The sequence below is a fragment of the Tachypleus tridentatus genome, chromosome 7 (genome assembly GCF_004210375.1).
Source record: "Tachypleus tridentatus isolate NWPU-2018 chromosome 7, ASM421037v1, whole genome shotgun sequence".
In the NCBI taxonomy this organism is placed as follows: Eukaryota; Metazoa; Arthropoda; class Merostomata; order Xiphosura; family Limulidae; genus Tachypleus; species Tachypleus tridentatus.
This window is the reverse complement of record NC_134831.1, coordinates 72,960,491-73,027,687: the sequence shown is the minus strand read 5'-3', so window position 1 is coordinate 73,027,687 and position 67,197 is coordinate 72,960,491. Positions and strand designations below refer to the sequence as shown.

Genomic DNA, 67,197 nt, shown 5'->3' with positions numbered 1-67,197 from the left:
TTATTTCCTTCAAACTTTGATTTTGTGACCTGAATAATGATATTTAGAAATTAACCTATTTTCTATGTAAAAACGGGCAAATTTGCACATTTTCATTCATATGAATTAACATTTACATGTATTTATACTAAAGTTATGCAAAAATGTTTAGAAGTGAGTAATGTTTCGAGATTTGCGACTGTAATGTAAATCACTTTCATGTATCAGCCCCAAATATAGTCTCCTATCATGTTTTCATTATACGCTCCCAGCTCACAAAAGCTAAGTTTAAAGTGAAAAATAGGTATTTTTCCATTTACTTTAGGCATAAGCAATTGGGAAATAACACTTTCTGCCCAGGAACAAGAAAAAGTAAAATTTTGTTACATAGTGTAATAAGCACTACTCATGGGTCTTTGTCTTGCATATGAGGGGATTTCTCAATTTACCCTAATTTTTGGTAAAGTCATCATGCAGTTGTAAAATGTAAACATTCATTTTAACTCAATAAAACAGTGTGGTACAGAAAAACAGACCTTTTTCAGCTGCTGTAGCTACGTTATTACACATGTGACTTGAGATTGTATTTACGTGTGCCATTGTTGGTCTGCTGTGTACTGTATGTGTATGACAATGAATTTATATCACATTACATACAAGGTTGTTCATATATGTTATATCACGTACATGAATATAGAGATAAACAATAAACATTTTGGTTTGAATACTGATATTATCTTTCTGGTAAATGTGTTTAGACCACGTTCAGAAATACAAACATCATGTGTTTTTAGCTTACTTGATGTTAGTAAGTGATATATTTCGTTTATATTTAAACTGAAATATACATAAGTATTTATTATTTTCCAGTGTAGGAGCTATATGATAGGTTGTTGTGTGAATATAGTGCACTTGTATTGTTCATTGGACTGTGTTCAGTGATGTGTAACTGAGATATTCGTAGATTATCTGACTTTTGACAAAGTAAAATAATTATTGACTTCTTTACAGATAAAGGCAAAAACAACGACTACATTTTTTTTCACTAGCTTTAAATTTGAATAAATTCATTTTGGGAAACTTCATTATTTCCATAATTTTCGGACATTGTACAAGGGTGGTCATTGTTTTCTAGTAGTTTTAAATTAATGCCGACTACCTTTGCGAAGTTGAACTGTTCCCAAAATTTTAAGCGTTCTACAAGTGTAGTTTGATCACGTGTTGCGTGAGCTACATGATTGTAACTTTGAAGGAAACCAGACATGTGCTACTCTGTTTCATTAAAGTAATTTTACCTTGTAATATTGATAAATTAACGTTGGAATACTAGCCTTGTAGTGCTTAATTTTAAATGTTCAGGAGAAATTTTCAGTGGATGTAAAATGGCTGACTAGGTTTTGATAGCCAATATTAAAACTGTACTAACTCTCATCAACCAGGCCGATCTGTTGCACTGACTCCATTTTATGTGAAGCCATGCATAGCAATTTTATTACTATAATTTTGAACTCAATAAATATGTCTTAAAATTGCCAATTTTCTAGTAAACGTTACGAGTCTGTTGTACGCAAATAAATATTTTTAATAAAGTATTATTCTAAAGATTTGCGTGTGAGTTTACTAAGCCTTTATTGGGCCAGTCTTAATTCAAGGTTGTTTCACGCTAAGAATAAAAACAAACAAATTTATTTTCATGGTTTGGTGGTTAAAGGTGCTTGCTCCATAATTTGTATGCCAACAGTTCGAATCCCATCACCAAACATGGGTCACAGAAGCTTTATAATGTTACAGTCAATCACACTGTTTGCAGTAGCTCGAGAGTCTTCTCTCGAGTCTGTCATTTCGAAATTAGGGATGGCTATCCCTCGAGTAGCTTTGTGCGAAATTGTAACGAAATAATTATCTCGTATTTTTCGTATTTAATTTGCGTTGCCCCTGGAACCTTCTAAGTAAATATGAAAAGTTTTCTTTTCCATACCCTAACACTAAATAGTGTAAAACCTTTAAGGTTTTCTCTCAGTCTTTTAGTGTGAATTTCTTTTTGTTAATCTTATATCTCCCATGAAATTTCACTACCTGTCAAACATTTCAGTGTCAAAATTGAGAGATTCTCCGTGTTAATCAAGGTAAAAGATACTCATTTAAATAATATATTTCCAGATAAACCGTTACAGTGAACTTCATACTTATCTATTCTTAACTTGGTGAAAAAATCTCTCGTTCCTTTAACACCATTTTACACTCACTGTTTGTTTCTGATTTTCTCATGTAACTGATTAAATTGTGAATGACTCATGGGACCACACACACATTGGTTTGTAAAGTATATTGCTACATAGACATTTGTAGTATATCACAATAGTAAAGTTCCCTAGCAGCTCATTACTGCTCGCTTCCAACTGGGCCCGGCATGGCCATGCGTGTTAAGGCGTGCGATTCGTAATCTGAGGATCGCGGGTTCGCATCCCTGTCGCGCCAAATATGCTCACCCTCCCAGCCGTGGGGGCGTTATAATGTGACGGTCAATCTCACTATTCGTTGGTAAAAGAGTAGCCCAAGAGTTAGCGGTGGGTGGTGATGACTAGCTACCTTCCCTCTAGTCTTGCACTGCTAAATTAGAGACGGCTAGCACAGATAGCCCTCGAGTAGCTTTGTGCGAAATTCAAAAACAAACAAACGCTTCCAACTATCGCATTGTTAGCGTCACTACCTCCTGGTAAAGTTCTAGGTAAATAACTTACTAGGGTTGTTTTATTTCACATTTTACCTTCTTTTGAGTGTAGGTTAGAAAACAACGTTCGTTTAAACAGCAAGATAAATGTATTAAGTATGTATCCATTCCTCTCTTACCATGAACACTTGTTCTTGTTTTGTGTATTAGGTTCGTGACTTTTTTATTATTTTTCTGAATAAGAAATATATTGTTGTGAGCCTTCTACGTTTTGATTCTTCTTCGCGATGAACTCAATCAGAGTTCAGAAAGAAACATAAGCACATTCTCTGTGACGTGTTGTTCTCTGAACCTCTAGTTAGCATGCACCTAACTAAATACTTAATGGGAAATCGGTGCACTAAAACACACCACACTTTCGTGATCTTAAATCTGACCTCTCAGATACATTGTTAATTCAATAATTGTTAGGGTACTAAATCATACTTTACATGCATTTTTGCCTGTTAATATTTGTTACATTCAAGGCAATTAAATAAAATTTGAATTTATATTTCGGGAGAAAAAGAGCAAATCACGAAATAAGAATAAATTATTATAAACATGATACTATAAATGATAGAAATAACTTCGTTTACTCATTAAAGACAAGGATACCAGAAAGCTTGGCTAACGTTTCAGGCTTAGGCCAACGTGTTTCCAACTAAAGTTCAGTAAGATGAGTGTGAAAATTATTAGTATTGTTATTTTAGTTTATGAATCCCTTCCATTTAAATTTTAGTGCAACAGTATACAAGTCATCTGGTTGGTTATGATACACTTCAGGACTTACATTGCAAAAAATCTAGCGTTTGATTTCTTGAGGGTCACTCAGTGGCGAGGCAATAAGTTTGCGGTCTCTCACCACAAGAAACAAGGTTTCGAGACCTGTGGTGGGCAGAGCACATAGTCCATTGTGTAGTTTTGGGCCAAAAACAACCATTTTTGTCTACTTTACAAGCAGTTTTCTCTCTAACCTGTAAGGTCACATAACAACCAATCAAGTACTGGACACGTCATCAGTAACGGTGAGGAGTCTCAGTATGTTGACGGCCTTAATGACCCAGACAGTCGATAGGCTAAAACTCAAATAAGAAACTAGTAGCATCACAAAGCGGCCTAATGATCTAATTAGGGTCAATGGTCTAAAAATATCCTCCTTAAAAAAACAAAAATACATTGGTAGCACATCTGCACATTGTCTTGATAATGGTGCGCGTGAAAAACTTAATTCTGCAAAGGTAGTGAAAAAAATAGATGTAACACAGTAGATGAGCCAACATTAAACTTGTTGACTTACACGTTAAAATCCAAGGTTTGATTTTCCATGGTGGACAACATGTAAACAGCATATTTTAAAACAAACAGTTTCAAATCTGTACAAAATTCAGTACATTTTTAAATATCGTTATTTTTTATTAATCCTCTCTCTATCCTTATATGTATATAAATAAGTGTTTTACAATATATATATATATATATATTTGATTTGTATGCAGACAAAAGTTAGAAGCATCTTTTGAATACAATGAATCTTTTATTAAAGGCCAAAACAGATTATAATAGAGTAAAAGCAAATTCTTCATGAAGTTCTTTCATCGTATCCCGAAACAAAATAACTAATATTTCGTTATAGAAATGACATCATCAAATCATAGATTCTGTTTATACACTGTGGTTAAGAATGATGTAGTAGCCTTGTCTATGATCAAATTGAAAAAAAAAAAAATCAAGATTTTCGATTGCAATATACACTTTCATGAACATGGATGTTTTTTGTAATGAACAAGTTACTCTTCAGTTCAAGTGAAATCTAGACAATTATAATTAAATAATATTTAGAACTTACAAGAACCCTTAATAAATTTTAAAATTTCTTATTTAATATCACCAAGGTTAAAATAACCAGTCGAATTATCGCAAGCATATTCAAAATTTGACTAAATTATTTCAAAATTTTATCAGATTTCTTTCTCTTTCTGTTTTTTTTTTCTGCAGTGTAGATGTACAAAGAGTGCCGTTGATAGTTTAATGGAAGATAGTTCTAAATATGAAATGGATAACCTATAGTCATTAGCAGGGTTCTTCTTTCAAAGAGCTTTTCTATGTTTTTTTTTGCAAATTTAAAAAGGGCATATTATCGCTCTAGTTGATGAAAGACATGTTTTCAAGTATATAGTGTTTCCTTCAGTTTTTCTGGATTGAATGAATATTACTCGTGTTTAGATTCTACATATCAATTGTGTGATGCAACTTTTAACAAAAAGAAAGCTGTTGGGAAGGTTAGCTATACTTTGGGTTGGTTCAGTTCCTGTAGTTGGACAGGAAACAGATGCATCCTGCTGATTAATAACAGTTTGATTAAAATGTTACAACAACTATCAAATCAAATACAAATATTTATTTAAAATGTTGGATTGCGTATCTTTAGATCATTGTAAAAAAACAAAGATTTAAACACTTGTAAGTCAATTTTAATTAAGCGATATATGTATATATATATGATATATATGTACATATATTTGAGAGATTAAATGCAGTTTTATTTATATTACCTTTTCTTGCTATTGTTTGATGTACATTTATGTTGAGTTTTTCTCTAAATTCACTGTTTGAGTGAATATTATTTTGTACATAATTTTTATTTAGAGCTAATCTAACAGAATCGTAAGTTTATCCGAAAAGTTTAATTAAAACACATCAATTATTTTCATTTTAGTACGATTTTAATTTTACAACAGGATTAGAATATAAATCACCAAGCAATAAACTTATGAAGAGAAGCTTCCCTATATCGTGATGGTCTATTCAAGTACAATGATATCAAACAGAAATGTATCGAGAATCCATAATACAGAATGTTATACAGATAATCATTTCAAACATCGAAAGCTAAAGCAATCACAAGTTAATGTATAAAACCACAGTCTTTATTCATTCACGGTGCAACATTGGGGTTTTGGGGCTTGTAGTAGATGGCTTTTATAATCATTATATGAGGCATAAAGAGGAATTACACGATCTGTACGGGTAACAGACGAAAATCAAAATAATACATAGTATTAGGTCAGGTTAAGGTTCTAGTGCACTATCTCACAATCCTTAAAATACCTATGTCGATTGTCGTTCCAATTATGACAGTTTAAGTGAGTTAAATCTCAATTAATGAACTTTCATTAATCTCTGTAAGACCCCTTGAAATTAATATGACCACATTCAAGAACAACGTAACACAGAGACAAGGATAAGTAAATTATCAGTCCTATTGAACAAATATTCTAGTATGTAATCTTCATATAAGTTAAAGGATTAATGCAAGTTTATGACATTTATATGACCAGCTTATAAGGATGTGAATAAATACACGTAGAGCACATATATAATAATTTGATATAATTTACTTGAATGTACACGAATAAAGATATATATTCTTTACTAGTTAGAAAAAAATTGAATTAAAATTCTTTCAAGTACGACATTGTTATAAGAGCATACAAGTTAAAAACGTTTTTATTATGACTTAATTATCTGTACTGCTAAACTTCACTGGTATATCAGAAAATGCTTGATTGCAATAGTAAGAAACAGGATATTCCATAACCAGCTACAAAACAAAGGAAACGTGGAAAGTTGAGCATATTTATTGATTTAAAGTTTATTTAGTCATGTTTATAGTTAACTAAAAATATTATGATAACACTGTAAGTTATTGGTATCAAATATATTACATGTTATAAGTTTTTATGTATATCTATGTATTATTATTATTATTAATACTTTATTTCTGCTAGGAAAGATATGCATGTTCGCTTTTTTTGGGTGTCTCCTTTTCGTATACCGTTTTGTTTGCAGCTGAAAGTTATTACTTACCTAGAACGTATTGTACTTTTTAGTATGTGAATACAATTTAACTTAACTGAAAAAACAACAAACCTCTGTACAATTAGATTTTTGATATTCCAACTGCTACTACCAAACAATATCAGGACGTATGTAGGTCAACATCACCATAATGGTAAAGTTTAGGTTTGAATTTATTTTGATATAGGTTGTAAATTCTATAAAACCACAAGGAAAATAAAAAATGAAAGGGTACACAGACGATAGTTCATTATTGAGATTGTGGCCATACTACAAAAATCGACTGGATATTAGAAACTGACTGAACACATATCTATATAAATAGTATAGTTACTTCTTTAAAAACTTGGGACTGAAATAACAGATTTAAAAACACCATATCTGGTTTTAAGCTTACAGGATTTACAATGAATATCAAACTGATCATATAAAAATACAAAACTCGAGAAAATATGCACTTTGTCTTAGTACTTAATTTTTGAACAAATTAGTAACGGCAAAAACATTAATAAAATCATATTTAAAAATCGGTGTAAGTTCAGTATAATTATTTACTTTTGGTATCTTATGACAGCTGAAGATATACACCTTAATTTAAGTCAGTTTCTGATATTTTAAACCTATTCAGAGAGCATAATGAAGTGGCACATTATTTATATTATAGCAAAAGTCTTAAATTATTACTGTTAGGCTTTATAATGAAATGACACATTATTTAAATTATAATAAAAGGCCTACATTATTACTGTTAAGCAGAATTTCTATTCGAGTAAGTGTTAAATAACACACATTTTCTGAAAAGGGTACCTCTGCAAATTATAATTATTTTATTAATTAAAGGTTAAGAGAAAAATGGTTGTTTTTGAAGCACGTTATTATGGACGTTTTGCTCACACATTCATACGTATGTCCATTTCCATTTGCACCTACATTATTTCTTAAATACACATATTATAAAGTACTTAATTTATTCAAAAGCTACGTAATGTCTTCATCTTTTCAATCAGACTAACCTAAACTCTGATGGAAATAAATTACCAACACAGACTAAAACTAAACAATAGCGCAGTACTTATTTCCTGTTCCACTAGGACTATAAAATATTATAAACATTTAGGAGGATTCGAATACACTAAATCATCTGTTCATACACTCGCTGTTAGCTTCTGGAAGCATTTTAACACACACTATCCTTAAAAATGCTTCTGTAGAATCTGACCATATGGAGATTTACTGACTCTGCACTTAAACTCCTATAGCACTATAGCAGATCCTCCAAAGTAAGGTTATCATTACCATCTCGGAGAGTGGGGAAGCGATATCCTTGCTGTTAAAGATATATACTAGTCATGTGAGAGAAGTAACTTTTGGGACAAAACTATTTACGATACCGGTAGTTTTAAAGTTTTACCCAACTTTTCCTGTTAGTATCCACAAAAGGAAATTGGTTGCTGTATGTTTGCACAGCTCTGTGTATTTTATCCCATTTTTGAGACAAGCGTATCTTTCGTTGTTGCACGAGCAAAACAACTACATAACATATTCTCATTGTTGCTCTCGACGCCGGTGAACCGTTGAATAATAATCACCAACATTTCTTCAAAGTCATCCATTCTCATTGAAAACCTCATTCCAATAGCACGTACCAATTTCTATTCGTATAGATCGACACTTTTTTCCAAATTGCATGTTTAAAAGCACTTGGCGTAAGGGAAATTCACACTTATAAGTGTTTGTAGTATTGATTCTATCTTCATAATGATATGTATAAACTTTTTTTGAATTAGAAATGATTAGTGCTCATTTACCCGATTATTTGGTGATTCTACATCTGATATCTGTTCTATGTGATTTTATTTTCTATTTCTATAATCCTAGATTTATTTATATGTTAAGTGTTGCTTATGTAATCGTAAAGCTTAAAATTACATACTCATAGAATAATAGACGTAGTTTTTTCCCCTTCATTTTAGTGTTTGGTGTTTATATTGTAAACTGTGCAGTGCAACTATCTGTATCGATTATTCCATGGTTCTAGTTCTCTACTGAAACTTTTTTGTCTTGATACAAAAAAGACCTTCGACACCACACACACGAGCATCATAAGGCACTTTTATATTTGATTTCCCTCGAGAATTATTGATGCTTCATGGTTTGTAACTCTTCGAAATTCTTCACTTTAAATGGCTACTGAGATCTCTGTAAATGCGTTTAATAATAACACCTTCGTAAAAAGTGTAATATTAAGGTTCTTTGTAGTAGACGTTTTTTATATATAAACTTTATTTATTTTCCAGGGATATTTACAGCACATTCTAGATGCAGAAAGAACAACTGGCGTATTTTTATCTCATTATTCTATGCAGAATAAAAGTTCACTATGTGCCCGCGTTAATTTGGAACAAATATTAAAATGACAAAGTAATATTTTACTCTGTCCTTCTAAGAAGTTACAACTCTTTATTTAAAATATTGCACGTGTATTTTTTCCTTGAAGATGACAATTATTTCTCTTTTTATATAAAAATATTTTGAAGTGCATTTAGGGAGTCAACTGAAATTGGTGTGGGTATGGTGATCAGTCAGGTGTCAACTTAAATCGGTATTAGTACAGTGGTTATTCATATGTCAACTGAAATTGGTATCAATGTGATGATCAGTTAGTTGTCAACTCTGATACATTGACTAATACTACAATTGGATATTTTATTCTTTTGAATGTGAGATTTTTTTCCGACAAGTTTCAAAACTTTCGTTGGTTACAAACCCAAAATAATAAAAACATATTTCGCTGTTACAGTTTTTAATAAATAAACACAGATGAAGATATTAAAGAATTTAACCACTGAGAGCTTGTAACATTTGGTAATTAAAATTATGGAATTGTATCCTTTTGTCATTAAAATGATTGCACACCCTTGCAGTTCTTCATTATACATACATTTTTAAAATAAATAATGTATAAGAATAATAATAAACTGAATAGGGCCATTCTCTTTAGAATGTATTTATTTTATTTTGTTATTTTCCTAGTTATACTTCCGTTACTGTTTCATGTTGATATTATTAAAACAATATATTTGTAAGTTAGTGGTATTGAACTATAAGAAAACCAATGGTAGCTTCAGTCCTCTGACCGCCATCTTGAATCGTAAACTGATAAGACAACTGGTCGAGGGTTGAAGTCAAATAATTATTGAGGCTTTACTGAAAAATAATCGTTTGAAATTCGAAACAAGTCACAATCATTATTATTCAATATGTCGACATACTGGTTGTTAACTTGTTGGAAAATATGACAATTGTTTAAAAACTTTTGGTGATTTTCATATGCATGGGTGAATAGCGAATTGTAATCTCACGTACACGTGTCCTCAACAGGGTGTCTGAAAAGACTGGAACCACAAGTGATTTGCAACTTTTATTAATTTCAAACACATAGCTGATTATGGTAATCTCAAAGTATAAAAAGGTCGACTAAATCCTGCCATTAATCCAAACTTATTTTTAATTACAAGAACACCAAGTGGAACATATTTTATAAGATTTGTTAATGTGCGTATGGTTCCAGACTTTTTGGATACCTGTACAACTTAATTTATGGCACAACTTTTAAAACTCAAACTTACAACTGTAACAGTACATACTTTAAGTTACCTTTATTTTAGTTTATAACTGGAAATATTATCGTTTTCTTACATCTTGCAACCTAATATTAAATATCAGCTTTGAAAAACAGAGAACTTTCCTCTGAAAAAAAAACCTATTCAAATAATGCCATTTTTGTTTAAGACGATAAAATATTCGGTACTTTCACAGCATATTCATACATGTATTTAAGTAACCTCGCACTCCACGTGAAGAATATTGAAGCAACCTGCTCATAGAACCGTTAAAAATCGATCAACTTTATTTGATTCCTCAATATCTAGCCCATAAATTTTAAAACTGATAAAGGACACATAATCACAATATTTAAAACAAATGATAAAATAGTCTTTTTCCAATTTTTTGTAAAAATCGTGGAAACTGAGGCTCTAATCGAAAAGAAGACTTAATAAGTATTAAACATAGTTATGTTACATAACTTGAAATGCCATGAAATAAAATTATATTTTAAAACTTTTCTTCAAGAATTGTTCTTATCATATGCTAAACGTAAAGTTTTGAGAAGAAACAAGTCATCACAATGTATTTATTTGGCCAAGATTACTGTCATCGGAAGTCTGTATAATTATTCAAGGTGGAAAACAATAGCAAACAAGAAAACATCTAGAAATATACATAACAGTCACGCCTATTATGGACAATCAAGGTCACTTAAGAGTCACTGAACAATATATCTGTACCTTAAACTGATAAAATGCACGATTAAGCCAAAAACTGGGACTGATTTAATATATGAGCGAAACTCTATTCTGAGAGTAACATGACCTGTAATGAGTTATATAACAATTATTAGATTTAGTGTGAAAATATTTTTCAGGGAAAGATGTATTTTTCTCTTTCGTTCGAGCCACGACAAAAACAACAACCACACAGAAATTTATATGCAAAAACGGCTCGTTTGGGTTGAGAAAATATTTTACATAGAAGAGCGAACAACGTTTCGACCTTCTATGTAAAATATTTTCTCAACCCAAACGAGCCGTTTTTTGCATATAAATTTCTCAACAAGTGGGTTTCTCGACATCACTGAAGAACCACACAGCATTTCGAAGTGTTCATGTCAAAACTTGAAATGTATAACTTGTTGAAATATTATTTAAAAAATATCGTAAGTAGCAGCTGATGATCTTTGCAATTTAATTATTCTATTTTTCTGGTCATGCCCGTAATTATTCATAATTTAAAACGGATACCCGTTGAAATTATTTGTAACTAATTGGTCAGTGTTAGGCTATTACGTGACATTCACATCCACTCATAAAGAGCGTTTAGACAATAGAGTACAAATTGCAAAATATGTTTTAATTTTCTTTGTATGTTTCTAAGCTATGACTACAATCGAATTATAAAATAACCAATTCAATTAAACTGAATTATTCGATACTGGCCTAACATTATATCTTATAGTACTCATGGAGTCGAACTAATAGAAAATATATTTAAAAATTTCAAACGCTTATCAAGTAATGTTTATTTTTATATACGTTGGATAGATAAATAAAAAAGAAAGCAAAAATATTGTTCGATCATAGACTTATATAAAAAACACATTTAAGTCGCAGGTTTATAGGATTTTCGGCGCTTGCAGTATACAATTGTCAACATGAAAATAAGGATGACGGCTATTAGAAAAGCAACACCAATACCAATTATATAAGGTAACCAGTCAGTTATTCCTGCTTCTTTCACCATGACAACAGGATAAGATGGAAACTGCAGTTTCCCAAAATGTCCGCTAGCTATGTTAGAAACATTTCCTTCGTTATTGTTGTCGTCGACTACTCGAAGAGCAAAGTAAACATCTATGTGTTTCCATGAATTGTTCGACTTCTGCCAAACTATCTTAGGCACTTCAACTGACAATACTTGCACTTCACCAGGAGGCGCTGGAGTTAAATTACCTTCGACTACTGAAGTCTTGTTAAAAGATTCCAATTCAGTGAAACGTTCCAGCAAATCTTCTGCGACAACACTCGCTCTTAGGTCGATAGAGGTCGCTGTAATATATTTAAATATGTTAAAAAACTTATAGAAAAAAACAACAACTAAAGGTTGTTAGCTAGGTTTAACATCTGTTAAATCAATCTTCATTCTTGCAAAGAGGCCAAACAGGCTTTTAATATTTTCGAGTGAATCCTTGAAATACATATGGCGACTTAATCGTCACGGTTTCAGAGATTATTTTAATTTTTTATATTTCCTCTCACTCTTGTTTTGATTGGAATAAAAACTGAAATTTCTAGGCAAATCAGCTTCCCATTGACACAGCGATATGTTTGCGGACTTATAACGCAAGAATCAATAAACAATAAACGACACATGGTAAAAACCATAAAAATATCTCTTATTACGATTACAATTGATTACTATTTGTTTGTTTTTTGAATTTCGAGCGAAACTACACGAGAGCTATCTAATGGCTACATGTTAATATCGAGCTGTGTTCGAAAACGACAGATGTACAAGTGACATAAAGTTAAAGACCTCACTGAAGGAAAGTTTAGCTTCAAAACAGTTGGGTTCTCGTTTAATTATAATTCTTCTACATTACACTATCATGAATATTAACGTAAAGATATTCTGATTTTAAAGAAACACATATTTATATACGTAAAGAAAAGTATTCCATTTCAAACTTGATATAAAAATAGAGCATAGGATGTTGGATAACGATGTAAATATTTAAAGATCCAAATGACATAGTTTAAGATCTATATTTTTATAATTTGTTGGTTTGTTTGTTTTTAAATTTGGCGCAAAGCTACACGAAAGCTATCTTCGCTAGCCGTCTCTAATTTAGCAGCGTAATGCTAGAGGGAAAGCAGCTAGTCATCATCACCCGTCGTCAACTGTTGGGCTACCCTTTCACCAACGAATAGTGGGATTGACCGTCACATTATAACACCCCGACTGGTGAAAGGGCTAGCATGTTTGGTGTAATTGGGATTCGAACCTACGACCTTCAGATTACGAGTCGACTGTCTTAACCACCTGGCCATGATGGGCCCTTGTATTTAAAAGTTATGTATTAAGTTTGCAAACACTGGTGACATAGGATGAGCAAAAATGTTTCAACAAGAATATTTCTAATGATAAGAAACAAAGGGCACATAAACTACACTCCACAGTCTTAAGTTATTACCACATTGTTCAATTACTGAGAAAAGCTTTAATTTGGTTAAACAAGTTATATGCGGTTTGCACTTTATTAGTTATCACATAATATGTTATTTCATTTAGGACATTATGTGTTAGATAACACATTAACGGCAATATTGCTCTGAGTGGTTATGCTCTTAGGGCGTCTATCTACAGTTTTCTTTATTTATGTGCATGCACAAAGATAGGCTGAATATGTGTCACGTGATTATTTGAGTCTTAACAGTGCAACGAAACGGTCATATCGTTATTAGTTTGCAGAAATGTTGTTATCAAAAACGTATTTTTGGCTCTTGAAGGAAATTTTCCTCCAATAATAGCAATAAAAAGCACACTTTACTGGCTCGTTTGTAGTTATGCGCAAAGTTACGTAGTGGACTATTTGTCATGCACTAAGTGCTGATATCGAAACTCGTTTTTTAGCCTTATGAGCCCGTAGACTTTTGTTGTGTCACTGGGAGTAAATCTTACTTTACTAGTAAGAATGCAGTGTTGTCATTCGCTCATGAGTGACTGTGAAAAAGGAAAAGACGATTGGACATCCTTGCATCACACAAGCATCTGATTTTTTTTTCCTACTTAAAGACAATTATCTTAAAGCTTATAGTTATTTGTGTTAAACTTGATGTTGTTGCTGAACTTTTGTTCTTTGATAGAAAACTATAATTCCAATGTGATAAAGTTACAATCCACCAGTTCAATCAATCTGTTCTAAAAAACATTGGTGAGGAGTGATTTCCCTCACCCATCATTATCGGTACTTTGGTTATGTTCATTTACGCATGTATTTAACAAAGGAAAGTCATCGGTGACTACAATACGATACGACTAACAGTCTAATTCTAAGGGATGCATGACCAGTTGGTTTAAACGATGGGGATCTTATCTACTTCGTAAAGAGCCTCAACACTTTTCACTAACTAGAATTTACCAGCTTACTTTATTATTAATTGAAGATAACTTCATTGCACGTAAAATCTTCGATGAAGTTAGCCCAGTTAGCCAAAATATTTCAAATTTAAATATAAGTGACTACTGTCTCAAAAGTTCGTTTCACAAAATGTGCGCGACAGGCATTCTAGTTAGCTCATACGCTCAGTTAGCTCTTGATTGGGCTCGGCATGGCCAGGTGGATTAAGGCGTTCGACTTGTAATCTGAGGGTCGCGGGCTCGAATCCCCGTCACACCAAATATGTTCGCCCTTTCAGTCGTAGGGGATTTATAATATAACGGTCAATCCCACTATTCGTTGGTAAAAGAATAGTCCAAGAGTTGGTGATGGGTGGTGATGACTAGCTGCCATCCCTCTAGTCTTACACTGTTAAATTATGGACTGCTAGCGCAGATAGCCCTTGAGTAGCTCTGCACGAAATTGAAAACAAAACAAAACAAGCTTTTGATGGCTCGCAGTTGGACAATTTATAATGCTAAAAATTTGGGCTCAGTACCCAGAACGATAAGGGTACAACTATTCCATTTCGTTTTGTCTACATTATAATTTTACAGCCATTGTATTTACCAGACTTTTCTTGGTTTATTTGGTCAATGATAAATATAAATGCTTAACAAATCCCATATAATATGATTTAGTAAACAGTTACATACGCTAATCACTCTATTCTGTTGATTAAACATAGTGTCGTAACGTGCTTTATCGTTGGGTGGGTTCTTTTGGATTATTTTGTAAAATTAATTCAAGAGCCAGTCCAATTTACAATAAAAATTGACTTATTCCTTTTTTAACACGTACTACAGCTATTTCTGTTTGTTTTTTGAATTTTGCTCAAAGCTACATGAGGGCTATCTGCGCTAGCTGTTCCTAATTTAGCAGTGTAAGACTAGAGGGAAGGCAGCTAGTCGTCACCACCCACCGCCATTTCTTGGGCTACTCTTTTACCAGTGAATAGTGGGATTGACTGTAACATTATAACGCCCCTACGGCTGAAAGGGCAAGCATGTTTGGCGCGATCGGAATTCAAACCCGCGACCCTCAGGTTACAAGTCGAATGCCTTAACCCTCCTGGCCATGCCGGGCCTGGCTATTTCTACTTGTCAGCCTAAATCCAAATATAAATCTGCGTTTTAAGCAGAAACTGCTATAAGCCTAGTTCATTAATAACACTTAACAGAAATTTCAGTGATTGAAAACAAATGCTAACTTACTGATTGACTTACACAAGCTTTAACTTTTACTATATTTTCATTAAATATTTAACTGAACTAACAACCGGCGTACTTAGTTTTTAGATAACTAATGTATCCATATCTAGATATTAACCGAAGTTCCTCGATCTTAACATCATGCGCTCTATGGCTAACATATTAATTAAAACATTAAAAACATGGTTAATAATAGCATCATTTCTTCCTAATACTGTAATATCAAACAGCTTTACGTGAAATGGTAAAACGTCGGTTAAAATAAAAGTTCTCTTACAATTATCTGGAATATAAAGATGTTTTTTTTAGCTTGATTTATTCCATTTATATTTTTTGCTGACTTAATGTGGACTTTCATCTAATATAGCTAAAATATGAGCTTGAATTTAGCTGAAATGTCTGTTTCTCATGTGATAAATAATAAATTACGAAACGTAGTCGAAACATGTATGTATGGAAGGGGGGGTATACCTTGGGCAGGCCCGGAATGGCCAAGCGTGTTCAGGCGTGCGACTAATAATTTGAGGGTCGCGGGTTCGCATCACCGTCGCACCAAACATACTCGCCCTTTCAGCCGTGGGGGCGTTATAATGTGACGGTCAATCCCACTATTCGTTGGTATAAAAGAGTAGCCTAAGAGTAGGCGGTGGGTGGTGATGACTAGCTGCCTTTCCTCTAGTCTTACACTGTTAAATTAGGGACGGCTAGCACAGATAGCCCTCGAGTACCTTTGTGCGAAATTCACAAACAAACAAACAAACAAAGCTTGGGGCATGTGTACCAACTTTTGAACCGGCAGCTTCTTTCACTTGGGAATAGAGACTCATGTGTAATTATATAACAAGGAAAAGTTAATATTTCAACTGTCGCGGTTAACATAGCAATAATGCGCCCCCCTATCGTCGGAATCCTCCACCCCAAATTAAAATTTGCTCCGTCACTTGTGCGTAAAAGACACTGGTATGCAAAAACTTTACCAATGGAAACAGTGAACTTGTAAAGTTCACAGAGCCACATTCGGCTCCACTTATAAACGACATCTTTGTATTATATTATCCGATTAAAATATTTTAATAGAAAAAGTTATCCCATCCATAATGAAATATAATGCTCTAATTTAAGTATAGGTAGTATGAGAGGTCAGAATAGCGCAACAGGATATTTTGTAACGGGGTGACTTACCGTTGCCGACGTCCAGGTCATCGCCTGGTGATGTCCATTTGAGGGTTACAAACTTTTTATCAGCTAACTCATATGAAGAAAGGACACTCAGGTCGGAAACCCTGCTCGGTGGAATTATGTCCTCATTGTTGGCCTTGAAATTGTCCAGACGGAAAGCACCAGCATTCGAAACTCGCTCAAACACGTCAGCTGGCTTTCCTTTTGGTTCTGCGGGTTTTTTCAGTTTTATTAGTGAGAACAAATTCACTGGTGCGAAAAGTTGATGTAGCGTTCTTCTTTTCAAGGTCTGTGCAGCAAGTGACAAGAGAAACACAGAGGTACGATTACTGTTATCATGTTTACATTTGTTGCATGTACCAAATGCTCGATACATTTAGAAATAGATACATTTTGTAAATTGTAAATGTATGAACTGTCCACTAAAATTAAATGCACGCAAATAAGTTTCTGATGATTATGAGTCTTGCACACTCGTTATAAATTCAAATTCAAATACAATGGATTTTAGCACACAAACGTTATGTGAAATAAGCCCTGTTTAACGATTTCCAATATAAGTTAGTTTCCCACTGAAATATGTATATTTAATTTTCGGTACAAAAATCTCTGAAAATACCTTTGATATTTTTCAGTTTTGTTACAGCGAGTGCAGCAGAGGCCTTGCTTCCAATTTTGAGTTTGGCATCTCCGTCGTTTATGACGTTTGCTACGACAGCATATCGTCCATTTCCGTTGAACTGAGTGAAAAATCCAGAGTAAATCCCATCGTTTTCACTAACATCTGGACCTATAAGGAGAAATATATGCAATCTATCACTAGGATTTTGACTACAGTAAGTGTTAATATCCCGAGTTGTTCAGAAATTCAGCAATATTTTGGTAGCAGCGTTTGCCTTACAAACGTCTGAATCTAAAACTTCATTGTGAAGTGACCAATTTTATATTATTTACTATTTATTTTAAAAAAATCATCCTACACTAATAATAAGCTTATAAGTTTTAAAAGACATATTTATTGTGGTATTAGTGTTTTGGTTTGTTTTTGGATACTTGCTCTAACCCACCCAAAGGAATACTTCCTAATTTAGAACTGATATACTAAATAGAAATCAACTAGTCAATAACAGCACCCACTGCTGCTCCTGTCTTAGCGAATAGTGGAAAATTGATCATTAACCACATAACATACCACTGGTCCATATCGAGGAACGCGATTTCTGTTTTCTTTCTAGTGATGTGACGTGAACGATGGTTCCACAGATTTATAATCTGACACGCTAATCAAAGGGCCACGCCTGGTATATAGTACACGTGTGCATAACACAGACATTGTAAGACTGGACTTTTTAATGGACTGTTCCTATTTTTTCCCTATAATTAAAGTTGCTTCGGACTCTATACAAAAACTTTATTTAGTTTACGCGGTAAAACTGTTTATGGAGGAAACAGTCCACAAGAAATACTGTGTCTATAACGCAAATTGTTCATTCCTATATGTGTTAATGTAAGCAGACAAGATTTTCCCATTAATGAAATCACGCGTCTTATTCACTGAATTGTTTTTAGATCACAACTAACCAACAGTAGTTGAATGCTCCGTTGCTTTTAATTAATTTTGAAATTGGCCAAGATAACAATGAAATCACGTATGAGTTAAAGTCCTTATCATTTTGATTGACCACAATGAAATTACCTGGTGAATTAACTTGACCATGACCACAATGAATTCAAATGTTGGATCAATGTTCTTATCACTTAGACTCTTTTCTTGGTAACTTGGCTATGATCACAATTAATCCACATGCTGGATCAAATTCGTTATCAGTTAGACTCTTCTTTCAACAAATCTGGTCATGACCACAATAAATTCACTTGTTGGATCAAAGTCCTTATCAAGTAGACTCTTCCCTTGGTAACGCACATCGTTTAGATTTAATGCATTATGAGCCGAGTTGTCAGCTTCTTTATATTGTTATTGGATGCTATCCTTGGTGAGTGAACTGTTGTTTAGGGATTTGTTATTGTATGGTATTAAATCGCTGCTTGGGGTCAGACAGTAAACCTGTGTCCATCTTTTGAATTGAATAGTTAAGAGACTGAACAAACTGGGTGAATTTTGAATTCCAAGTTCAGATCAAATTATTATTAAAAAAAGGGAACATAGATATAACCAAAGCAATAACCAGAAACTGCCTCTTCTAAGGAGCTCAGAGTAAATACTTTGCAGTAAGTCTGTAGAACTTTGAGACACTAAATGGACGAATCCCAGCAAGCTCTTCATACTTTACAAAGACAACTGACACCTGGTTGCTTTAAGTAATAGAACTTCTTTGCTCTTACCTATATATTGTTTTTTTTCTAACAGTTACTCTTTATTGAGTAAAACTTGTAAAATATACAGAAATTTTCAACAACTACCGTTAAAAAACAGATGATGAAACTCTTCTGGCCCTTAGAAGAGTCCAGCAATAGAAGCTTCAACATGAGTCTTGTACTTGATTGCCTATTTGGAATAGGAAGTGACGACTATTAGAGACCGTCGAGTTATTAAACATTTACATGTTCTTCTCTAATACTATCAATTTCATCATTATGAAATTCAAAGAACGTACCCTGTCTTTACGAGCTCCGCGTAGCCAGGTGGTTAAGGCTTGTAATCTGAGGATCACGGGTTCGAATTCCCGCCGTACTAAACATGCTCTCCCTCTCAGCTGTGAGGGGCATTATGATGTTACGGTAAATCCTACTATTCGTAAAAGAGTAGCCCAAGAGTTGGCGGTGGGTGGTGATGACTAGCTGTTTTTCCTCTAGCCTTAAACTGCTAAATAAGGGTTGGCTAGCACAGATAGCCCTCGTGTAGCTTTGCGCGAAATTCAAAAAATAAACATGCTTTTTCTGAATTTATTTTGTTACTGTTGCAGAATCAGTCAAAAGAGCGACAGGACGACTGGAACCTGATATGTCTCCTTTTTTCTCTTCTTCATAACTACACTACACAACTACCAATGAACGTAAGAGTAGCTGCACTTCGTTTCAAGAGATAGAGATTTAAAACAAAGAAACGCTTTTGCTTTGTACGAAATCTATCTTTGTCTTTCTTAGGTAAAGAAAAAACAAATATTTTTACCGTTCCAAACCTGAAACAGAACACTCAGTTTCATTAACAATTACACCAACTTTGTAACTTTACTCTAATAAAAATAATCCCTGCTTCCTTATAAGGAGTAACACCATGTAACACAAATTTTGTTCGTGAATAGTGTGTGTTATTTCTTAATTGCTTATGTTGTAAAAGTACAGAAAATGGTCATTATTCCCTTCAAACTTTGCTTTTGTGATCTGGATAATGAAATTTAGAAATTAACCTATTTTCTATGTAAAAACGGGCGAATTTGCACATTTTCATTTACATAAGGTCTGAATGAAACAACATATGAATTAACATTTACGTGTATTTATACTAAAATTATACAAAAATGTTTAGAAGTGAGTAGTTTTTCGAGATTTGCGATTGTGATGTAAATCACTTTCACGTATCAGCCCCCAAATATAGTCTCCCATCATGTTTTTGTTATACGCTCCCAGGTCACAAAAGCAAAGTTTGCAGAGAAAAATAGGTTTTTTTTTTCCCATTTACTTTAGGCATAATCAATAGGGAAATAACACTTTCTGCCCAGGAACAAGGAAAAGTAAAAAATCTTGTTACAAAGTGTAATAATTCAGTTCTCACCCAATATAGTTTATGAAAATACTTTTGAACATGTAGCCTAACTCTACAGTATTATTAATATTTAAACCAATAAACACAACTGAAGACGTTCAGCGAAACTTAATGGAGATCTGGGAAGGTGAAGTACAGTTTAACATCTTTGTCCCTCCTGCGCTGGTGTTATTTGATTAGTTTCAGTTGGACACTGATGAATGCTGAGGGTTCGTTCTGTATTTATGCAAAGTCATTGACATAACTACTCGAACCTTTCCATTTATGTGCAACGTTGTGCATTTACACTGGTGCACACTTTACTTGGAATGTCAACAGTATTGTAGTTCAGAAATAGTTCCATATATACTGGTGCTTGTTCTTTTGATAATATATTTAGTACGTATTTACCTTAAAAACACTTTTTAATACAGAGATCCAAACATATAAGCCCTGTGAATTAAGTCTTGTGAAGACTTGGGACGGTCAAGTACAGTTTGACCTCTACCTTGATTGTTATTTTAATGAAGGTTTGTGGTCTTTTTGTTGTTGTTGTTTAATTCTGCATTTACCTTTTCAGGACCGAACGGAATGGAGCGACTATTATTTTTATTCGAGTTTTGATATAGGATTACGTGATTGTGTGGTTTTTCAGGCTCAACGTCCACTTAACTGGTTTGATTTGTTTTGAGTTTCATGCAGTGTCTGCGCTAACCTCGTTTAGAGGCAAGTTAACTTTGCCCATGACCATTACGATTGACCTTCACTTTATAACACCCCTACGACTGAAAGGGCAAGCACGTTCGCAGATTATGAGTCGAATGCCTTAACCACAAGACCATAGCAAGCCTTCATTTAAATTAATTAGTACATTAATTTGTAAGCAGATGGTTGTTAGTCCGTGAACTTAAAAAGTTAAGCTGTTAAAATTTATAACCCAGCATTTCTGTTAGAAAGAAAAAAGAAACATACAATCATCTTTAGAACCAGGGGTAAAATTCTGAATCTTTTAAGACGGTACCGCTACCAGAAGCTATTTTTTAAGGTTGTACTACTTCCGGGGTTTATATTTTAAGGCGATATTACTACTGGAAGTTATTTTTTTAGGGCAGTGATACTAGTGGGACTTATATTTTAAGGCGATTCTACTACCGGGACTTATTTGAGCTGCTTTTTTTGGATGCGCGTGCGTTCCATTGTTCTTTCAAAAAGTATTTATTCATTGACTTTCAAATTGTCGTTTTTTATGTTTACAAATAAATGTTCTGTTTTCTTTTTTTAAAAACAGGTGTCTCTCGCTGGGAAGCGGTAAATTTACAACGCTAAAATCAGGTTTCAATTTCCCACGGTGGACTCAACAGTTAGCCTGATGTGGCTTTGCTATAAGAAAAACACACACACTAAAAAACAGGCCTACTTCACCCAGCTAAGAACCGCTACTTTTTTTTTGACCTGTTTATTATTATCGCTGTTTACAATCACAAGAGAGTTTAAAGTAGTTTTGAACATTTTAAAGTGATAAAACAATGAAATAGCATTTTATAAATTCACCTAAACGTGTTTCTGTTTGTTTGTTTGTGTAGAATTAAGCACAAAGCTACACAATGGGCTATCTGTGCTCTGCCCACCACAGGTATCGAAACCCGGTTTTTTGTGTGTAGTCCGCAGACATACCACTGTGCCGTGAAACGTGTTTCTACATTAGACAATTCCTTTCATTGTTTATCATAACTTTAAGGAAACCTTCAACGAAAATTTTCGTGTAGCCACACTTTCACGTAATTTTAAAATTAAAAATGGACAACATAAAAACTTGGACTACGATTACAAACTCCACTGTTGAAAACAAAGGAAAAAAATTGGTCCTAAAATGTGATTCATTTCCTCGAAAGTGGACCTAATGCTGCTTGAAAGAGTCACCTGTTTTATCCACTCGCACCATAATACAGTAGAGTGTTGTCTTTCTGTCAATAAAGACTAAAATGACGTCACGTAAGGGATGTTTAACATTACAATTTCTAAATTTTTACTGTCATGACGTCATGCGAATGTGCGCACGCCATGAATCACGAGAAGAATTATGTATTGTTTGTGCTATAACACAGCATGACTTATGAATTTCAAAGTTAAAAATAAAACATTTGTTACTCTCAGTTCTAGGTTTATTTACTTTTGAAACAGAAGACTTTCTGGGAAGTACATCTAGTTTTAATACCTGCTCCATTGTCCTTCAGAAAAACTTCTACTGGAGAGCCAAGTGGTCTGTCGATTACTGCTTTGACCTTAGCTCCAACAACAGCATCGTACCCTTTCTTGACTTCAGCGTATACTTTGGCGTGAGCGGGGTAATTGAGCTGTACATCGCTCAACCAAGATCGTACCCGGACCGGTTGTATTCGAGGATCTTTTGGTTCCGAGATTACAGAATTTGAGACTGCTACGTCAGTGGAACCAGATCGTCGTATTATCGCTGTCCATCTTCCAGACTATAAGTTATTATTTGTTTTTAATTAACAACGTATTATTAAAAACAGTTCAATAGATAAGTTACATAAAGTACGAAAAAACAATAACAAAAACAGTCCTGCTGTGTAGTTGAACTTTATGTTTGATGTATTTTATGTCTTTATCTTTATGAATGGGTGGCAACATATTTACTTGGCCAGGTTTTAAACAGATTCATACAGATCTCAGAACTGTAGACAGAATTCGGTTCATTCCTCGTGTTACATAAAATAATTTAATTATGTTTCACCATTTGTAATTCTTAATAATAAATTAAAACTCTCCGAGGTTAGCACGAAATATATTTTAAATTTATTTCCACAAAATGTATCATAAAGTGATATGTTAGCAAGTATAAATATTCATTAACATTGTATTAGACATGTTAATTATGTTTACTATTTCAGAATACAAAACTGATTTAAATCGACAAATGATTTCCTTCTAAAAAGCTAACAGCAGCAGCTATCTCAGAAACGTGAATGTTTTTGTCTCATGGCAGTACCTACCTCAGATTCAGAAAGTTTAACCCACGGAAGTACCTACCTCAGATTCAGAAAGTTTAACGCCCAGAAGTACCTACCTCAGATTCAGAAAGTTTAACCCACGAAAGTACCTACCTGAGATTCAGAAAGATTAACCCACAGAAGTATCTACCTTAGATTCAGAACGTTTAACCCACGGAAGTATCTACCTTAGATTCAGAACGTTTAACCCACGGAAGTACCTACCTCAGATTCAGAAAGTTTTATCTCAATCCTCAGTTTGTGCAGTGTGTCTTTTGTGTATTCTGAAGAGCTGGAGTTGAAGATTTGCCCATTTGGGCTCTTTAAAACAACATCTACATTTTTTATATCTTTACTGGTGAAAGTAAAAACCGTGTTTTTCCCAAGCTCTTTGTCCAGGTCAATCTTCTTGTACGTGATAGGGCTGGTAAGTTTAATGGTTTCGTCTACAATCTAAGAAAATAAACAGGTACGAAAGTTAGATTATAACGTTGTTTGTAATTTTCTAACTAGCCTTACATAAATTAACAGCTATGAACAGTCGGCTGATTTATATACACTGGTGAAAATCTTTACTAATAGTAATATTGTGTATTGGAATGACGAACGGTTTTAACTCGGGTGTACAAATAAAATAAATTGCGAATGCTGTTCAGTCAAGATATATAACTACAGTTAAATAATGTTAAATCTGTTAATTTTAGTCTCTAGGATAGTTCCCTAGATATACATACTTTTTTCATAATGCTTTCTTATTTTATGAAATTAACTATATGTTTTGAGTTGTTTATTGTTCTTTATACATATATCAATAGAATAAATTTCTTATCACTATGAGAACTTAGTCTTTATTGACACTATAATATCACTTTACTTTTGTAGTTCATACGTAACTTTTTCCCGGTGGTTTAGCAGTAGGCTCGGGTTTAGATTTACTGTGGTGAACATAGTGCAGATAGCTCATTGTGGACCCATCTACAACGACAACAGTTGTAGCTAAAAATGTAAGTGACCCATTTTACTTTGTGTAAATATCTTGCATTAGGTCAGTTTTACCATTTCAAAACTCAAACGTATTTTCGAAGTGTGTAACTAAAAAATGTTATTAAATATTGTTTTGATGTCATTCGAACAGTGATGCATTAACATTAAGAGCAGAATGAAAAGAGAAATAAACTTGTGGGCTGGATTAACATGTTAACATATAAGGTTTTATGAAACCACAAGCATTTATCTCATCTTCCGGTGGAAATTACAATACCAACCGTGAAAACGTATCTAAAAGATGAATTATAAAATCAGTAAAAAATTATCGATTAGATATATCTACCTGTCTCCCCCTCTCTATAGTAGTACAGCGGTACATGGCTCCGATCGCTAGAAAAGGATCTATGTTCAATATCTGTTTAGACTTACAATACTAAAAACTGGGTTTCGATACCCTTCTTGAGCAGAGAACAGATAGACCATTGTACAGCTTTGTGCTTAAATAACAATCAATAATATTTATTTACCTAAGTATTGTGAATTCTCAAACCTGTCAAATGTAAAAGAAATTGTGAGTTCGAATAATACACATGCAGTTTAAAACAGTATGTGTAACAACTAAAACGATAATCAGTTCTAAAGTAACGTAGTGTTCCATGGTATACAATGTCCGTCATGTTATAGTTTTTTAACCTTGACTGGTTTAAAGGTAGATTGTTGCGAGACTGTTTGCTATTTGAGTTCACTCTGACTGGTCTGTACTTTTACTCGTTCCATTCTCTGATCCTGTGGTTCTTGTTTTTATTTGAAGCGCTTCCTTTATCTTCCTGCTGGTACAGATGTGGTATATTCGGTAAACTAAATTACCTTAAGAGTTCTATCCGATAATTCCATTAAAAAAGGAGTTTCGAGATGAGAAAATATGTATTTCGGCTGAGTTAAAGTCCAGGAATAACTCGACTAAATATAAATTGTAAGACAGTGTGTGAGTTGCTGCTTAAACCAGTGACCACATCTGCAGCAACTCAGAATCAGGTCAGATTCAGTATAGACGTGAACTAATACTTAAGTAAAAGTAACCAGATGCTAGGCCTCGATTACACTTACGTGACTGAGTTATTACGTGACTGGTTATTCTCATTTCACTTTGATCTTTAGATATTATGTGTACACTCAGGGAAGGGCACTGTTCTAGCCTTACACAAAGTGTGTGTAGCAATGTTCTTTACAGGCAGTAATGAATATCAGCTATTTGCAGATGACCAAAAGATATCCTGAAACAAAATTAACTTAATGGTTTTATTGACTCTCATGATGTCTCCATAAACATTCATTCTCAGCTAAATGTTGTCAAAATTGAAATATTATTTCTCTGCTATTACCTAAAATAATAAGTATTATGTTGCATCTTCAAATAATACAGCACGTGCAACTAATCACAATCAATTTCATACCACATTATATTAACACAGGCAGTAAACTCTGTATTTTCATTCTCAAGTAGTTTCACTGCACGTGAGGAGTTCTTCCAGCTTCAAAGACGAACAAAAAAAGGAAGAAAGAACCTTATAAAGAGCATATCAATACGTGTTCTGAAGCACTTAATACTTTGCCAGATTAGGCGTAATTGAGTGATTTTTTTAATAAAATGTTATACATTATGTCTTAGAGAAAATAACTTAGTAGCATGGAAATTAAAGGTCCCAATTCTCCCTTGATTGTGTTGTACAAATTAATGATGGATTAGGCACTCTAATTAGCCATTATAACTGTGTTACATGAGTAGTAACTGCAATATGTAATTTCTGCATTCTGCCATACATCACTACTGATAAACTAGAAAGAAAGCTAAGAAAGACAGTTCTTTTCACTTATTAGTTACGTGAACTAATGACTGTCGTAATTATGCAATCAAGGGTGATATAGGGTGGTGTATTGTTGCACACTCGACATTACTTGATCGGTTGTACATTTTGTGATATAATACAATAAGATAGAAGACGAAATTTACAATATTGATATAGGTTTTGATATTTAAAAGTTCAATACACTTAAGTGTTTTTAAATATGGAATTTTGTGTTGTTTATACACGTGGATTCCAATGCCACAACTACCACTACGAATGGATCGCTATTAATATACTTAGTTTTCAACGCTAGGATTACAAAAGACTGAATACGTTATGATAATATTATTTTCAATACACAGAACATCTAGTCATGCAAAGTTCTCAACAGATATAAAACTGCGGTGGAATGGAATGTATCAAAACTACATTAGACACTGTTTGGTGTTTGTCAGGACGTGTCATACCACAAAAATAATTAATTATTTTTGAGAACGGTATGTAACAGCCTTTACCAAAGCGAAATGTTCATACACTCAAATAATAAAATAATATATTTAGGTTGGGGATTTAGAACTTTTGAGTACTTAATGGCATTGGAAAATGTGGATCAACCAGGAGTTAAGGACCATCTGGAAAGAGACCTGCAATAAAGCGTACCTAACCCGTGGTAAGCAAAAACTAAGTTGAATTATAAGGAATAATTGGTTTGTTTTGAATTTCGCGCAAAGCTACTCGAGGGCTATTTGCGCTAGCCGTCCCTAATTTAGCAGTGTAAGACTAGAGGGAAGGCAGCTAGTCATCATCGCCCACTGCCAACTCTTGGGCTACTCTTTTACCAACAAATAGTGGGACTGACCGTCACATTGTAATGCTCTCACAGCTGAAAGGGTAAGCATGTTTGGTGGGACGGGGATTCGAACCAACGATCATCAAATTACGAGTCAAGTGCCTTAACCACCCGGCCATGCCGGGCTCTATAAGGAGTAATATTCCATTCTTAAAAAAATAAAACAGTACAATCATGCACTCATAAAATTATTCTAGCATAATGAAGAGTGTGCTACTGTGTGTGTAGTACACGAAAGATATTCTGTAGCATTGTACTGTACAAGTTATTCATCTTTTTTTGTATATTATATAATAATATATTTTACTAATGATAAATTAATTATTTAATGACAATTACCCATTGACTCCTGTTTGTGTGTCACCTGTTATTTTTCATTATTATTTCTAACAAACACAAATATTATTTCACTGGTTTCCAGAATTAGCAGACACATTTTATATGATAAAGATTCTTATTGTTAGACTCATTTCATATTGTTTCTTATAATGACTAATCTTACTTGAACCGGCTGAAACTCCAGGTCAGCTTGTGAGGTGACAGAGTCCAAAAAAGCTGAGTCCAAAGCATTTGTTTGCCGCTTGCCTTTTATGTCTGCGAAGAAAAATCCTTTACCACCTGTTGCCTTGGTTAGCGGTTCTAACTTGGCAGAAGCATCGCTTCCAAAAGCGATAGCATTGACTACAACTTTCTCTCTTACTAGGAGGGGGAGGATTTTGTGAATCAAAGGCTTAACGTTTTCTTCTCCATCTGTGATTAATATAATAAGACCACCTTCTGCCAGTTCTCCTTGAGATTTCAGAACCTAAAGACAGGTAACAAGTAAAATAATGTGCACAAACATTCCAGATTCTTGTAGAATATTTCTGAAGATATATCAAAATTAAGCAAAATGAAAGGCACTTTCTTAGGAGTGGTCTGTTTCTTCCTTTGTAAATATGACGTTTGATCGTTACGTAATATTTGGTTGTTTATGCTACACGTTTTCCATAAAAGCAGCATAAAATAAAATAATTTTGGTATCTTGAGTCGAATGAACATGAGATCGTTGTAAGTCTACTTATTATGCCATGTTAACCTTCAGTTTTGTCAACAAAATCAAAGCGATAAACATTTCTTTTTTTTTTTTAACTTAAAGCTAGTAAAATTCGTTTATTTTTGAATAATAATGTTAAGTCGTTCCTCACTGAACTCTAATAACATTAACCAATGTCTATCAAGACACGCTATGACACCTGATGTATTTATACATAACGATAGTTAATAGTTTCAAAGTATCAACTAATATCTGCATGTTACCTAGAAGAGTAAAATAAGATTCGTGCTCGTGTGTAGGGAAGTACTTCTGTTGATAACGTTTATTATTCTGTAACTCTGTAAACTTCTTGTTCATACAAGAAACAGTTGTAACAGATCAGACTAAGGTTTAAACATTCACCATTACAGCTTTTATCAATCCTTGACCTATTGCTGTACTTCCCCCACTGTCTCTGGTTGGTAGGGCTTTACTGATCTGCGATCGAGTGATGTTAGAGATTCTGGTCAGGTTATGCAGAACTTCTGCCTTTGAGCCAAAAGCCACTATTCCCAACTGGTCTCCGTCTGGTACCCTGTCTTCTATAAATCTTCTGGCTGCCCTATGAAGGAGCTTGATAGGCTCTCCCTAGAAGTGGTAAGATTCTGTTGTATAATTATAAACTTAGATACGAAGATAAACAATGATTTTATTATTACGGGCAAACTTATTTTGAAACCAGTAGCGTTTTCAACTCTTGGAGGGAACAAAAAATTGTAAGTGGACAATAAATGGAAAACCAAAACTGTGTAATGTTTTAATAAGATGTCAATTAAAACAAAATAAATCGAATGTAATAGTAAGTATGGAAATTTTATTTGTTATTACATGTTACACAACGAGTTTATTATGCATAAAAGCTGAAAAATAATGTGATCAATATGTCTGGATTTTTCAGGGGACCTGGCCCCCTTGCCACTGTGGTTACGCTTCTGCTTAAAACCTTTTTTTTTTACTATTATACATGAATACGAAACCAAAATAGTTGTACTTCTTGGCATCTACTAAATGCTTTGTTATTTAATTTCAGAGAAGCAAGAATGATCGTTTGAGTTATTTTTATCGTATAAAAACTTAAAGCAATGAAAAGAAAACATTGTACATTAGACTCTAAAATATCTGATTAATGTTGTTGAACTGGGTACTTTGAAAATTTGACTTCTTAAAATGAAGCCTTGCAACAGTGCCAAATATTATGAGAGAGAGACAGAATTTGTTTTGTTTTGAATTTCGCCCAAAGGTACTCGAGGACTATCTGCGCCAGCCATCCCTAATTTAGCAAAGGATAGTTTTTACTAATTTACAATTTCAAATTCATTGAAATTTAACACTCTTTATATTGATGGTTGTCGACTGACGTCTAATCATTTTTGATGTTTGGAATAAAATCTTAAACAATTAAGTTTGATATTATATATATATATATATATATATTCATTTCTGCACAAATAAAACTCCTAATGCTGCTTATATTTTGACTTGTCCATGTTGTAATGCTAGATATATATAAGCTACCACCAGATGGCTTCAAATATGAGTGCAGGATCATGCACGTGCACGGAGTGACAAGTCAAGTATGGAAAAGCATTCATGCATGACTGTAATGTATAAGCCAGAACTATAGAAGAGAACAACGATGAAAGAAACCGGCACATCTGGTATATGTGTGTGTGTGTTTTTTTATAGCAAAGCCACATCGGGCTATCGGCTGAGTCCACTGAGGGGAATCGAACCCCTGATTTTAGCGTGGTAAATCCGTAGACTTATCGCTGTACCAGTGGGGAGCCTGGCACATCCATCGGTTAGACTAACTAAATGGCTAAAACGCGAAATTAATGAAATAGGTTCGTCCTTTCAAAAGAGGCCCGGCAAGGCCAGGTGGTAAAGGCACTCGACTCGTAATCCAAGGGTCGCGGGTTCGAATCCCGGTCGCACCAAACATGCTCGCTCTTTCAGCCGTGGGGCGTTATAATGTGACAGCCAATCCCACTATTCGTTGGTAAAAGAGTAGCCCAAGAGTTGGCTATGGGCGAGATGACTAGTTGCTCTCCCTCTAATCTTACACTGCTAAATTAGGGACGGTTAGCGCAGATAGCCCTCGTGTACCTTTGCGCAAAATTCAAAACAGACAAAACTTTCAAAATAATATCAAATAGTTATTATAAAAAGTGTAAAAATAATAACTTACTGTATAAACTTACTGTATACTTTCAAAATAATATCAAATAGTTATTATAAAAAGTGTAAAAATAATAACTTACTGTATAAACTTAGTATTACTAACATAAGTGATCGTTTTACTTACACCCATACTTCCAGAAACATCCAAAACTAAGACGTATCGCCCACCAGTTCCCTTTTGTGTCCTTACTAATCGAAATATTGGTTTTGTTACGATGTACACAGCTCTTTTACTAATTGAAACATTAAAGAAAGAAGTGAATAAAATTAGTTTTTAGCCTGAAATAAACACATGATTACTAGCATTTTATGGTTTTCTATTCAGTAATACTTCTCGTGTATATTCTGACAGTCGTATTATTCTATGTATGAAATTTAAATAAGAGGTGGTATATAGTAGACTGTGCATCCATCGTTTCAGAAAACCGTGACCAAGGTCGTAAAAAAGTTCCAGTTTCGAATAAGAATTTTTTTTGATTTTTTATATTGTTTCTCTGTCAGGTATAAAGATCATTTATTGACAAAGTTTTTTCTCAATTTCTATCAGTCTCACCACTTAGGTTTTGAGAAAATAATAATATAATTTTCACTGAAATCGTTAAATAATTGCTCTTAAGAATATATATCTTTCACTCACAAAAACTGGGCGATAAAAAACTCAATGTCTATATCATTATTCCGATAAAAAAAGACGTTAATAAAAACTGTTACGCTAATTAAAACAAAGTAACATAACGCATTACTAGTTTATCAAAAAGCAATAAACGATTATTCCTATTAAATCTTAAGTCCTACTTACGTACGCTTGGAAAAATCGGAATGTTTCGTGATGACTGTCCACGTTGGCTGATTCCAACACAAAGTGTTATGTCTCGTTGGCGCTCGAGCATTATGAAGTCTATCCGCAGTGTGATCACAAAATCCTGTGATCTATCGGACGAGAAAAAAATGTTTCATTCAATGCGTGATAAATAAATGGTAACTTTCTTGAATACATTAACAGACTAATGGTTGAATAAAGAAACTGGTGGTTGAATGGAAAGGTCGGCAGCTCAACAGAAACACTGATGGTTAAATAGGGAGACTAGTAACTGAATCGAAGTTCAATAGATCAATGTGAAGACAGATAGTTGAATAGTAACATGAATAAGGGCTCTGATGGTTGAATAAAAAGACTGATGATGGCTGAAAAAACTGTTGGATTAATGAGGAGAATGGCGTATTTTTGAATAAAAAAGATTTAAAAAGAACCTTTCAAATGGATGAATAACAACCACCAACTTCAAAATAACACTGTTAAATCATTATAAAACAACGCGAATGTGTCACTTGATAACCAACATATATTTCAAAACCTTGAACTAATTTTTGCATGCAACTGTTTGTGAAAACAGGTAAAAGACAAAACCCTACAAAAGAAAAAATGTATTTCATTTGTCGAAGTGTCTAAGAATATCTCTATTCAATCAACAAAACCTTTAAAACGTAAATCACGAAAGAATCGGTGTTCCTTTTTGCGCCCTCTCTCTGACTAATCAAGAAACGTTTAATGCTAAATAACAACAGATTCTTGTGAAAGATGATTTAAAGCACGATAATATAATACAAAAATTTGAGCGTTATTTAGTAGCGAAAATTCTTTTTTTGACACTGGTTTATATTTTGTTGAAAGTTATTGATGCAAAAAAAGAAGACCTGGCTTCTGTTGTCGTAGACGTTGTCATGGTTATTAACAGAATATAAAAACGCCTTACTGTAATTAGATACCTTTTTTACAATATACTAATCACGTTTGTTTTACATTTTAGGTGATATTTTCCAGTCGTTTTCAGGGAATTATACGGCAACAGAAGATAAGATTCGATTCTGGGACTCCTTGTTATAAATGCAGATGTACTGTCCTCTCGTCCAGTGTCTCACGCCATTAAAATTGAAATAAATTAATTGGTTGAATAACTTTATGACAAAATGGTATTCAGGTTTTGCTGATAGTTATGTTTGGTTAACTGAGAATGTTATCACTTAGGTTTATGTAGAGGGCATCTTTTATTTTTCTATTTGTTTCGCGTGGTTTTTCTCAAAATATTGCAGTATAATTCCATTCTATTGTCTGGTCTTCTATGAAACTAGGAGATATAGCAGATCTAGTCTGTGCTTCTGAATTCTTGCTCTTGCTGGTGCCCCTGCAGACGTACAACGCTAGAAACTGGGTTTTGATACCCGTGGTGGGCAAAACACAGATAACCCACTACCTGCTGTATATCATTGTACCCATACTATTTTAAGTTCCAGTAGTATACAATACTTGCTGTATGTCATTGTACCCATACCATTTTAAGTTCCAGTAGTGTAACTTTGTGCTTAGCTTCAAAAAAAACTACGAATGTAAGTGTTTGAAGGGTGGTTGATTTCTTAATGAACAGTTAGTTACACTTTAGTGTTCCAATGGTTGATTCTTTAATGAACAGTTAGTTACACTTTAGTGTTCCAATGGTTGATTCTTTAATGAACAGTTAGTTACACTTTAGTGTTCCAATGGTTGATTCTTTAATGAACAGTTAGTTACACTTTACTGTTCCAATGGTTGATTCTTTAATGAACAGTTAGTTACACTTTAGTGTTCCAATGGTTGATTCTTTAATGAACAGTTAGTTACACTTTAGTGTTCCAATGGTTGATTCTTTAATGAACAGTTAGTTACACTTCGTCAGTGCTTCAATGGTTAATTCTTCAGTAAACATGTTAATTACACCTCTTTAGTGTTTCATGGTTAGTTCCTTAGTGAATAGGTAAGTTACACTTCTTTAGTACTTCAATTATTGGTTTCTCAGTGAAAATGTTAGTTACATCTACTTAGTACTTCAATGGTTGGTTCCTTAGCGAACAGCTTCATTACATATATTCAGTACTTCAATGGTTGGCTCCTTAATGAATAGGTAAGTTGCACTTCTTTAGTACTTCAGTGGTTGGTTCCTTAGTGAACAGTTTAATTACATATATTCAGTACTTCAATGGTTGGTTCTTTCGTGAACAGGTTTAGTTGTATCAGTGCTCTCTCTTGAGAGGTTGTCGTGGTTGCTTTCGTAATCTCTACAAAATGGGCTGTGTTATTAGCGTGTGTGAGGATATTATTAAACTTAAAATATATTTATCTACCAGACGGAGAGGATAAGTCTTTTTGTGAATTTTAGTTGGTTTTGTCGTGTAAGGGGGTTCTGTGCAGGGTGTAGTGATAGTTCAATTTTAGTTGGTTTTGTCGTGTAAGGGGGTTCTGTGCATGGTGTAGTGATAGTTCTTTTAGGGATTTTGTCGTGTAAGGGGGTTCTGTGCATGGTGTAGTGATAGTTCTTTTAGGGTTTTTGTTAAAAGTCTTTTTCGATGCTAGTTTAGGGGTTGGTCAGTATTTTTGTCCATTTTATCTGTTAAATTATAACTTATTATCTTGAACTGGCTGTCTTTAACTAGTGTTAAGAGCTTGATAGCTGGTAGACTTATTTACCTTTTGTCAGTAATTACAGTGGCAGAACTGAAATGGTACTGTTTCTCGTCAAGTTATTAAAGACAGTTTTCTCTACTAGAGGGATATCGTAGAATGACGTGCCTTTCTGGACTGTTAATCTCATTATAACTGTTCTTGTTTTTAATAGTAAGCTGTAATTTGTACGATTTGATAAATTTAGTTAGTTTGTCGGGTTAGAACAGTTTTTTGTTTTTCTGAATTTCGCGCAAAACTACACGAGGGCTATCTGCATTAGCCGTCCATAATTTTGCAGTGTAAGACTAGAGGAAAGGCAGCTAGTCATCGCCACCCACCGCCAACTCTTGGGCTACTCTTTTACCAACGAATAGTGGGATTGATCGTCACATTATAATGCACCTCCACAGATGAAAGGGAGAGCATGTTTAGTGCGACGGGAACTCTAACCTGCCACCCTCGGATTACGAGTCGAACACCTTAACTCATCTGGCCACGCCGTGCCGGTTAGAACAAAGTTTAGTAATTTAGTTAGTGCGATGGTTCTGTTGAACGTTATTTTAGTTGGTTACCATACACTTTGGCTTGTGTCTCTGCAGTATAAGGAAGCTTTATGTTTTGAGGATTAATGAATAATTTCAGTTGATACGAATTTCTTTATTGCTTGAGTCTGTTGGTATGAATATTGCGTATCTTGACATATAGTATACGTTGTTTGGTGATCTACTTTTAGAAAAATACCGTTAGGTCTATTTTGTGTTTATTTATACAATAATATTTGGTCTATGAGTAAGGCTTTATTAAGTTTCTGAGTTTAGCCTCTCCCCATACGGGGTACCTAAAAATAAAACTATAAACAATAAGACCCAACCATAAGCTCGCACGCGCTTCACCTACTTTGTAACCATCTGCATGAAATACTTCACAGATAACGCTATCAAAGAAACTGCTTTATGACCTAGGATTCAGCCCTGATCTGTTAATGATGCATTCGCAGTATACCAACACCCACTTCAGACATAACTTCGGAACTTATTAAACATCAGTACAGACGACGATATAATTCATAACATAAACAAAACAACATTAATCCATTCCGGAAAACATAATGCACGTGCCAAAGGACTCTACAGTTTGATAAAAGTGTCAAACCATCATACAATGTTAATATTGGCGTCATAGACTGCTTAGTCTCCAAAATACAAACACAGCTTGTAATACACAGGATGCTAAAAACACATAATTTCTATACTTCTTGACAGTAAATGATCTGAACATTCGTTAATTTAAGGCAAAAATAAAGTAAAACACATCAAGATTCAGCAAGAACGAAATAAGACACAAACAGTGAAATTCAAAATAGAAGTAAAAAACCATAACACTCTGCAATCGCAGTTTATGTAAACTTCACTCACTAAACGACTAATGGAGAGCATAAACACCATTTATAACATCTCTTGCGACATAAAAGATCTAAAAGAGTGAAAATTTGGGAGCGTAATGTTTACATAATACTTTATAAAAAAGCCCACATTGCCGAAAAAGAGGAAACTACAATGAAATGCAATTATGAATCTTAGAAGGTAACGTTTCTGTTACGACTTATATATCTGATGACGGTGATTTATGCGATATGCCACCACATGTGCTGTGTGCCACGTGTACACTTTCTATGGCACAAATGAGCTTAAATCCAATTGTACGTACGAGGTGAACATCAGTACATTATACGAAGTTTCTAAGCCACAAATTTGCTTACATACAATTTCATGTACGAGGTGTATGTCAGTACGTTACACTAGGTTTAAAATCCTCCAACTAGGTTATCTGTATCACGTGTCATATATTTGATCAATTAACATCACATGAAATATTCAGTTAATACAATAGTAAAAACAATAGTGTGACTTTTTAAAAAAAATTAAAAGCTTGAAATGCAGGAAGTTAGTCGCACTTGACGGTAGTGATTTTCAAGTGCTAGTACAATGACGTATTGTTACAAGTGTGAGTTGTGATGTCAAGCGACATTATATCACCTACATATTTAGTTCACAGCTGATATTTGATTATTCAACAGTGCAATGATTGTAAGAATACATTAAAGCCTCTTTTGTTGAAACTGGTATACACTTAAATATCTCTGTATCTCCTAGATCTGTTTTCCAGTATTTAAAGCTAAAAATATATCATCCAAAAATAAACGGGTTTCATGTGGAAGATGCGTGAGTAAAGTGAAGTCATATATCACTTCTACTAGACAACATATATATAAATTGTTATGTGTTTCTTTTTAAACACAAATCTACACAAAGAGCTATTTAAGTTATGTCCATCTCGACTATCGAACCTCGACGGTTAGTAGTCATCGGGAGACACAAAATAAAGTTATACTGTATCCAGTAAGACTTAAGTTAGACAAAGTAAACTTACGGATGGAATATAAGGCAGATACATGACTGATGCCTTTGCGTCCTCGCTCTGAATATTTGGAATAAACCGACAATCTTCACTGACTGTTCCATCGGCGCTAATTGAACAAGGTCCGCCATCGAATGCCTCTATCCATCCTGTAATGCCATGTTTGCAGCTTGTTGGAACAATCTAGTAATCATGAAAATTAGTTCAATATTTATTAATATGTGAGAAAAAATGCCATTAAAATTTACAGGTTTTTTATTCGTGCACTACTGTTTAATAACTAACTACGATCATCCTTGTGAATAGACTTCATAAAGTAAGAACATTCAACTTTTAAAAAATGCAGTACAATTTACTGCGTAATTTAAAAATAACATACACGGTTAAAAACTTAAAGTACACAACTTTAAAATATCTCGTGCTTTCATTTGATGCAAATGAGTTAATATTTTAGATTTATTAAAAGTTATTTATTGAAAATGTGCTTTGAGATATAAATAACACACACACTTAGTGACACATACTAATGTTAGAATTACTAAAGTAATTAAATTCATAACAGCCATTTCCTCATTTTTCGATTCATTTTACACAATGAGTTTTAATATGGGATATTTGTATTTGTATTTTGAATTTCGCACACAGCTACTCAAGGGCTATCTGCGCTAGCCGTCCCTAATTTAGCAGTGTAAGACTAAAGGGAAGGCAGCTAGTCATCACCACCCACCGCCAACACTTGGGCTAGTCTTTTACCAACGAATAGTGGGAATGACCTTCAGATTATAACGCCCCCACGGCTGAAAGGGCGAGCATGTTTGGCGCGACGGGGATGCGAACTCGTGACCCTCAGATTATGAGTCGCACACCTTAACACGCTTGGCCATGCCGGGCCCAAATAAGGGATATAAGATATTCAATGTAACAAATGTAAGTATAGTGGAGGAATGTGGGGTAAAACGACCACATTAACTCTGAATGCGATTTCCGTCAATTAAAATTAATGCCATTTTTAGTTTAAACATATTCTCTTTTCGTTCCTTTAAAAAAAAAAATTAATCACAAAGCGACACAATGGGCTATTTGTGTTTTACTCACCACGGGAATCGCAATCCGATTTCTAGCGTTATAAATCCAAATAGATCCTTTTCTTGTGTTAGGAGCCATTTTATCCATAAGTTGGATAAAGTGGACTCAAAAAAGTGTCAAGAAGTGTGCGGTAGTATTGTGTAAATGTTTCTTAATCAGAATATGGAGTGGATTAAATGTACTAAAACGGTTAACCTTTGGTCAGTCTATAAAGAATTTGGAGTTTCAAATATTATAAGCTGTTAATAAGTGCCTGCAGTGAGTAGATATAATGGTGGCCATTTTGAAGTTCACTTTGCATGTATACTGAAAGTACTTTATTTTACCTATGGTTATGAAAAATTGAAATCATTGATTATAGAAACAAGCTTAATTGCTGATCGTGAGAACAAGAACAAGTTACAATGTTCTGAACAAAAGGATTGATTAGGTAGGTACTTGGAAAAAAAGAGATATGAAAAGCAGATCAAAGGGGGGACGACCTGGTCAGACATGAAAGTCAAATTCAGAAACCGATCATAACAAAATGAAATCTTATTTATAAATCTACGAATAGTCGATTTTATTACGTATCCACTGGTGTAACTTTCTGACAGGAATTTAGGTACAACATTTATATCTATATATACAAAGTAAATGAAGTTAGAATGATACCAACATGTTTGGTGCGACGGGGATTCGAACTCGCGACCCTCGGATTACGAATCGAGTGCGTTAAAAGGAAAGGAGGCATTAGTTTAAGGTTAATGCTTTTATATAGGAAAATATTATATATAACACCACTTCATCAGAACACACAACTTAATGATTTTGCTATAATATTAAACAAAACTCCTGGCACATTGGACTCAATAAATAGATCCATCTTTCTTTTTTTCTGCGATAATTCAAACTGACAAGCATTTTAAATTTTATATACTGATTTTTGTTTCATAAACTGAGAACTGTACGTTGTTTACACTATCTTTAATTAAATGATTTAGTTTCTTGTAAAGAATTGACTGTACATAAAAATTCACTTAAGTAAGTTATGTACTTCATATACAGTTTTAAGAAACAGATACGCATTTGGTAGTCTTATTGTAAAAATATCATTTTAAAAAAATCCTGAAAATGGTAGCATTAGTAACAACAATAGGTTCAGTAAAGTGGAGACATCGTTCATACAGCAAACTTCGTCACTAGACCTGTAGCGGCAACGCCACGTGCCAGGCATGTGAACTCACGTCTTATATTACATTATACGTCAGTTTCAAACCACATACTGCTATATTAGACCTGCAGTAATCTTTTGTTTATTTATTTCGCCCAAATATACTACAGAACTATCTAACTCCCCATAATTAAGAAGTGATAAACTAGTAGGATAGTCAACAACACCCACCACCAACTCTTGGACCACCCTTTACCAACGAATAATGAGATTGAGCATAACATTCTAACAACTGGAAAGGCTTACGTTGTTTAACAGTCTGAAGTTATTATTGATCGGGTACTATTAGGCTTCCATTATATCTTTAGCTTTTGCAAAGAGATTTTAAATAATACGGCATGATTAATTCAAAGGTTTCTACTTTGTGTTCCAGTGTTCATTACAATATAACATCTGTGATTCCTTACAGCTATTGTAACAGTGTGACGTTCTGCTTCTCTAAAACTGTAACTACATTGTTAAGGTTTGTTTACTTGAAGTTAAGCACAAACCTATACAATGAGCTATTTGTGCTCTGCCCACTAGGGATATCAAAACCCAGTTTCTAGTGTTGTAAATCCATACATTTTCTGCTGTGCCACTTTCGGGGGTTGTTATTAAGGTGCGGTAATTACATTACATTATCAATGCCTGTAAAATGCTTCATAACTCATCTTAATTGATCAGGAACAACATATTATCAAGACAGCTGGTGCACAGTAATTATTATCTTAATCTTAATGATACGTCTCCTTATTTCAGATTTCCTAAAATATGCCGATGCCAGATTCATAACGGTCACACTAAATTTATATAACTGTTCAAATTCATACGGAAATCACAATTATTTTCAAGATTAGTGTAGAGTAGCTTTTAATATTAAAAGTAATTGTCAATTTCGTACACAAGTGAAATAAATACACCAAGAAAATGACACGACGCAGAATTAGACATCGCTCGTTTCATTTTACTTCAGTCAAATACACCTCAATGAAGAAGCATACCTACATATATCACTTTAATAGTCTACCTAAACTTTAATTTCTACAACCTAAAAATAATGTTTGTTTACCTTGCCATTTTCCAAATAGAATGCTGGGTAGTTCGAATCTCCGGGTAAGCCATATTCGTCGAAAACTCCATATCTGAGGTGTGCCCATTCATGCACAATATGTCTCTCTTTAAACATCAATAAAAAGTTATAGTTAAAGACAGAACTTTTCTACATTAAACTGTTTATTTTATTTATTCATATCAAAATTTGTTTTATATTATCATCTAAGTTATGTTTATAACACATTAAAGTGTTATATATATATTGAACATTGATATACTATCGATCATTATACAGAGATATTAAGGGCTACATTAATCATGTTAAACTTTGTATTAGATTGACGTTTTTATCAGGATAACTTTGTCATATTCAAAATCTAATCTCTTTTTCTTGTGAGTCTAATTTAATTACAGAAAGAATAAGTAATAGTAATTATTTGAGACTATTTATTTTAGTAATGATCTAAATACGCATTTGTTACAAAGAGAAAACACGCAACTCGTCTTCCTTTGAATTAAGCAGGAAGGAAAAATGAAAACAATCAGGCACCATATGAACAATACAATTAGACTTCTTCAATTTCAGTTCTAGAGACGGTAGTTTGCAAACCAAATGAGCAACTTTGATCATTATAACGCTATGCACAATTCCTGTACCGCCAACTCGAACCACAACAACAAAACAATATTTTTTGCATGAATTATATAATTAATAAGTCTTTGGAAAAAGTGTTCTTAAGTGTTCTAACTAAAAAAAAAGCACCATTTTAATGTTTTGGCATCTGCTCGAGTCGAAGTGATTGCATGGTATCTGATGCCACATCCTGAGGGAAAGTGATATTGTATGTATTTGGTGGATTGTAAAAGCTCTACCAAAGAAAATGGGGTATAGTAAACTGTCAGGGTATTCTGTGGCTCTGTGAGTGTTTGGGTTTTGAACTGTTAGAAACTCAGCTCCAACTTCATGCGTTGGAGTGTCACACCGGCAGCACTACACACCTGGAGACATTATAAAAACGTTTTTTATGAAACTTTGTAGAATGGACAACAACTGCTTGTTGTGAAGACACAAATGTGGAGGTTCTGAAGACGAAAGGCGGAAGACTTTCGGAACGTCGCTCTCTACACTTGTGTCTTCACAACAGGCAGTTGCCGTCCATTCCACAAAGTTTCATCATGAATACTCTAACTGAACAACCTATCAAAAAAGAATGTTCTTTTTTTTTGTTAAGATAACAACCATAAAGCCCGATATGAAGTTTACTGCTGATCATAAAAAAACCCTTTGGAGAAAAACACGGAAGTGATTTCTCTTTGTTTACATAATTCTTGATGACGAGAAACCCACTTAAAATAAAAATGTATCTCAGAACGGCTGGTATGGGTACTAACACTTTTATTGATAAAAGCGTTATTACCCATACCAGCCGTTCTGAGATACATTTTTATTTATATAACAACCATATTTTCTTTTTTTGGACAAACAAGAAAAATGCCCCATTTGTAGAAGTCGAAACGTCGTGTCTTTTTCTTTCAACAGGCTTTTGCAGTTCATTTAAATTACCAAATCTACAATGTTTACCCGACCTAAAGATTCAACTAAAACAAGGTATCATCTCACCGAAGCTAATCTAATCACATTGTGTCTTTACGTCACTAAAACATTTGTGCCCACATTAAAAATGTTTTATAAACTCCGCTAAAAAGAACCATTTAACTACCAAAAAAAATTTTTTTATATTTGTGAAATTTAAAATTTGTTTTATTTAAACTGTTTTTTTATCAATTTGATTTGTAACAACGATTTTTTTTCCTATTTGCTGCAAACTGAATTTTCTATCCTTCCGGGCCTGGCATGGCCAAGCGTGTTAAGGCGTGCGACTCGTAATCTGAGGGTCGCGGGTTTGCATCCCCATCGCGCCAAACATGCTCGCCCTCCCAGCAGTGGGGGCGTTATAATGTTACGGTCAATCCCGCTATTCGTTGGTAAAAGGGTAGCCCAAGAGTTGGCGGTGGGTGGTGATGACTAGCTGCCTTCCCTCTAGTCTTACAGTGCTAAATTAGGGACAGCTAGCACAGATAGCCCTCGAGTAGCTTTGTGCGAAATTTAAAACAAACAAACAAACACTTCTATCCTTCCATAAACAAAGTTTGAACTGCATTGGACAATAATTTTTTATCCTTCCATAAATGAATTTTGAACTACACTGAAAATTAATGAATAATTTTTATTTTCAATGCATTCATAACACCTTTGTTAAACTAGTATATATATGAAAAAGACATCCTTACGAAAATGATATTTGAAGTAGTTTTAGTGTCCTAAAACAGTTGTTCTATTATTTCCAAATTTGAGAAGTAAAATTCAGTGAACATGAACAAAAGTTACGAAAACAGAATGTTCGTCTTTGTATATAAATATGAGTTACATGTTTAACATATCAGAACTAAATATCGTAAGTTTCCTCAGGGACAAACACTCTTCATGATCTATATATTACGAATTAATCGTTACTTAAAAAGTTTATAAATCAGCTCGTTACGCTTTCTTATTTCGCAGTTTCTCATCTGAAACTGTTCATTAAATATACATATATATTTGCCTTTGAATTTTTATGATTAGTTTTTTTTGTAATTAAGGGTTAGAAACAGGCCTATTTTTCCCTGTTGATCAGATTAAAGCCACACATTTACCGTTTTTTAATGCCTTTAAATAATAATAGAATAATGTCTGTTAGGAAGAGCGTAGATTTATACATATCTATATTTGAAGTGAAAAAAAAACATATTACAGATAAACATTATCTTGCAAATACCAAAATATAACAAGAAAGTCGAATGTATTACGTAATTAACGGCACTACAGCAAAATGTTGCTAGAGACATCTGAACTAATATCATAAAACTACATTCGTGATACATACTCATATACGGCTGTTTATATGATCTTATATGATCAAATGGCATTGGGATTTTTTTCTAAACTCCATTTTACAATTTCGTTTCTCTTGTTTTCAAGTACGCAAGCGACAATCTTACATCTGTAATTATATTGATATTATAATATTCAACTTCACTCATAATAGAACTGCCTCTGCAGAAACTCGGTCCGGCATGGTTTGTTTGTTTTTGAATTTCGCATAAAGCTACAAGAGGGCTATTAGCGCTAGTTGTTCCTAATTAATGAAGGCTAGAGGGAAGGCAGCTAGTCATCACCACCCACTGCCGACTTTGGGATACTCTTCTACCAACGAATAGTGGGATTGACCGTCACATTATAACACCTTCACGAGTGAAAGCGTGAGCATGTTTTGTGTAACAGGGATTCGAACCCGTGACTCTCAGATGACGAGTCGAACGCCTTAACCCAACTGGCTTTGGCGGGCCTTTATGGTTAGACAACTTAGGAATGATAACATTTACAGAAGTATTCAGAATCACATGTTTATACCGTCTAGCACCCTAGTATTCAAAAGCACATGTTCATACCGTCTAGCACCCTAGTATTCAAAAGCACATGTTCATATCGTCACGCACCTTGGAGCTTAGAAGTTATTAAAAACTGTGATGACAACCAAAGTTTACATTCTCGGAGACAGAAAAACAACCTACGAGTTGATTCATTCACGTTTCAAGTGTTTTCCTCCTTTCTGTAACATGTAATTGGAGCTGAAGTACATTAATTTATTTCTTTGATGGCTGAAACGCATTTATATGATACGAATTTTGATTTCACATGTGCTCTTGTTACCATCTTGAGTTGTGTTTATTATATTACTGTAAATCGTTCATTCCTATGTTTTTATAATTGACTTGGTTCGAAGTTAAAGATATTCATATGTTTTCTCAAAGTATATCATATTACAAGCCAAGCATAAGTTAGACGATGTGGATCTAATGCGGTTGTTACTATATTACATCACTTCGAATGCCTATATATTTAAAGTAGAAAGACTGATAAAACTTTTAATTTATTTTTCTAGGTAGTTACAACTAAACTTAGCCACGCCCTTCAGATTTTGGACTGTGACTGTTTATGTAACCCTAGTCGAGAGATAACCTTAAAAGAGAGATAAAGTTTATCTGTTTTGATCCAGCATATTTTAACTATAAGAGCGCAACAAGTTAATAATTCCACGTTATGTGAATTTGGTTTAATATTCCGTTGGTCACATGCACAGATACTTCAAAAACGCTGATAGATCATAGAGTTTGTAAGTTACTCAGTTTTGTTTTTTTTTAAAAGGGTTTTCTTTAATTTGTAATTTATTTGGTAATAGCAGAGACACGCTAAACATGAACGGTCAAATTAGTGTCTGTATTGCAACAGTGTTTGTTTCTAAATACAGGATTTCTAGAATATCACAAAATAATTCTGATCGCATTCACCAAAATTGTATTTGTCTTAGGGATATCATTAGTTAAGCCTTTCTTAAGTATGGCTTATATTCGATAAAGATACTAGTTCGAAATAATAATAAAAAAAAAACAGGCTAAAAGTATCTTACCTAATTAACTACATGCTCAATTTCACCATCTTTGATTAATAGGTTACATTATTAAAAATCTAAAACAGTGAAATACCGACATAAGCGATAGGCGTATTTGAGTGAAAGTAAACCATTTTACATAGAACAGACCGAACTTAAATATATATATATAAAAGGTATAAACTTAGATCTTTAGTGTGCTATAGCGGATTATTTACAGCACTACATTTAATTTACAAATGTGAAATAAAGTGCAACATTTTAGTGTCTTAAGATGCTTAAGTAGAAAGAAATTAACATATTATTTCCCTTTAATTAGACAATTAATATTGTCTGATAATCAGTAGAATTGATGTTAGAAATGCACTCAAATGCACTTTTACTTGCCTTGTTTTCCTTACCAGAAACAATATAAGAAATATAAAAAACAAATGCAGAATCATAACGCTTCATTACGTTCTATAAAGTCAAAAGAATGACTGCATAGAAATAAATATGATGGGAAGAAGGTAATAACGTAGATTTTAAGGAGCAACTTACTTACCTGCCGGTCCATAATTGTCAGCGGTCACACCACGTAGCTCTTTCACAAAATGGGGGGTGATATGAATATACTGTCCATGCTCCCCACACCCTCCTGGTTGGAGAGTATAGGGATCGTTTCCATGGTATGGATTAGGGTGGTCAATTCGCACATCAGCAGAGGGAAAGTAATTTTTCAAGACGTTTTCGTACTGGGGTTTGTTTTCCCACGTCGATGGGATTGCTATAATTATTTCCTTGAAGTAAGCTTGCCCGTTGGTAGTTGTATTAAGGTAGCTTGACGCTTTAGTAAAGAGTTCCTGGAATAAGTATAAATGTGAAATATTCTAAAAGTTATCTCTGGACAGAAATATATTATTAATTTGAATTAATAACCTAAACGATCTGTAGAATAGAAGGTTTGGTTTTTTTGGAATTTCGCACAAAGCTACTCGAGGGCTATCTGTGCTAGCCGTCCCTAATTTAGCAGTGTAAGACTAGAGGGAAGGCAGCTAGTCATCACCACCCACCGCCAACTCTTGGGCTACTCTTTCACCAACGAATAGTGGGATTGACCGTCACATTATAACGCCCCCACGGCTGGGAGGGCGAGCATGTTTGGCGCGACTCGGGCGCGAACCCGCGACCCTCAGATTACGAAGCGCACGCCTTAACGCGCTAGGCCATGCCAGGCCCTACGTAGAATAGAAAGTTCTCTAACTATTCACAGTTTCATGAATTTAAACGAACAGGTTTATACGATGAAAATTAAGGCTTAGCGAAATAAGGTATTAAGGCTGTGAAAACTACGTTAGTCATTTATGGCGGGGCAGAAAAGGAAAAGAAAAGCGTAATAGTTCTTACTTTTAGGTTCATTAGCAGCTTTTCATCCTCGGGAACGTCTTTGTGAATGGCAACCACAATGTTTTTGTAGCCACCGTTCTCTAACGATATCACAGCCAAGGACTGAAGAACAAGCTGAGAAACCAGGAGGAACAAAAGTATCTCTTCCTTGTGTTCCATTTCTTACATCTAAAAGAGTAATTTACAAAGAGTTACTAATGTATGGGCAACTACTGTTTATTTAATAAATCGTAGTACAAACGTTGTTTTTCAATCATCAATTATGCTCTACAGTGATCATCTGTAACGCTTGTTTGTTTGTTAATGGTTAAGCACAAAGCTACACAATGGGCTGTCTATGCTCTGCTCACCACGGGTATCGAAACCAGGTTTCTAGCGTTGTAAGTTCTTCAGACATACCGCGATGCAATTAGGGGGAGCATCTGTAAAAAAATATTTAATTAAATTTGTTTAATATTTTGACACTCGTCAGTCAACTTAAAGCTCGCTCGTGAAGCGGGGAGCTGTTCGCGTGCGTAAAATAATTTCATCGCTATCTGAGACGTCACCGACTGTGCTGCCACTTTAAAAGCCTGTCCATCCACTCTATATTGGCATTTTGAAACTTGAGGTCAGTTTATACTAATAGGATAAAGGAAAGACTGTTGCGAGAGAGTTAACTTATTGTTTATATTAATAAAGATGCGAATAGCTAATTTTGTTTCTTGGAGTTGCTTAGATAATATTAATAATAAAACATGAACTAAACAGTATGCGGCAAAACCTCTCCGCGTCCTGTCGTGTTTAACCTCCTGCAATTCCTCACTGAGATGAGTAGCAAACAAGGTACATTGCTTCTAAGTTTGTTCACACGCACACACACAAACTACCAATCAACAGATCATTACCTGACGGACTTGACGAAGTGCCGGTGACCATCACTCGACAAACTCGAGAAAAGACGAACGCGAATTTCTGCTTATTTTCTTTAATCTCCAACATAAGGAAAACAGGAAGATCGGCCCATTTCGAGGAAGTTAGTCACTCTTTATCAGGAAAGCGCCGAAGTTCTTCCGTCTTTCATTGCACTATATAGGTATCGTAAGGCTTAAGTTAATGGATGTAGCGTTATTTGTATGAAATTGCTCTGACCTTCCAATCCATCTATATTACACGTCCCAAAGACAGTGACTAGATATAGTAAAAATTAGGTGCGCTGAGGTGGTTTACTGTTCACATCAAATAAGTTTGTGTTTGAAATCGGATAGGTTAATGGTTGACGTCAAACGGGTTGATGTTTGACATTAGATGAGTTTATGGTTGACATCAGTTTATTATTTATTTTTCTGTGCTTCTTCTTTACTTCTAAAGCATCAGGTCAGTCGCTTGTAAACACTATTATGATTTGAATTTGTTGCGTTAGTAACGTGATAATTTTTTCAAAACAAATCAAAATCAGCTTTAACGACATTTTCTTATTGTTGAAGAATTTAAGACATTCACATCATTTTATGAAATATTTCAAAAATATATTTACAGAATGACATTTTAAATCTCTAGCAGTAGTGCATACATTTTTTAAAAAAATTCTCTTTAAAAGATTAATTAATAATTGTTGTGTTTCTAAGACTAATTTCTTTTTCGTGTTTGTTGTAGTTTTATTTGTGTTTAGTTTGATATAAGAATGATGGTCAACAGGTTACCCTTAGCGTATAGTGTATTAAACAAGTGGAAAAATATATTAAAACTGGAAGTATAGGAATGGTTGTACCAATAAAACAAGTAAACAAGGTAGGAATGGGCATGATATAATAAAACTTTCTCTGTATAATCCTGCCAAGGGGCGTGTTCAACAACCTGTCTATGTCCACTTTATTTATTCTGTTATGTATACAATAAGCCAAGTGGATTAAACTTATCAGGCTTAGTTATAATTATCATACAATGATTAGAAGTTTCTGTGAACCGAATTATTGAAGGTAATACACGAACTGTAAATTGTGTTTATATGACACCAGATGATTCAGATATTTGTGTCGACCAATGTTTTATTCGTTATTACAGTTGTCCCTCCTTTAGAGACTGCATAAGAACACAGCAGGATTTCGTACATCAGCTATGAAGATGGATGAAAATACAAAGATGAAAAATTCCTAAAAGCTTCCTGAGTATCAACATCATGGATTTGTTACTGTCTACAGAAAAATAGAAGAATCGTAGACCCAGTTTTGTATATACCCAAACACAGAAAAATGAAGTTGACGTGGACCGAATATTGGACGCGCCCTCTTGTGAGATTGTACATTAGAAGTTTTATTACACCATGCCCATTCCTACCTTGTTTCCACACTTTAGTGCATCAGTTTCTACACTTTCAATTTTTTTTTAATTCCACCCTGTGGTGACACAATTTTTACACAAGGTAACATAATATTACGCATCATTTATTAATGTGTGTGATACTGTGATATATGCAAATAATGGTGTGTGTGTGTGTGCTGTGTACGTTCTTTTCACGCATGGTTTGTGTATACATTGTAGTATGCAAGTGTGCTGGACATGCGATGGCACGTGTTCTATAATGTGCGAGATAATTTGGGTGATGTAATGTAGGTTATAATTGTGTGTGTATACATAGGGTTAATAAATTAGGTAATTAATTTAAGTAACTACTTCACGGTAGTAACTAGCACGAGACCTCCGTGCTATTATTCTATTTGGTCTACTTACAGCTATGGTAAGGCTGTTTATTACACAGCTAGAAGCGTTAAACAATGTCGCTCAGTCAGAGAGATTGAATCATCTAGGAGTGTCTTTAAAATACTTTTGAAGATTTATTATTTAGTTGTTAAAGGGTTATGAATAAACAGTTTGTATTCCATGTGTTGTATTTTCGCTTTACTTCTACTACATGTAGTACCGTACTTACGACATTTATTAAAAAAACACTAAGGTCATATTTAAGTGTAACTGTTTCTTATTCTCCTTGACATTTTGTAGGCTGCTGTAATCAGTAAATACGTCGCTTCAGACAACGACGTCAGACCGTCTTCGTGAATATATCAAAGCAGTAAATACCTCAAGTTCATAGTACTGTACTGGTATGGTTGCGTGTCTAAAAGTATTATTGTTTTTTCTCTCTTTGTGATATTCAACATAATACATTATATATGCATGTCGTTCAGCTATTACGACTAATAGACATCGAAGCGTAAAACAGCATTAACTATATTATTAGCAAAATCCTCAAAGTAAATTCGACTTTTAGGACAAATATGCAGAAAACAGCAAATGTTTCTAAAGATTAGTTGAGATCACGATTTCTGAAACAAAATCTATATCTTATGTCATGCATTTTAAAACAATCAGTTTGTGAACAAGTCAGTTATGATGTAGAAAATATCTAAATTATTAGTGAATTTTACAGTTAGACAGAAAATACTTCGTTAGGATAGAATTTATTGTTCACTGAACTTATTACTAAACTGAGCATAATATAGTTTGTTTGTCCTTTGATTACACACAAAAACACACAAAAATATAATTAAGAAAATAAGAGAATACTTGAAATTTAATCAAAAACCAGAGTTTTCAGGACACTTGATCTCAGCCATAATAGTTGCAACTGTGACCCGCATTCCCTCGCTGCGCTCGGTCGTATAAATCTTAGACCCTCATTTTTAATTCGTCTCCTACATATTTTGTCTGTCCGAAAAATGAAGTGAATTATTCTCTAACGTACATAATTATTTTGGTACGTAGTTCAGTATTATTTAAAAGAAACAGTTACATTGAGAATTACGTAAATTTTACTAATAAGAGATTTTCTATAAATTGTCAGATATGCTATACATGATTATAAATACGAGGCACATAAACAGAGACAAATAATAAAAAACATTAAGCATAGAGAATCATACCATTAGATCTGTGTGTTTTTTCTCTCTCTCTCAGTTTCCGCACTCCAACCTTGAGTTTATTTAGAACACTTACCAAGAATAGGGTGTATATTTTCCTGAGCCTAAGTAGGAAGGCACATGTGTGAAGACAGGAAGATACATTTAAATACATATAACAGCTGTATACTACTCATATGCATAAAAGCGGTTTATTCATACTAACAAATGTGCAGTGAGACAATGATGAACAAATTATAAATATTTTTTTCTATTACAGAAACCGACACAGTTGACGCAGAAGTGTCTGCACACTGTTGTTAACATTTTTATATACAATTTCACCTAATTCGTGAAACATAGGTGGGTTAAGGCGTTCGACTAGTAATCTGAAGGTCGCGAGTTCAAATCCAGGCCGCACCAGATATGTTTGCCCTTTAAGACGTGGGGGCGTTATAATGTTTCGGTCAATCCCACTATTCGTTGGTAAAAGAGTAAGTTGTCTAAGAGTTGGCAGTGGGTGGTGTAGACTAGCTGTCTTCCCTCTAGTCTTACACTGCTAAATTAGGGACGGCGAGCTTTGTTTTCATTCTAAGTCTGAACTGCTTATGAGTAATGTGGAAAACTGAATCATGTAGTTGTACATTACACACAACTATATACTCAGGTTTACAGAAACGTGTATAAGGAAAGGATGCGGCACCCTTTTAGTAACTTTTATTATTTGAATTCTCATCAATTTCTTTCCGATACAATTTTATATAATATTCTTATTTTAAACTCTTTAATATTTTTAATTTATAGTTTTACAAACATCTTAAGTTTTGATATAAGAATAGTAAAAAGGGGTTTATAATGCAATTCCTTTATTATATAAAAATATTAGCATTATATAACATAAGCTTACAATTATAATAAACTGAGACATTCTCAATTATTTCAGGCAACAAATTGTCTCTTTGGGGATTTAAGATCATTTTAAAAATAGAAAATAACCTGTCTTCATTGACTGTTGTCACTAGAACAGCACAACTACAGTCAGTTAGTACAAGACTTCATGACTTACCATCACTGAGTTCAACCATTAAGTTAGACTGCTGGAATTCTTTCAGTCTTCGCAAAGTCCTTCAGAGCTGAAGCAATGACCTTTTTTTTTGGAGTACTCGAGTTTTTCTTGCTTTGTGCAGTCACTGTAAGCATGTTTTCCAGCTCAACCTCTGATGTACTGGATAGCATCTGCTATTCAGTTTTCGCAGTTACTTGAAGTTCAAGTTTGGGATTCATTATATACAATTTGTCACTACGTTTGATAAAATAACACTAAATCTAGGATATAGATATAATGATACTAATATTACTTCATTTTTAAGTTCTTCTTCCCTCGCATTCATTGCCTCTATGATATTATGAGTCAGCGGACATTTGTTTTTGGATATTTCACGTTTACAAAAAACACACTTTACAGGCGTCCCCTAGAGTTACATCTTCTTGTAACTGTACTGTAGTTTTATCAGCCGGTTCTAATACGTACATCATTTTTGTTTCTCCCAAAACTGAAAAGCTTTAAGTCCATTCCAATTATTTCAATAAACTCTCCAATAAACGGTAGGAGTTCCACTAAACAGGATATTATATATTGAGCACCATCATGTTACCAAGTCTACGATAGGCGTATGATATTTTCTTTTAAATATTAATTTTAGTTGGAGTTCTCAGTTTTTTTAGATAGTTTTTCGCGCATGAGGTATAACACTAGCACTCAGTCCTCCATTTAAAGCATTTTTTACTGCAAGTTTAAAAGTGTGAGCAGCTCATTTAATAGAAAAAACACAACACTGCCTAGTTTAATATCATCCATTTCAATTATAGCAATTTTATCACAAGTAGTTTTATTTCCTTTATACGGGGTACGGCATAGCCAGATGGTTAAGGCATTCGACTCGTAATCTGAAGGTCGCGGATTCGAATCCCCGTCACACCAAACATGCCTGCCCTTTCAGACGTGGGGTCAATATAATGTGACGATCAATCCCACTATTCGTTGTAAAAGAGTAGCCCAAGAGTTGGTGGTGAATGGTGATGACTACCTGCCTTCCCTCTGGTCTTACACTGGAAAATTAGGGACGGCTAGCACAGATAGCCCTCGTGTAGCTTTGCACGAAATTCAAAACAAACAAACAAACAAAGAAACAAACTCAATGGAATCATCTGTGCTGACGTAGGGACCATATAAACACCGATAATGCTCTCAACATTTCACAAAGAATGAGTATGCTGACAATATGTAGTCACGTCTTTTTGGGATCCTAAGTTTAGGAAATAAAAAACGATTGAAGAGGGATGCAGTGCCATCCCTCATCGTATAAAAATCTGTGTTGGTGTTAAGTTTAAACGTGTTCATTCGTTAAATAAATAAACGACTTCATAAGCATTTTATATAATGAATCGATGTAATGGTATGTCTTAATTAGCCACCTTTGCATTTATAACACCTAATGGACTTTTTCAATAAATAAATATATTAACAGAGATTCCCTGAATACTATAACTAAAGTAATAATGAAATTACTGAACAAATACACTGCTCCTGTCGTAGAATAGAGTCGACAGGGAATGTCTCTCATGATATGTGACAAATGTGATACATACTGTATGATATGAAATGAATATATTGATGAAGAACGCTATAAATGACCAGTACTGCTGAATTATGTCATCATTTACTTAAAATAATTTAAGTTTTTTCTATATATTGGCCACCTTCTTTCTTACTGTACTCTATAATTTTACGTAGTAATTTCGTCCGTATTTAATCTGTAATTTTATCTAATATATAATAGTATTTGTGTGTGTGTGTGTTTTACCCCTTCAATTTTACTCTTGAAAGTGGTTCATCTTAACTACTTTATATCAAGATTAATAAGAAATATATATGTCATTAAACAAATCTTATATTACACTTAACTGCCAAGTGTTTATCATCCACTGCACCCAACAGTATTGCATCCTAGTTTTAGGAGATCAGGCTCTCCAAAGGTGCTATTTAGCATCCGAGTTTCGTCTAGCTTAATATCTCAGTATCTTTAATATCACTTCATAACTTCTCACATCTATAGAGTAAGCAGTTATTTATAAGATACTGAAAGTTTATAATTCCAACTATAGGATAGAGTGAAATATATTACATTTAAAGTTGTATACGGGTTTTAATAATGCCTCATCATTAGGACTTTTTTTTTTTCTGTATAATGTTTCATCTTGTTTTTTGCCTCCGTTAGTACAGCTGTAAATCTACGGATTTACAACGCTAAAATCAGGGGTTCGATTCCCCTCGGTGGGCTCAGCGGATAGCCTGAAGTGGCTTTGGTATAAGAAAAAAAACACACATCTTGTTCTTTGGATGTTATAAGAATTGTTCACATTAATAACAGGTTAATTAATTCAAGATACCAAAGACAGGAAATAAGAACAATAAGAAACAACAATGCTGAATCAAACTTCTATCAGATTCAGAGCTATTTGAATTTGATTGAAACGGAAGTAACTGAGTGATTTGTGATGACGAGAAACTCACTTGAAGTAAAAATGTGTTTTCAAAACGGCAAGTATAGGTATTAACATTTTAATTAAAGTACTAATACCTATACCAGCCGTCTTAAGAATACAAAGCAACTGATTCATTCACGGGAAAACACGACAGCCCTTCTATTTCTAATAAGCAAGATTCCTTTAAAACTCTTTGATCGTGCCGACATCAAACGAAAGAGATTTTAGACTTAATGAGGTCAAATTCTAATTATATACTGACCTATGATTTAGAAAGGTAAGCGACTGGTCATTTTCTCAAAAAAGGTCATTTTTATAATTCCCAAAAAGGTTTAAAGGTGGCGCTTCTTTCTCTATTTCGTTCCGTGTTGCCACATCTATAAATACTGACAGTGATCATTTACCAGGTAGCAGCACCCTCATTAGGAATTAACAACTTCCACCAATGGAAGCTTAACAGATTTTTGTGAGAATACGATTCACTTAAGAGGTTTAATACGGTAGCAAAGATTAAGGCAGGTTCAAGAGGTCAATGAGAACGTAGGGAAAGAGAAATGGACGATATAAAGGGTACCTGAACACAAATGAAAAGCTAAGTTTGATTTGAGGATTTGGGTTTATCGAGGAAATAACACGTGCAGCGAGTGACCCTCCTCCAATGAAAAGTAAGATAGTCGAAAGTTTCCCGTAAAAAAAAACGGTACTTTTCATCGATTCGAGTTCGAAATTCAGTTTTTATTATTTCAATTGGAGTTCGAATTTTAATTTAAGTTTAAAAATTTTTTTTCAATTCGACTTTTTTTTCCCGATTTTGGCTCATGAAAAAAGTAACAGTTTATCGTTTTGAATTCGATTCAGTTTCCTATCCCTGATATAAAGCATTCAGTTTCCTATCCATGGTATAAAGCAAATAATAGGCCGAACGTTATTTGATATTGTTTTAACCTATGCACGTGTATGTTTTCCCAGCCAGAAGTATCTCTGGGTTTTAATGATGGTGTTATCATTGTAAGGTTTAACAAGCTTAAAACATCTATAGAACCATAAAGGCGGTGTCTAACGTATTTTAAATTACATATGAAATTCTGATAAAAATATTAATTTTGGATATAGAAAAAAATCTGGGGTTATAAGCTATCACCATTACCTTCAATGAGTTTACTTAATGTAATTTGTAACGTAATCCTATCGGAGATTTTCAGCATGATGTTCTTAGAGAAACAAATACACTTATACATTACACTGGCTGTGCTTTGAAATATCACAATTTATAACTTGATGCCAAAAGAGCTTTACCATACACTATTATCTTTATATTAATTGTCCAGGTTTATATTTCATGTTTTCCTTTGTTTTGAACAGTCTTTACGGCATGATTTTGGACTATAAATAGACTGAATGATAATTTTATTCAACTTTGGAGCAAAATTACAATTATATAGTATTCAATTTTTGAAAACTCTACAAAAGTGTTAATATTTTTCCGGATAACTATGTCGCACTTTCACGTTTTTAATTCTATTGTGTTAAGCTCATACTGTTCACATTTACAAACGATATATTTGAACTGATAACCCAATTGTACCACTTTCTACGTCTTGGCTCCATCACAGCCAAGACCAGATGGTAATATTGATTCATTGTGATCAATATTACCATTACTTACTGAGCATGTTTGGTATCACTTGGCTCTGATTCTACAACACTTGGATTGTGAGCAGAGGTCCTTAATACGCCAGCAACCAATTTATATAAAATAGAGTATCCAACAATGAGCAATTCATCTGATTTTTCTAAATGATAAAGCAAGCATTCGTAGTGTGAACTATAATGTCCTACACAAGTGATAAATGTTTTTATAAAACAATATTTTTAGAATTATAACAGGCCCAGCATGGTCGGGTTAGTTAAGGGGTTCGACTCGTAATGTGAGAGTCGCGGGTTCGAATCCCCGTTACACCAAAAATTCTCGCCCTTTTAGCCGTGGGGGTGATATAATGTGAAGGTTAATCCTACTATTCGTTGGTAAAAGAGTAGCCCTATAGTTGGCGGTGGGTGGTGTTGACTAGCTGCTTTCCCTCTAGTCTTACACTGCTAAATTAGGGACAGTTAGCACAGATAGACCTTGAGTATCTTTGAGTGAAATTCAAAACAAACAAACAAACAATTATAACTGAGTCTTCCTTCTGTATTAGTCCTCAAATATAGGAAACAAAGGTTTAATTTAAAATACACCAGTAAAAATTGAGTTCACAATTGATATACACATTGTACCAATTTTTTCTCATTTCAAATGCACATAAACACTTTGTGACTTTATTCAATATTTGTTCAATCTAAGTTTACATTGAGTGTTTTGAATTCATTGTAGAGATTAAACAAATTGATAGTGAGTAATACCAGTGCCCCAAAGTAAGAGGTAATAAGAATGTTTTATCATACAAGTAATCTGTATGAGCAAAATGCATGTAATTATCTTGAAGCTTACAAATAAAGTCTTATCTTAATATCACAGTTATATACTCAAATCCCCGTCACACCAAAATACAAACTGTAAGACAGATGTGACCACTGGTTTGAGCAGCAACTCAGAATCAGGTCAGATTCAGTATAGACGTGAACTAATACTTAAGTAAAAGTAACCAGATGCTAAGCCTCGATTACACTTACGTGACTGGTTATTCTCATTTCACTTTGATCTTTAGATATTATGTGTACACTCAGGGAAGGGCACTGTTCTAGCCTTACACAAAGTGTGTGTAGCAATGTTCTCTACAGGCAGTAACGAATATCAGCTGTTTGCAGATGACCAAAAGATATCCTGAAACAAAATTAACTTAATGGTTTTATTGACTCTCATGATGTCTCCATAAACATTCATTCCCAGCTAAATGTTGTCAAAATTGAAATATTATTTCTCTGCAATTACCTAAGACCCAGCATTTCTTTCAGAACCTTTAGTCGTTATACACCTAGAGAAGATAGATTTTGATGAACATTAAGCTAACTTTAAATTTAGTTATGACTTCTTGACAACTGTAGTTTTTTTCTACAAAGTTTACTAAACAGTTAACTGATAACTAAACATTGTTTTCTTAATTTTAAATACACTTCTGTATTTACCTAAGAGTCTAATAATTATTTGAACTTGCATTTCTAATGCACGGTTTAATCACGGTTCTTCTGATTACTTTAACTGATTACTATTCTCAAACTTATTTTTTAAACAATTTCTAAGTTTCTCAATGTTACAAAGGACCTACGGAAACTAATGGATGCGTGGAAACAAACATTTAAGTGCTGTATTACATGGTACAAAATTATGAACAATGCATTACACACGAACAATATTAACGTTTTTTGTTTTTCGAACTGTCAAGTGTCAATTTTTTTATTTCATTATAGTGGTTACTGTTAACTGCTTTTCTTTTAAAATAACAAAATCGTATTGAAATGTGATTTTATAAACAGGTACTCTCTTTTTAATCATATATCTTTCATGTGTCGAAAAGTCAACTTGAGATGTTAACTTCAGGTTTTCACTTTCACCAATATCTTCTTCGGGTTGCTTTTCAACTTTCAGTCTCATTTGGCGCTGAAACATTAAAAAGAATGGGATAAATTTAGTTGATTAATGTTTACTGGAATTTATTTCATTTGTAACATCATTCAAGAATTTGCCCCACTTGTTCTGTTGTATACCAACTAGTTTGTTGAGAACTCTCTTAATAGTTCCATTTGTCCTTTTACCGAGACTATTTGTTTCCGGGTGGTATGCAGATCTTAATGAATGCATGATTCCTTCTGTAGGTATCCCATACTTTCAAACAACATTGGAATCTTGGTTTAAGCTCACAACTAGGATTTCTTCTATCACCAGTTCCAAAATCATACGGGATAATATTCGGAAGATTAGTGGGCAGTATACTTTTCTCCTCCTTTCCATCTTGTTCTCCAATTGCCAGGAAGTTGCTGATGTCCAGTGTATCACCGATACTCCAGGCGAGAGCATCTCTCGCGCATATTGCTCTTCTGTTTCATCATCCACCTTAGCGATCAAGCCTTGGGAAGAGCTATTGCCTCTTTCCTTTCGAGCCAATCATCTGTATTACTATAATTGCCTCTTTACACTGGTGGAACTAAAACTTGCTCTACATTGGTCTAGCAGTATGTGGATTGGACCTGAGGATGTTCACTCTAAGATGCTGTGTCATCCATATCCTACCTTTTTTGGTATTTTTAAGTGGATTTGGGAGGAGAATGTTTTCCATGATGCCTGGTCATCTCTTTATCCAAACCTGGGAAATATTCCTTCTAACTATAAGTCTAACTGTTTTGACGATCTTTCTCTATAAGGTCTTAGAGAAGATGGTTAATGTTCGTCTTGTTTGGTTCCTCGAATCAAACAATCTCCTCTCACCAATCCAGTGTGGTTTCGATAGCAGTGCTTCATTGTGCACCACATGTTTCGACTTGAAACGTCGATTAGGGAAGCCTTTTTTAAGTGGCAACATCTTATTTCTGTATCCTTAATGAGGCTCACGATACTACGTGAGGTTACAACATTTTGCGAGACATTCACTCATAAGGGTTGTTTGGCCATTTTTCAATTTTATACAGAAGTCTTTCATGGACTGGTGATACCAAATCCGTGTGGGCTTGACGTTTTCTCATTCTTTTCCATAGCAACTTGTAGTTCCTCAAGGTTGTGTCCTGAATGTCACATTTTTCAATGTGAAGATTAATGATGTAATTACACAACTTCCTCCTACTGTTGTAAACAGCCTCCATGTCGACAACATCCACACCTCATTTCAGTTGTCGGGCATAAGGTGTATTGAGCGGCAGCTTCAGACTGCTCTAAATCATTTGTTGAAGTGGACCAAAGCAAATAGTTTTATTCTTCTTTCTTTGAAATTGTTTGCCCGCATTTTTGCCACAAATGGGATATTCATCCACATTTCCATCAGGAATGTTGTTCTTCCCATGATTTCTGAGGCAAAGTACTTGGGTCTTATCTTTGACCATAGGCTGACCTTCGTTCCACTCACCAATTAGATATGTGTCAAGTGTACAAAGGCGCTGAACATCCTCCGTATCCTCTTTTTTACCTGTTGGGGAGCCGATCGGTGTTTTATACTAAAGATCGATTGCGCCCTAATTCGATCCAAACTTGACTATGCACCTCTGGTCTTTGGTTCTGTCATTACTGAGACCTTGAAGATGTTCGACCCTGTTCATCATCTGGGACTTTAGATCTGCATGGGACTTTCTGCACTTCTTCACTCCAGTATTTTTACATTGAGCCTCAAGAACCTCTTCTTCACCTCAGCTGCTTACAACTTTCAACTTATGTTTCAAAACTTCAATCCTTTTTACAGCATCACACCTTGGGTTGTGACTTCTTTCCTCAGTGGCTATGTTTTTCATTCTTCCTTTAACCTTACATGTCCAAGCACAGCTGGCTGAAGTTGATCTATCTTTGGATGGTGTTGCTGTCTCCACTGGTCAGCCTATCCCATCATGACTTATTACCATTCCCATGTATGATATTTTATTCAGTTATCTGAAAAAAGCAGATATACCCAATTGGAACTATCGTCTTCTATTTGTCGAACATTTTTCAAACCGTTTTTCTATTTCCGTTTATACAGGTGGTTCAAAATCAGGTGACTCTATGGGCTCTGCCATGGATTTTTGTGGTTCGGTGGTTACTCACAGAATCCCCTTTATAGTATTTGTGTTCCCTGGGAGTTGTACGCCATTTATTTTGACCTGGATCTCATAGAAGCAATGCAGGACACAAACTGTACTATATATACACCTCACAATAAAGAAAACCATATTAACCTGAAGATGACCCAAGAAGGTCGAAACGTTGTTCTGTACTTTATTTTAATTAAAGTGCTAATACCCATACCAGCCGTCTTGAAAATACATTTTTACATCAAGTGCGTTTCTCGTCATCACAAAGATATGTGTAACGTTTGATTCGTGAAGTAGCTGATCGTATTCTTCAAAATGTTGAAGTGCTCAGAAACGACAAAGAATGGACGACTGATTATAACTGTACTCTATGCATAATTTTTAATATGTGAACGACGACTCCATGTTAGGCATAGCTTTCCTACGGGTTTACCCCTAGCGTTGGACAGTGTCATTGGCGATGGTAACATTGTCCAACTTAATTGTTTTTTTAACACTGATCTTTTAAACTCTAGTTGAAAAATTTTATCTGACTTTTGTACATTAATTAGTTTTTAAATTAATTAATTTTTTTACACTTTATATAATTTTATTGTTACATTTAATCGGTTGTTTGGCGCAAATAAGCGTAGTTTCTTTGTGTTAAAAAACAAAACCAAGCTCAAAATGACAACGTACCTTTCTACTGGTAATAAACTGAACCATTGTTTGTGCCCATGAATCGTTTCAATGTGTATTGTCGATTATTTGGAAGAAAGCGTGCAACGCTCTGTTTCAAAACACCGCATCGTTTCAAAGTAAGACACTATCGTATGCTAATTTACTTCCTGTATTTTCTGTGCTAATAGAAAACAATAAACACTTCAGTTTATCACGTTGTTTTACGCCGACAAACTCCTACCAACCAACCACGTGAATTGAATTTTCAAAATTAAAATTTTATCTTGTAATTAAGCTCCATGACTTACGTCAACTTGTAATTAAGCTCCATGACTTACGTCAACTTGTAATAATACATGCTTAAGATGTTAGATTGTCTAAAGATATAGGTTACCAGTGCCAGTCATGCCAAAGTTATGAAACTTCAACCCGTTATAGAGATGTGGATCATACTAAACTAAAAGTTACAATACTTCATTGCATTGCGCCATTGCGCCAACTCAAACTAAACAACCAACCAATCACAGTTATCCTTAAATCTGTAGGTTCAATATTTCAAGTTATTTTATTCTCGTAATGACGAGAACAAAAAAGTGATTTTAAGTTTTTAGGCATAGGAGGGGGAAACTGGAAAAACAAATCATACTTGCCTAATTACTGGCACACATAAATTGTTTTAGAATTCGCGTCAAACTTCACAAGAGTTATCTGCGTTTGGTTGTCTTAAATTTTGAGCTAATTAGACTAAACGAAAATCAGCTACTTAACAGTCCTTACACTGTCGAATCAGTTCCTTGCAGAAGAATGCGACGAGTCACGAAACAGTGACCAATGCGTGACTGAGTGGGCTTTGTGACACTCAAGTCATAATTGCCCATAACTTCCTTTCGTGTCTTCGTTACGACTGTGAACAGCGGTACCATTTTACACGTTTTTTATTCGAGGTTTACCCTTCCTCTACAACAGCGGCAATAGTGATGACGACACTGTCGAACTTGACTGAATTTTACGATTTTTGAGGGCCATTGGCCTATTTAATTCTACTATGTTTGTTTTAACCTGATTTTTGGTTACCTTTCAATTACTTCTTTTAATGTTTTACAGTATTTAACTTTTGACATTTTGACCGGTTGTTTAGCAAAGATAGTTTGTTTGTTTGTTTTGGAATTTCGCACAAAGCTACTCGAGGGCTATCTGTGCTAGCCGTCCCTAATTTAGCAGTGTAAGACAAGAGGAAAGGCAGCTTGTCATCACCACCCACCGCCAACTCTTGGGCTACTCTTTTACCAACGAAAAGTGGGATTGACCGTCACATTATAACGGCCCCACGGCTGGGAGGGCGAGCATGTTTGGCGCGACTCGGGCGCGAACCCGCGACTCTCAGATTACGAGTCGCACGCCTTAACACGCTTGGCCATGCCAGGCCCGGAAGGATAGAAAATTCAGTTTGCAGCAAATAGGAAAAAAAATCGTTGTTACAAATCAAATTGATGAAAAAAACAGTTTAAATAAAACAAATTTTAAATTTCACAATTATAAAAAAATTTTTTTTGGTAGTTAAATGGTTCTTTTTAGCGGAGTTTATAAAACATTTTTAATGTGGGCACAAATGTTTTAGTGACGTAAAGACACAATGTGATTAGATTAGCTTCGGTGAGATGATACCTTGTTTTTAGTTGAATCTTTAGGTCGGGTAAACATTGTAGATTTGATAATTTAAATGGACTGCAAAAGCCTGTTGAAAGAAAAAGACACGACGTTTCGACTTTTACAAATGGGGCATTTTTCTTGTTTGTCAAAAAAAAAAAAAATGGTTGTTATGTAAATAAAAATGTATCTCAGAACGGCTGGTATGGGTAATAACGCTTTTATCAATAAAAGTGTTAGTACCCATACCAGCCGTTCTGAGATACATTTTTATTTTAAGTGGGTTTCTCGTCATCAAGAATTATGTAAACAAAGATAAATCACTTCCGTGTTTTTCTCCAAAGGGTTTTTTATGATCAGCAGTAAACTTCATATCGGGCTTTATGGTTGTTATCTTAACAAAAAAAAAAAGAACATTCTTTTTTGATAGGTTGTTCAGTTAGAGTATTCATGATGAAACTTTGTGGAATGGACGGCAACTGCCTGTTGTGAAGACACAAGTGTAGAGAGCGACGTTCCGAAAGTCTTCCGCCTTTCGTCTTCAGAACCTCCACATTTGTGTCTTCACAACAAGCAGTTGTTGTCCATTCTACAAAGTTTCATAAAGAACGTTTTTATAATGTCTCCAGGTGTGTAGTGCTGCCGGTGTGACACTCCAACGCATGAAGTTGGAGCTGAGTTTCTAACAGTTCAAAACCCAAACACTCACAGAGCCACAGAATACCCTGACAGTTTACTATACCCCATTTTCTTTGGTAGAGCTTTTACAATCCACCAAATACATACAATATCACTTTCCCTCAGGATGTGGCATCAGATACCATGCAATCACTTCGACTCAACCAGATGCCAAAACATTAAAATGGTGCTTTTTTTTTAGTTAGAACACTTAAGAACACTTTTTCCAAAGACTTATTAATTATATAATTCATGCAAAAAATATTGTTTTGTTGTTGTGGTTCGAGTTGGCAGTACAGGAATTATAATGATCAAAGTTGCTCATTTGGTTTGCAAACTACCGTCTCTAGAACTGAAATTGAAGAAGTCTAATTGTATTGTTCAGGCCCAGCAAAGATAGTCTAGTTGCTTTGTGCTAGCTGATAAACAACCAACAAAACTAAGTGTCTAGATTAATTGTATTTTTTACTTTTTTTACGAACCATTGGCCTTTTAATTTTATTTAACTTTTACCCGATTTTTGAACATTGTTTAGCTTATAACTCGTTTTGTTTTTTATTTATTTGTTCATGAAGTTTTACTTTTCTTTGCCTTTGTAACGGTTGTTTACCGCACAGATAGCCTAGTTGCTTTGTGCCAATAAAGCCTCAAACAACCAAACCATTCCCCAAATTAACCCACAGAGGTATCTCTAAATACGCATACGAGCAAAAAATACGAAAATTAAAAACTTTAAATATTTTATTCTACAATTTCTTATTTGTTTCGGCTTGTGATTACGTTACTACACTCTAAAACGTAGAGCACGCAGAGTCTCCCTCAGATATATTGTGTCAATATTGGTGTGAAGCATGTTAGAAGTACAGTGGAGCGCCGTTAAACCGCGGTATTTGGGGGGTCAACCTGCTTAACCGCGGCTTAAACCTTTGTGACTGAAAAGCCGAAGTCGCTAACAGCTCCGCCGAGGAGCCTCATCCGGGCCATTGCGTGATCATTATATCGGATTATCGAATTAAAAATAATACTTTAATTAGTGATCACTTTTTTCACGGATTTACCGCGGATTAACTTTAATGTATGGAGAGGTGTGATTCGGTAACAATAGCGGCCTCCATAAAGCTGACATAGAGAGCGGATAAGGTAGATTAACGGTCGATTTCTATTGTAATATATTTTATTTATTTCCAAAATTAAAGCAAATCCTTTTTAAATATCCCCTTGAAGTTATAAAGCCAGGATTAAATTCGTAAGCCACGTTTTTACACGTTCTTAAATTAGCGGTGAGTCGCGATAATCCTCGCTCACAAGACTTGCTACAGCGACTTAAGCGATTTCGCGGTTTACTGGTCTAATGGCGCTCCACTGTAGTCAGTGGCCTGAGAAATTTGACCGTGTAGAACACCAACGTTATATCAAGCATGACCAGTGGTTCCTGTATGTAAGCCTAGGCAATCGTGTTTTCAAGTAAATGGATCGTAATCCATATAAAACTCTAACATATAGTGCAATGAATAAAGTGTTCCAGCACTTCAAAAAAGTGAATAATTCGACGAGAAATTCTTCAACTATCGAGGACGAGAGAAAGGTCTGTGGAGAGATGCGCTCTCGTGTCATGCGACACGTATTTTTTTGTGTTGCTTTGACCATGATAGTGGTATCGTGTGTTGTTGTCGCCACAATCCGTAAGTTGGTATTTAATTGTGAAATAATGATAAATATTTAAACGTACATTTTGGCGCTGAATATTAATGATTCTGTTTTAGTGGTAAATGTTTCTAACTGATCTATAAATTGTTAATAACAACTGTTCATGACGCTATTTTCTTTAGAATTTGAAATCTGCAATTATAATTCATCACTTTAGGACAACACAAAGATCGCGTAGATGCACCGATAACGTTAAGACTGTTAGAGTTATTACTATTTTATTGTAGACGAGTCTCCGGGACCCGGCATGGCAAGGTGGGTTAAGGCGTTGGAGTTGTAATCTGAGGGTCGCGGATTCGAATCCCCGTCGCACCAAACATGCTCGCCCTTTCAGCCGTGAGGATGTTATATGTGACGCTCAATCCCACTATTCGTTGATGGGGGATGGTGATGACTAGTTCCCTTCCATCTAAATTACGGACGGCTAGCGCAGTTAACCCTCGTGTAGCTTTGCGCGAAAGTAAAAACAAAAAATGAGTCTCCGATTTATTACATTACATGTGTTAACGTATTTTTATTTCAGATAACTGGAAATTTGAATTCGAATCTATAACACGATGTAACACAAATTTTGTTCCTGGATAGTATGTGTTATCTCTTAATTGCTTAGGTTGTAAAAGTACATAAAATAACCATTATTCCCTTCAAACTTTGCTTTTGTGATCTGGATTGTGAAATTTAGAAATTAACCTATTTTCTATGTAAAAACGGAGAAATTTACACATTTTTGTTTACATAAGGTCTGAATAAAACAACATATAAATCAAGATTTATATGTATTTATAGTAAAGTTATACAGAAATGAACAAAAATGTTTAGAAGTGAGTAGTTTTTCGAGATTAGCAACTGTAATGTAAATCACTTTCAAGTATCAGCCCCCAAATATAGTTTCCCATCATGCTTTCGTTATACGCTCCCAGGTCACAAAAGCAAAGTTTGCAGAGAAAAATATGTCTTTTTCCATTTACTTTAGGCACAAGCAATAGGGAAATAACACTTTCTACCCAGTAACAAGAAAAAGTAAAAATGTTGTTACATAGTGTAATTTAAAGAAATGTTAACATGTATCAACAGGATTAATACACACAATTTACTTTTTTTTTAACATATATGGAATCATAAAAATAATAAAATTTATAATAACAGTTATTACAAATGATGGTTAATATTCAAGTTTTTTTACAAATTTGCAAACAATACTGAGTCTTGTATTCTGTCTAGAACTAAATATTTTATCGACGATCCAGGTCCACGACGAGGAAGTTAAGTCTGAGTTGTTATTGTCACACACCTCGCTTCAGTTAGCTAGTTGTGATTTCTTGATTGGCCTCGTACCGCTTGGAAGTTCACATCTTTCCGATGAAGATATTTAATATCCTCGTATAAATTTGAACGTCCGAAGTAATTCACTGAAGTTAAACGGTTGGAAATGTTCGAAATCTACGAACGTTCCTGGACAAATTCTGTAGTTTTTTTTAATAATAGGCCTGAATCACGATTATAGCTTCTTAGGCCTATAGCATACTGACTGCACTATTCAGTAACTTCATTACTTCTCTCTCTCGCTCAGTTTCAACAATGATCGAGCGCGCCAGTGTTTTCGTAAAATAAATATTGTTGATTTTTATTTTCAAGAGTCTACAAATTCCGAGAATACACGAGATTTGCAAGATACACGGCCACCAATATACTTCACAGGCATAAAAGAAAACTACAATGAAACAAAGGTAGCCGTGAAAACAAATGTACAGCAGTAAATCTGTTACAAACAAAATACGTATTTTTTTTTTAATGTGAAGGTAAGATAAAGACGTCATTTTCTGTTCGCTCAGAGGAGATCATAGGCTTTACAATTTTATTAAATAGAATATGCAAAAACAGAAGATATGTGCTACAAAACACTATTTTACAATTCAACTATCTTAGTTGTAATCATACCCGCTTTGAAGCCTTCACTTCTTTTAACTTGTTATCCTATTCAACATGTAATCTATAATTCGTTTATCGCTTTTATGATACGGTAAGAATTACAATTTTCTAAATAAAAAACTAATGTCAACTTAAGGAGGATTACTTCCTATACCAGCATATTGATTTGCTTTAGGATGGTGTCCATTGTCACTTAAAGTCAGTACATAGTACATAGGAATGGGCCGAAAAAATAATGGTTGCAACATTCAGTTTATTATTGCATAGTGATAAAGGTAACTGTTAAAGTTACAGACTTATTTGAACACCAAATTACTATTACCTAGTGTTTCACAGATTGTATAACAGTAATATTATTCTTTTCTACTACTACATATATTTCTGTGAGGAAGTAATAAAAAGGCAAATTACTAATTAGCATTAACTTCAGTTTGTAAGGTTATTTATGAATCATCAAAGCCCGGCATGGTCAAGTATATTAAGACGTTCGACTCGGAATCCGAGGGTCGGGGGTTCGAATTCCCGTCGCACCAAACATGCTTGCCCTTTCAGCCGTGGAGGCGTTACAATGTGATGATCAATCCCATTATTCGTTGGTAAAAGAGTAGCTTAAGAGTTGGCGGTGGGTGGTGATGACTAGCTGCCTTCCCTCTAGTCTTACACTTCTAAATTAGGGACGGCTAGCACAGATAGCCCTCGAGTAGCTTTGTGCGAAATTCAAAACAAACAAATTTATGAATCATGGAGGTAATGTGTTTTTTTTTTCTATTCGCTAGATAGCAGCGTAAATTGTTACTATTGCAATATAACTATAATAGGGAATCTTCTTCAATGGCCGCGGAACTTGAAATTCTTTTGAACTAGATTAGAGTAAATTAATATTTGAGACCATTTTATTAGCTGTATTTTTGTGCACTAGTAATACTAAAAGCGGGACACACTTATACTTGATTCAATTTTATTACTCATCAGAAGCTGTCCCAGATTAGACCGGCATGGGCATGTGTTCCACTCCTACTTTGAGGATCGCGAGTTCGAATCTAAGACACGTTAGATATGCTATCATTTTCAGACCTGCGAAAGTTATCATCTGGCGACTAATTTTGTTTTCATTGGTAAAATAGCAGCCCAAGAGCTGGCAGTGGTTGGTGATGACTAGCCATATTTCTTCTAGTCTTACATTGCTGAATTAGGGACAGCTAGCGTAGATAGCTCTCGTGTAGCTTTGCGCGAAATTCAGAAGAAACAAACAAACATTTTACTAGCTTAGTTTCAAACGGAAATTCTTTTAGGCAGGATTAGACTAAACTAATCTATAAGACATTGGATATAACCAAATACACCATCGAAAGATTCTGAACCCCTAAGTCCAAAACTGTAACTAGATCATAAATCGGTTAAGAAATTACGACGGAGGTTTGTGCTAAAAGTTTGCACTTGAAAAGTGAAAAGAAACTTAGAACCGTTATATGAGCCATTATGCCGCGGCTTATAGACTAGATATTTACTTATTAATTTGAGAAACTCGTAAGGAAACACATTTGTATAAATCAAGTATGATGTAAGGATGGCAAAATGTACAGAAACAAGGTAGAGAAAAAGACAAATCTATACAAAAACTCTACATAACTAGCTAGTAAATACTAACTCAATCTTAAAAGCTTATGATTATTAGTCACTATAAGACTGTACGGTACTATTGAGTTGAAATGCTTTTATTCGATCCTGAATTCAAGCACCTAATAAAAATGAAACACTTAGTTGTAGACAAAAATAATTCTTGGAAATATTTGGCCACTTGTGTAATGGTTTATGTCTGATATTTGTATCCATCCCTCCCTTGTTTCTGTAGATTTTGCATTGGCATCCATATATCATACTTAATATTTACAGTTTTATTTAATGCTTGTTCCCCTCGGTGAGAATTCCTGTACCTGGTGAGGGGACCTCCCAGAGTAGGATCTGTACTTTACGT

General features: G+C 34.3%; 1 protein-coding gene across 1 annotated transcript; it reads right to left on the bottom strand.

The window, feature by feature from the left end:
- Positions 1-11,500: 11,500 nt before the first annotated feature.
- On the bottom strand, positions 11,501-46,536 carry LOC143257693 (calcium-activated chloride channel regulator 1-like). Its single transcript, XM_076516734.1, has 14 exons — positions 46,362-46,536; positions 45,475-45,642; positions 44,633-44,930; positions 39,615-39,721; positions 36,277-36,447; positions 31,171-31,301; positions 30,496-30,604; positions 28,554-28,778; positions 27,618-27,920; positions 23,657-23,884; positions 22,636-22,906; positions 17,337-17,507; positions 16,721-17,083; positions 11,501-12,216 (listed from the first exon to the last, which is right to left on the bottom strand). Exons 2-14 carry the CDS (start codon positions 45,631-45,633, stop codon positions 11,771-11,773), a joined length of 2,982 nt encoding a protein of 993 aa, XP_076372849.1. The 5' UTR covers positions 45,634-45,642; positions 46,362-46,536; the 3' UTR covers positions 11,501-11,770.
- Between the last annotated feature and the right edge of the window lie 20,661 nt (positions 46,537-67,197).

Coding starts and splice junctions, on each gene's coding strand:
- LOC143257693 (XM_076516734.1), bottom strand. CDS start 45,633: ATGGAACACAAGGAAGAGATACTTTTGTTCCTCCTGGTTTCTCAGCTT. Junction 22,907..23,656: donor TAAAACTTTCTGAATCTGAG/GTAGGTACTTCC, acceptor AATAACTTATAG/TCTGGAAGATGGACAGCGAT. Junction 12,217..16,720: donor TGACCTGGACGTCGGCAACG/GTAAGTCACCCC, acceptor AATATATTACAG/CGACCTCTATCGACCTAAGA.